At 38.3% G+C, this 72089-nt stretch overlaps 3 long non-coding RNA genes and 1 other non-coding gene across 7 annotated transcripts; all 4 read right to left on the bottom strand.

Annotated features, from left to right (window-relative positions):
- Positions 1-25624: 25624 nt before the first annotated feature.
- LOC113741290 (uncharacterized) lies at positions 25625-29586 on the bottom strand. The gene is made up of 3 exons (XR_003460580.2): positions 28937-29586; positions 26589-26644; positions 25625-25784 (listed from the first exon to the last, which is right to left on the bottom strand). It is a non-coding gene; the product is annotated as an uncharacterized lncRNA (long non-coding RNA).
- A 2125-nt stretch (positions 29587-31711) lies between these two features.
- Positions 31712-35669, bottom strand: LOC140008598 (uncharacterized). The gene is made up of 3 exons (XR_011816105.1): positions 35023-35669; positions 32676-32731; positions 31712-31871 (listed from the first exon to the last, which is right to left on the bottom strand). It is a non-coding gene; the product is annotated as an uncharacterized lncRNA (long non-coding RNA).
- A 10769-nt stretch (positions 35670-46438) lies between these two features.
- On the bottom strand, positions 46439-52462 carry LOC113691317 (uncharacterized). 4 transcript variants are annotated; one of them, XR_011816103.1, is made up of 7 exons: positions 51816-52462; positions 51502-51576; positions 51142-51392; positions 49709-49901; positions 49243-49341; positions 49005-49044; positions 46439-47907 (listed from the first exon to the last, which is right to left on the bottom strand). It is a non-coding gene; the product is annotated as an uncharacterized lncRNA (long non-coding RNA). The 4 variants fall into 4 exon arrangements; XR_003448661.2 differs by having other exon boundaries at positions 46439-49044; XR_011816102.1 differs by having other exon boundaries at positions 46439-49044; positions 51142-51332; positions 51816-52461.
- On the bottom strand, positions 50120-50234 carry LOC113694385 (small nucleolar RNA snoR109). Its single transcript, XR_003449341.1, has one exon. It is a non-coding gene; the product is annotated as a small nucleolar RNA snoR109 (small nucleolar RNA).
- Positions 52463-72089: the final 19627 nt, after the last annotated feature.

Genomic DNA, 72089 nt, shown 5'->3' with positions numbered 1-72089 from the left:
GTCAAATTCTCTACGGTTATCGGATGGCGGTGCAAGACCCACCGTTTCGAAGCTATGAAACAGGGCTACAACAATGTAGAAGGTCACTCAATCCAGTTCCTGGCCCAACTAGGTCAAAAATACGAAATACTATACCAGAATTCCCAAAACAGGTTTGCAAAACGTAGAAAACTGTAATCGGTATATCTCAGTCCATACTAGTCCAAATGCCGAAATTCCAAAGGCATATCTTAGCTAAGACATTCAACGACATTTCATCAGAAGACACCAACTTCAAAATCTAAACCAAAACCAGTCAAAATGGCCAATTACTATCGCAGTTTTCGCATTCTGTCCAAAGCAGAACAGCTACAGTAATTTCGTCATAACTCATTCTACATTAATCCAAATGCCCTGAAATTTTACAGGCACCTTAACCACATCAATACCTACAACTTTCATGTTTTGAGCAAAGTATAATTCGGCCTCTAACCCAGTGATCTAAAACCGGACAGAATTGGGAATAATAAGAACCCTAACTTTCCATTTTCCATCCAAATCCAAAATTGATTGCAAATACTTATCAAACATACCTACTAGAGCCATTATAGTCCATTGCCAATCATCAAAGATGGCCACAACATTCATTTCATATTACACCAGAAAATTCATCACAAAATGGAAAACTTCACCAAAACTCTTCAAATCAAGAAATAAATCATATATTCCAACACTTATGCCACCCTTAAGCACAAAATAACCATCATTAAGTATAAGGAAGTAGTAAAACATCACTTACCTAAGAACAAGAGGTGTAGAGAGGTTGGCCACCTTAGAGCTTCAAACAAACTTCACTACAACCCTTACTAGCACTAGAAGATAGGATTTTATGGAGTGAAATCTAGTCTAAGCTTTTGTTTATGGAAGATTGAACCAAATGGAAGCTTGCAAAATGATGAAGTTCTCTTCCTTCTTGAGGTAAGAGGGCCGGCCATCCAAGGTGAGAAAATGGGGATTTTTTTGTGAAATTTTTAGATATTTAACCAATTTTGGTCAAAAGTCAAAAAAAGTGAATAGTGTTCCATAAGCTTCAACCCATAAGATGGTGACACTTGTCACACCATTAATGCAATCCTATCCTTTCTTTTCTCTCTCACATCAATCATTTCACACACTCTACTTATCTCTTAACACCCGATAAATTTTACACAGTATCCGGAATTTAACTTAATTGGCCGAATTTTTCCGAACTTTTCGCACTAGTGGGTCCCACGTCTGATATACGTTCTTAATTTCTCAAAATCTATTCGTTACAAGAAAAATCATCTAAAAACTATATTTACTCGTAAAATCCACTAAGAAAATATTTCTAAGCCAGAAAATGCAGAAATCATGCCATTAAGGGGAAATAAACCCTAGGAAAATAATTAGGGTTTTACGGGTTCTCACACTAGGCATATTTGATTCTTTCAAGATGAATGATATGTTTTAAGCGGAAATGCCGGTTAACTAACGAATTAATGTTTGTAGGTATGGATCCATGCAGTTCTAGTGGTGTTGGACCCAGCGGCGTGGGATCGGGACCGAGACCTTCCAGTGCGAGAGGCCCGGATGACCGGGTGTTGCGTAAGCTGGTGATCCGCTATTGGAGGAGGCTTAGGGAGCCCTACATTTTGTATTCCCCCTTTGGTCAAGTGTCGCGCCGACCCTGTGGGTGTTGGTATACATATGGCTATCCCGACGAGGTAGTCTTAGCGGTGGATGACGAGCGTCACCACCTAGGCAGGACGGTCGAGACTTTGAGGGCACAGCTGGAGGAGGCTAGGGAGTTTAGCCACTGGCAGGCGTTGTGCATTAGGGACTTGGAGCGGGATCTCCGAGACACACACCAGCACCTCTTCGCTTTGAAGAGGCAGCTTAGGGAGAGGGCCCGGAGTATTACGTTTGACTGCGAGGTCTTACTAGATGTGGCCGCGGAGGCACCACCACGAGCTGCTGGCCTAGAGCAGATAGGCGAGGTAGATACTTTAGGTTCCATTGGGAACCGGGGCCCTAGGGGAGGCGTTTAGGGTTGCGTTTGTATTTTGATTAGTTGGCGGATTACTTTGTTAAAATTGGCGTGGCTAATTTCTTTTGTTATCTGGGTGACTGACTAGATTTTTTGAGCCGGAGTGCTCGTGTGTATACTGGGTTTTGTACCGACTGGAGGTCGGGTAATTTGTATATCTTTTGGTGTGACTTTGTAAATAAATGTATATATTCAAGTATTATCTTTTGCACTTACCTTTGCGTGCCTTTGGTGTATTTGCTTTGTATTTTTATTTTGTTTCTAGTTTGAAGACTAAGCACCCGTTATGTTTGAATTTATAGACTTTTGCACCTAAATGGCCTTCGGTACTCGAGATAGAGGTAGAGGGCAAAAACGAACCCCTGAAAGGGAACATGAACATGAGCCGGATCAAGTAGCTACAGCCATTCAGCGGATGGCTGACCTATTAGAACGTATGATTGACCAGCAGGGTCAGGACCATGGGAATACTATAGGAAACCCTGGAAATAATCCAGGCAATCACGAGAGAGAGAACCGTGCTTTAGAACGGTTCCAAAAATTTGCACCTCCAAAGTTTAAGGTAGACCTAATCCTGATCTAGCAGAGGGTTGGATGGACCGTATGTTAGATATATTTGCCGCGCTTAGGTATTCGGAGGAGCGGCAGATATCTTTTGCTATTTTCCAGTTTGAATGGGCCGCCCGAGCCTGGTAGAATGTGATAAGAGCCAAGTGGGAGCGGGAACAGACTCCCTGAACATGGGTTAATTTTACGCGAAAATTTAATGAAAAATATTTACCCCCCATTGTACAAGATAGACGTGAGGATGATTTTATCCCCCTGCGGCAAGGGGCATCCAGTGTGGCGGAGTATGAAACTCAATTTACAAAACTCTCTCGCTTCGCTCCGGAATTGGTGCTAATGGAGCAAAAGCAAATTCGCCGCTTTGTTCAAGGGTTAAATGTGGAGATCTAGGAGGCACTAGCAGCTGTTCAGTTGGACACGTTTAGCCAGGCGCTAGAAAAAGCACAGTGGATTGAGACAGCTAGGGGACAGGTAAAAGCCTTTCATGATCGGAAAAGGAGACAACTCGATTCGAGTAATTTTGTGACTGGACAGAGTTCGCAAAGTGAGTCGCCTTCTAAGAGAGGTCGAGGAACAGATGGTCCCCGACCCGCAGGAACCCTAAACCAGGGTAATTTTGGGAAAGGTCGAGTAGGGCAAGAGCCCCAGAGGAGTGCCCAGCGTGGAGGGTCAAGTGCGGGCATTAAGCCAACCTGTGGCTTCTGCGGGGCCAATCACACCGACGAAAACTGTTGGAAGAACAGTTCGATCCGAAAATGCTATAAATGTGGTAGTGCAGAACATTTGATTGCCCAATGCCCTAAGATGCAAAAAGAGAGACCTAAGCCACCGACTGAAGGGACCGCAGCTAAGCCATCGAGTGTAGGGGAAAATCGACCCAGAGGACCAGCTAGAGTCTATGCAATGGGTCAACAGGAGGTGACTGACCCTTTGGCGGGCATCGAAGGTACGCCCTATCCTATCGGCGTACCGCAATTAGTTAATAGACCTTGAGGACACGTACTTTTGTAAACCCTGCATTTATGGTTCACGAACAAAGGTATCAATTTCGAGAATGAAATTGTTTTAAGTGGGGGAGGTTGTGAGGCCCCAGTCCGTTCTTAAGTCGATAGTAGGTATATTCATTATTTGTGCGGTAACATTTGGTTTTGGGAATACTTCAAAAACCCTAAGTTGGGGTTAGGATTGAAACCCTAATTTTGTATTAATTATAAGTTCGAGTGGTGCTTAAAGTGAGTTTAAAAGTTAGGAAAACCCTAAACTAGAAAAGTTTCTAGTGATATGATTTGTTAGAATTCTAAGTTGGGGCTAAAACCCTTAATACTACCCAATCATTCCACAATAAGTGTAAATGAACCTAGAAAGTAGGGTTTCACTTTTCATTTTCAAGATGGAGCAAGTTAGAGTTTTCACGTGTATCCGTAGTGTAATTATCCGGTAAGGAGCAAGGATCAAATTTTGTGTTTAAGAGTGACTTTTAGGTGAGAAATAATAGGTGAGTAGGAGCAATGATAAAAAGTCAGTGAATAGGAAGTAAAAACCCTAGTACGTGTGATTTAAGGAAAAACGGCGCGAACCGTCGGGTACCACGCACTACCGATTGACCGCACCACTTGACCACCACTTTCTTACCACATGAGCTCATTAATACTTGAGAAAAATATCTCCTTATTTCCAGCTAGGTTTGACCGAAATTTAGGGCTAAAAATGCAAGGAAAGAAAAAGAAATTTTGGTTGGCTTGGGTGGTGACAAGTATTGGCTTCTCATGGCTCCTTGACCAAGACAAATTCCAACCTTCTTATCATCTATTTGGCTTCATTTTCACTCCATTTTTTTGCTGCTTGGCCGAGAGAGAGAGAGGAAAAAACACCAAGGGAAAGTTGCTCCATTTCTTCTTGAATCTAGCCACCAAGTGAGAAAGAAAGGAAACTAAACCGATTAAAGCTATCCTTGAGTGTTTATTTAGTGAGGTGTTGGTGAAATTTTGAAGTGAAAGCTAGGGTTGCTCTTGGTAAACACTTAAGCAAGGTAAGGATGATGATTTCCCCATTTCTTACTCTTGATCTTGTTTAAATTAGCTTAGCATCTCAAATTTGTGGTGAATGATGGTTGTTATCATGTTTTGGGTGTTTTTCCTTTTAGTTACATGAATTAGGGTTTGATGGATTGCTGCCCATACTTGATGTATGGCTAATATATGTTGTATCCAAGATTATATTAGGGGGTTTTGGTAGCAAGTGAAGCAAGAAATGAAGAAAGTTATCATTGAAACCAAAAATTCCAGATTTCTGTAAAAATTTCACCCTGTTCTGTCCAGTTCCAGTTCATGTGGTTAGAGGTCGAATTAGGCTTGGTATAAAACATGAAAGTTGTAGAGAATGGTGTTTTATAGTTGCTTACAAAATTTGAACCCAATCGGAGCAACGTAACCTATGAAAAGACCAAAATACCCTCACTGCCCTAGGATGCATTCCAGTGTTCCGTTTTTGACAATTCATCTATTTGGTTGTATTGATTCAATATGATCCATGCGGATTTAGCCATTTATCAAAACATGAAAGTTTCAGTACTCTGTCTTAGCTTTCAATGCCACCAAGAACACCTCAAACGGATCTATGTAGCCTGAGTTATGGCCAAAATAGTCGCATCTATTCTAAACTCAGCATTCTGCCGTGTTTCTTGTTTTAGCCTCTGACCATGTTCTGTTCATTTTGATAATGTATGAACTGGGTGTTCACCTCTTTGGTCTTAGCTTCGAAACAGTACAAAGTTCATCCAAATCCGAGTCCCGTAACTCCAGTTATGACCAAAACAAGATCGGTTGTCAGAACTGCCTTCGAATTTGGACAGTTCCGACAGGAATGTTTGGACCCATTTTCCTCCATGCTCTGTATTGATTGAGCTTTTGGTCCAACATGAAAGTTATAGCCTTATCACATAGCTTTCTAACGCCTTTGTAATTTCTTGATTTGGATCTGTGAGCTGGGAGTTATGGTCCCGTAAACAGACCCTGCCTGCCATTCAAAATGCAAAATTCTGGTACTATTTTCCATGATTTCGACCTTCTTTAATTCAGATCTGGGTTGAGATGTCTAAATAAAAGTCGTAGCTCTTCCTTGTAGCTTCGAAACGGTGTCTCACCCATCTTGATCCGACATTCCTAGCCTAACTTTTGATTAAAACGGTTTTAGATGGCAGATTTGGCCGTTTCCGTTTGCCGTTCCGAGCACACGCGTGTGTCCATTTTGCCGTTTCCGCACTTGCATGTGCCGATTTTGCCGTTTTACTTGTTTTGGGCATGTTAGTGGCCGCTTGTGATATAATGAGATGCAATCTTTTATTTCAAACCATGGTGAGTTAGGCGGAACTGGTGGGGCCTACTAGCTAACACGCACGAACTGATTCCTGCTTTTGTACTACTTTTGTGTTTTGAGTAAGTATCCAGGCCATTCTTATGCGTTAGTTGCTTATGTATTTTGATATGTATGAAAAGGGTATGATAGGCGAGGGTGTACTTTATCGTACTCGACTTAAACCCTAATTTGCACACGTATTTGTACATGGCATATGTATATGAACCATTTTGGAACTAAAACCCTCAAACTTGTAACTCGAGGTGACTTTTGGGTAATTTTGTGAAGTTTGTCAGTTTGAGGTCGATCTCAAGACCTAGATGGACTATTCGAGCCGGTTAGGGCTTGGTCGAAGTCAGTCCAGCCTAGTCCAAGGTCACCAAGTTTGTGAATCCGGTTCACCGAGCATGTGAACCAAGTTTGTGAACCGAGCTTGTGAACCAAGTTCAATTTCGTTTGTTCGAGCAAGTTTGTGAGGTAACTGGCCAGTGAGGGTGATAAGGTGTTAGGTGAGAGTACAAGTGGAGTTCTACGGACCTTGTTTATGGTCGACGAGGTGTCGGCAGGAGGTCACGCATGGCAAACGACTTGGCTTTGGAGCCAACCTGTATCCTTCCTTTGTATTGATACTTTTGCACATGATTTGAATATTGGTGAAATAGTTGTTTATCTAACTGTGAAATTTACGATTTTACCCCGGTTTACTTACTAAGCATATACCTTACCCCGTTTCCTTTGTTTTCCTTAGCAGGGGACGACACGGGGAACTCCTGGGCACCTTCACTAGTATAGTTAGGTTTGCGTGTAATAGTTGGACAATTAAGATGGTTGTTTTTGTTCTGGTGGTTTGTATAAGGACCCTCTTTAGGGTCTACTTCCTGCTGGTTGTTATGTTAATGTAATGTAGTAGTCTGAGTAGCTACTATTGAGAATGTGAATGGAACACTTTTGGGATTGTATATATTGTATACAGAGTACTCTTTTGGGTTATCTAGCTTTTATTGCTTTAAGTTTTGAGTCCTGGCGCGAGTTAGGTAGGCGGCCCGCTAATACCCTCGGGTTCGCCCTTGGGAGAAGTGAGGCCGTCACAGACTCTGAGGCCGACTACACTACCTTCCAAACCAACTTCAAAGGAGGGTTTTAAATCCCAACCTGAGGTCTCTAAATCAAGGACTTGTGACACCAAATACTTCAAGTGTCAAGGGTTTGGGCACATTGCTTCCCAATGCCCCAACCAACGGACCCTGATCATGTTACCCAATGGCGAGTTATTGACCGATGATGAAGACGGCGAACATAAGAGAATGCCGTCCTTGGAGGGGGAAGAGGACGAGCTTGAGGAGATACCTGTCAATGACACGGTTGGATGTCTAGTGGCTACTCAAGCTAGTCGAGATGAGCTCCAATGAGAAAACATCTTCTACTCAAGATGTCATATACATAACAAGGTTTGTAGCCTAGTTATTGACCCAGGGAGTTGCACTAATGTTGTAAGTGCACTAATGGTGGAGCGACTCAACTTACTAACAACCAACCACCCGCATCCCTACAAACTCCAATGGTTAAACAATAGGGGCGAGGTACGTATCTCCAAACAAGTCTTAGTTACTTTTCGCATTGGTCGATATGAAGATGATATTGTATGCGATGTAGTACCTATGCAAGCTGCACACATCCTTTTAGGCCATCCTTGGCAATTTGATAAGAAAGTTAATTTTGATGGTTTTCTAAATAAATACTCCTTTTTGCTTAATGGTAAGAAAATTACATTTGCACCTCTCACACCACAACAAATGCATGAAGACCAAGTTAACTTACAAAGGGAGTATGATATGCATGCCACTAGTCAAAAACAACCATCAAAAGGAAAAGTAAAAGAGATGGCCGAGAACCCTAAGGATAAGAGTAAGCCTACTCGAACCATTGAGCTAGGGAAAGAAAGAAAAACTAGCATGCTAGCTTGAGTAAAAGATGTGAGGAAAGCTTTACACTCTAACCAAGTCTTGCTTATATTGATTTGTAAGGAAGCTTTACTCACTAATGAGCTTGATACTTCTCTGCCTAGTATTGTCACTAACCTTTTACAGGAGTATCATGATGTGTTCCCCTAGGATGTACCTAATGGATTGCCACCTTTGAGTGGGATTGAACATCAAATTGATTTCTTCCATGGGGCTTCCTTGCAAAACAAGGCACCGTATAGGACTAATCCCGAGAAAACTAAGGAACAACAAAGCCAAGTAGAGGAGTTACTTGGCAAAGGATAGATTCATGAGAGTTTAAACCCTTGTGTTGTACCCGTCCTACTTGTGCCTAAGAAGGATGGAGGATGGAGGATGGAGGATGTGCACTGACTGTCGAGCTATTAATGCCATAATGGTAAAGTATCGCTATCCCATTCCTTATCTAGATGACATGCTTGATGAATTGCATGGTGCTATCATTTTTACAAAAATTGATCTAAAAAGTGGATACCATCAAATTCGTATGAAAGATGGAGATGAATGGAAAACTGCTTTTAAGACTAAACATGGCTTATATGAGTGGTTAGTCATGCCTTTTGGCCTAACTAACGCACCTACCGCTTTTATGAGGTTAATGAACCGTGTTTTGCGTCCTTTCATTGATAAATTTGTGGTAGTATATTTTGATGATATCCTAATTTATAGTAGGAGTTTAGAAGAGCATGCAATACATTTACAAGCTGTCTTAGATGTACTTCGAAAGGCAAGGCTCTACGCCATTCTTAAGAAGTGCACTTTTTGCACTGATCAACTTGTTTTTCTAGGATATATTATAAGTGCACAGGGTGTACAAGTGGATCAATCAAAGGTGAAGGCTATAAATGAATGGCCAACACCTTCCAATGTAAGTGAGGTGAGGAGTTTCCATGGCTTGGCAAGCTTCTACAGGCGTTTTGTCAAGGACTTCAGCACCATTGCTACACCACTTACATCTATCATCAAGAAGAACTCACCATTTCAATGGGGGGAAGAACAAGCTAAGTCTTTCGAATTACTTAAACACAAGCTCACACATGCACCCGTTCTAAGTTTACCTAACTTCGACGAAGCTTTTGAGATAAAGTGTGATGCTTCTGGTATAGGTATTGGGGCTATTCTACTCCAAGAAGGTCGACCGATCGCATACTTCAGTGAAAAGCTAAATGGAACTGCCTTGAACTACTCAACCTATGACAAGGAACTGATGGCATTAGTTCAAGCCCTCCAAACTTGGCAACACTACCTTCAACCTTGAGAGTTCGTCCTGCATACTGATCACAAATCCCTCAAGCACATCAAGTCACAAACCAAACTGAGTAAACACCATGCAAGATGGATAGCCTTCATCGTCACCTTTGCATTCGTCATCAAATATAAAACAGGTAAGTCTAATGTAGTAGCTGATGCACTTTCTAAGAGATATACACTACTTACTACATTGGATGCCAAATTACTAGGATTTGATTATCTCAAGGTTCTTTATGCCACTGACCCAGATTTTGGTGAGATTTTTGAATCCTTGCCACGAGACACTCATTAGCATTACTTTCTTTCACAGGCGTTCTTGTACTACAAGGACAAATTATGCATTCCACTAAGTTCCATGCGACCCCTGTTGGTTCGAGAAGCCCATGGAGGAGGACTTATGGACCACTTTGGAGTTACTAAGACATTGTCCACCCTTCAAGAACACTTCTTTTGGCCACGCATAAAGAGGGATGTTGAACGACATATACAAAGGTGTGTAACTTGTCACCATGCAAAATCAAAGGTAAATTCTCACGGACTCTACACTCCTTTACCTATCCCTCATGCACCTTGGGTTGACCTATCTTTGGATTTCGTACTTGGATTACCTAGAACTAGACAAGGTCATGACTCTATCTATGTTGTGGTTGATCGTTTCTCTAAAATTGCACACTTTATACCTTGCCATAAGACCGATGATGCTAAGCACATAGCTGATCTGTTCTTTGGAAACATAGTACGTTTGCATGGCATGCCTCGTACCATTGTATCAGATAGAGATGTAAAGTTCCTTAGCTATTTTTGAAAAACTTTGTGGTGTAAACTAGGCACTAAATTGCTTTTCTTTACTTCTAGTCACCCACAAACTGATAGACAAACTAAAGTAGTTAATAGGACTTTGTCTACCTTGTTGCGTGCCATAATCAAAAAGAACATTAAGACATGGGAAGATTGCTTACCGCGTGTTGAATTCGCTTACAACCGCACTGTGCACACTACTACCCAATGTTCCCCTTTTGAAATTGTCTATGGCTTTAACCCTCTCACCCCATTGGACTTATCTCCTTTACCTGATCATGAGAAAGTTAACATAGATGGCAAGAAAAAGGCAGATTTTGTGTGTGACTTACATACCAAAGTTCGAGCCAACAACGAGAAGCGCACACTCTAATACATTCAAAATGTAAACAAGGGGCGTCGTAAGATGGTCTTCGAACCAGGCGACTGGGTCTGGATCCACATGCGAAAGGAGCGCTTTCCACTTCAAAGGCATAGCAAACTCCTTCCAAGGGGTGATGGGCCCTTCTAAGTCATGGAGAAAATCAATGATAATGCTTACAAACTTGACCTTCCTACATTTAATGTTGCTGACTTGAGTCCTTTTTATGCAGACGATAAGCTTGATTTGGGGACAAATTGCCTTCAAGAGGAGGGGATTGATGACGGAGCACTAAGGGCTAATGGTGACCAAGTCATTCATGTACCACAAGGACCGGTCACAAGAGCTCGTGCCAAGAAATTATGCAAGTCACTTCAAGCACTTGTATGCACCATCCAAGAGAGAATTGGAGATGACTTAAAGACCATTGAAGGCTTGGAGAATGAGGATTCCACAATAGACACCTTACTTCAAGTCGATGAACCAAGTGAAGACTAGTTGTAGTCAAGGCCAAGAGTTAGTTGCCAATGGTAGTCAAGGCCGAGACTCAGTAGTCATTTTTAATTACTGTTTAGTTGTTTAATTTCTGTAATAAATTCGATCAAAACCACCTTTGGTTGCCCGAACCTTTTTGGAGCTATTTTAGTCATTAGATTTGGCCCAAGGGCCTTAGTCATTTAAGTGGATCCATTCCACTGTAGGGCTAGTCTTTCGAGTCCAGTGTATGGCTATATATAGCCAAGACAAGAGACTTTTACATTCAGTTTTCAAGATTAATACAATTGTGAATGTTTTCACTTTTCTCTTCCTAAGAGAGCCCTTTTGAATATTTGAGAATTTTTCTCAATTGTTCAATCGAACTTATCAATCAAGTAACCCCTTGATTGTGGCATTCATCTACCTTTAATTTGGTTCGCTAGTTCGTTAGATAACAGGTTGAGATAGTATCAATAGTGTTTGTTATCTCTTGGATTAGTTTTGGGTCAAATTTCCGCTACCCAAGCCATTGGTGATTGGTTGTCTAGATCGTGTCCAATCGTGGTTTTCACATCAGGATTCTTTTACTAAAAAAATACACAAAAATTCAGCACTACTTAATAAGTTCAGCAGATGGATTTTCATTTATCAAACACTCAAAACATCTGAATGTCTGAAAAGATTCAGTTTCTGTACTTTTTTATGTTATCAAACAGACCCTAAGAGGACTCAATTCCCAATTAAGCTTTGTTTTGAAATGACTATTAATAAGTCGCAAGGTTAGACATTAGATTATGTGGACATTTATTTACGTGAACCTGTCTTTTCCCATGGACAACTGTATGTTGCTCTTTCTCGTGCTAAAACTTCTATGCCTGTCAAGGTTCTCATTGTGCTAGGGACTTATAGTGATTCTGTGACTTGTGCCAAAACAAGAAATGTTGTTTATCGTGAGGTTTTGCAATTGTCTAAACCATGATTTTTTTGACTTGGTGAGATGTTCTGACTTTTCTCTTTAGTGATCTACCCAATATTTCTTTTAAACTTCTATTGTTTAAGCATGTCAACAAATACTTATGATGGACTTGGCCCTTATAAGTGATTGATTTGTTCACTCTAGGATGTCTGAGTTCCTGAAAATTGCTGATGTCAAGCCAAAAATGCAAAATTGGTCTACCAAGGTTTTTGTCAAAGAAAAGATGCATCCTGGTTCAGGCAAGACCAGCCCAACAAGATATCAGAAATTTGTGCTCTCTGATTCAAAGGTCTGTTTAGTCAGCCTTCTTGCTTCTGCCACCTATACCAAAAGACCAAGCTAAACTAATCCATTGCATCTTATTTGTTGACAGGGTTCTAGGGTCCAAGGTATCCTTTTCAACAATGCTATTGAGAAAATGGGTCCAAAGCTGCAGCTATATAAAAAATAATATCTCCAATGCTAAGGTGAGAGAGATAGAAAAGCAATATCAGTTTGATGGAATAAACATCGAGGGTTATAAGGACTCGAACTGTTGTTGAAGAAGATGATGTTGAAGATGGCTCCGTCTTACCCTTCCATTTTGATTACATACCTTTTAAAGACTTCCTGCTCTTTGTAGATTCAAAGAGTGAAACTATTGGTAATCTAGACATTTGTTAGAATTATCAAATGCTCCTTTCAAATAGCTAAATGTTTTAAATTCGCAATATTAGATGTCCTCAGAATAGTCATTGATGTGCAGTCTGCTGCACCAATCAAAATTCAGTCACAGGATTCATATGCTCAGCGGTTTGTAATCATTAACGAAGGGTGAGTTTCTAAAAGCCTATTTTCCTATAATTGGCAACTTCTTTTCAAGGTGCCACCTAAGAATACAAGTGAATGTGTTAGATTTATTAGAAAATTGAGCATATAATTTGAAAAGCAGAATGCAGCCAGTTGTTTTGTCTCTCTAGAACAACTTTGTTGAGACCGAAGGCAAGATTCTTATACAGCAGTTAAAAAAACGGCCAGTTCTTATTTGCCGCAGACTCAGGGTTGTCTCTTATAATGGTATCATTAATTCATTTGTTTGTCAATTTATATACATTCTAGCTTATTTCGTTGGTTTTTTTGTTTGTTAAAGTACTTTACATTCCTCTTTCTGGTAGGAATTGCGCTCTCCACTAGAAATGATTCAGTGCTTCTGATTGATCCACCTATTGGAGATGCAAGGCAGCTGAAGAATTGGTTAGTTAGAATCGTTTCTTTTCACCTCCTCGCTATTTCAAACTTATCGATTATATATTGTATCTACTAATTATTTACTTGATTTTATTTTCTATCGAAGGGCAATGAGGAATGAAAGCCAGTTTGCTACACTAGTTCAGGAAAAAACGTATAATATGCATAGTCCCAGTATGTTTCATCAGTCAAAACAAAAAATTTCCACGATACAGAGTGTTCTAACAAACTAGAAGGTCATTATATTGATATGTTAGTTTTTTTTTAGATACCAGAAAAAACACCATATAAATCTATTTCTATTTGGATGTTCACAGCTTTCTTAGGTGAAGGCTTGTTTCTTTTTCTAGAACATATTCCAAAAATATTGGTATATGTCTTGCATTAAGTGTCACCGTCAGACATCAGCCAATTATGGGCACACTTATACCTGCAATCACTATAATGAAAAGCAGTCTGCAAAACCAGGTAAGCTATATATTCCTGTTTACTGAACATGAAACTTTGTTGTGGAAGCATTTCCTAAATTTTTCATGGTATTTATCCTTCAAACCAGGTGCCGCTTTGATGTTGACCTCACTGATGATACCAGCGTCATGACGGCCTCTGTGTTTGGTGAATTGGCTGAGCAATTACTTGGATTTACTGCAGTTGAGGCAATGGATTTATATAACAAGGTTTATATTAAACTACTCTAAGATATAAAGCAGAAAGTCTATATTGTGAAACCCTTCATTGCCACTTCTTAATTAGCCATTTTGTTTAATTAATCCTCAAAATGAAGAACTCCCACTGGAACTGATTCATGACACGTTGAAGTTCAAGACATTCATTGCTCAGGTTAGGCTCGGAAACACCAAAGATAACAAATCTTATCAGCGATATACGATTGTTTATTACTTTGAGGACAACAAAGACTATGAACTCATTGAAGAGCAGCCCCTAAGTAGTTCTCAGGTGGCCAGTCAGCTTTCTGCAGCTGATACTCCAGGTTGTTCCTAAATGGTTCATTATATAGTGTTTTTCGTGCTCATACATGAATTTTTTTTTTGATTACTTTTCGATTGTTTTATTATACAGAAAAACCATGTTCTTTTTCCAAGGGTCAACTCTACCTTGACAGGAAGCAAAATGTTTCTGAAGCAGAAAGTCAATCTTCTGCAATAGATGTTTCAGGTGCTTCCTATCCCTTCCATGAACCCCTATTTTCTATGTTTCTTGAGTATTTCTAAAAAAATATATATATATATATTCTTCCGGTACAGGTAAGCCGTGTGGTTCCTCTAAGACTCGCATTTGCTTTGCAAAAAAAATTGAGCTCAGCGACGAAGCCGAAGATACTATATCAGAATCTTGTGATTTTACAAGCAGTGAAAAACCAAGGAATGCTTGATCTATTTGTACTCATCAGAAAGTCTTTTGTCGTTACATTTGCCGCTGTGTAACCCTATCTAGGCTTATACTCTTATGGATAATTTCCCTCTTTATCAGTTTCTACACATTCATGTGCAGCATCCTGCTCTTGCCCAACGGTCTTTTGTCACTATATTGCATACTCTGTAAACTTGTCTCACTTCACTTTGTTATTGATACTCTGTTATCGAGAGCATTTCCAGCTTATCTATCTAACAAATGTTATTGTGCTTATATTCCTTATTTGATCACTGAGCTAAAGGCAAGACTTTCTGAGAATCAATTGCACTGAGTTGTATCTAGAGATATAAAGTTTCTGCAGCTGCTCTCAACAATAAAGCCTCTTTAAAGCAATGCACACCTACTATTTGCTAGGCAATAAAGTTACACCTTTTCCACCAGCTTCATTAATTATAATCCTGCACCTTTTCCACATTAATAATCCTGAACATGTATAAAGTGCCTACTCTTGCTTCTATCTTTTGATAGAGGACATTCCATGTAATTTCTCTTTCCATTCCATCTTGCCAATGGCCAAACCCAAAAACCCTTTCAAGAGGTGGAAAGCAGTGGATCTCAAGGACAAAATTCAATACTACCTTTGCACCTTTGATGGCTCTCAAGTTCACGCCGCAACTGTTATCCAGTCACCTCAGGGAAAAGTATTATATTCTGCCAAGAGAAGTTTCTTTGAGGCCTATCCGATGGTTCTAAATTACATGGGTGAACCCTCACTATACTCTCTTGCCTCGGTTGAACAATGGTTGCAAAATATCATTGATATTAGTTCTGAGGCTTTTGCAACAGACTGTACGTTCCTTGCTTTCTTATGGCATATTTGCATTTCGTTGCTCGTAATAATAATTTATGATTTTGCTTCTTTTTATATTTTTATAGACGGCTGATAGGTCATAATTTGTTGCTAAATTTATAATTATTTTTCCCTTGATTTTAGCCAAATATTATTTTAATTGATTGATTCTACTTATATTTGGTTAATGGTACTAAATTGTAGGGAAATACCAAAACATGATTAAAAGGGCCAGTTTCAGCTAATTTGATGGTGGCACGTTCGAGGCTGGTTTCCAAGTCCGAGTTGAATTCAAGGCAATTTTTTAAGGAAGATTTTGAAGATTTTAATCTTCATTATTAGTTTTAGTGTTGGACTAGAGAACTTGGAATATTATCTTAGTAGTTACCTTTTTCTATTAGGAAACATGCGGTGTTATTGGTAATAGAGTCCAAATAGGAAACAAAAAGGAAAAAAGCAAAGGACAGACCGTTTGAGGAGGCTAGTCTATTTTTTATTGTTTCTTTCACGTTTGGAGAAAAACAATTCTTGTCTTTTTATTTGACTTTTGTGGCCGACTTTTGGGAGGGAATGGAAAGCTCTTCACAATTATTTCGCTGGGCTGGTTCTCCGTTAATGGAGAACTAACGTCATATTTCTAGTCAAGGGACAACTGAAGATTTAATTCAACAATAACTGTGAGATCTAAATTATTTTAACTGTTTTCTTTATTTATTGGTATTTGTATGTTTTCTGCTTTTAATTGTTATTATAGCTATCGTGTATGATTGAATAGATGCGCAATATTTAATTATTCACGTAGGCTATTTGCTAATTGGGGATAGTTGAATCCATAATTGTTCAATTACCTCCATTCCGGTAGCAACTGGCATAATTGGGTTATGTCAGGAAAACATACGATCTAACTTAAACAAACCCTCGTAGCGTGTTTGTTAGTTAGGATTGGGCTTTTCTAAATCTTAATGCAATCTAGAAATTAAATCCTATGGTCGTACCTAGAGTTGTTTCCGGGTTAGAGAAATAGTTAACGGTCGTACCTTAACTATCAAGAAATTAAAGAAAGGCTGGTTGTTTATCGCGTGCATGACAACTATAACCAGTCTATTAATAAATGTTGGAAATATACTTGAATCGATGATCAGTTGCATGAACCATTTCTGAATTGTACCCTTGGCTAGAGCTCTTCCTATTATTTCTTCCAATTAATTATTTTTCACATTTAATTTATTTAGTTAGTATCTAATCCTGAAACTTCCCATTTGTCTTGACTTGAAAGGAACAAATTTCTCCCCAGTCCCAGAGAAGACGACTCTGCTTGCCACTGTCTACTAGTTAGTAAATTTTGTCAACTAATTAATTCGGATATATCGGATTAAACAAACTCTTCGGGAACAGGGTGAATCAAGTAACTCACTGCACACCTAGAGTCCCTGGTCCTGTACCTAGAATTGATTATTGACTGCTTTTGGTGGTAGTTAGATTTTTTATTATTATTACACAGGCTCGGCACCTGTCAACGGCCATGCACCTTCGATGAAGGAAATTCCACAAGCAAATCCATGGTGTTGCATTATGAATCTGCAGAAACAGGTTTACACTTCATATTAATGCTGAATCAGTTGTCTTGTACAATTTCCATGACATCTGAATTTTTCCCCTCCCCCCCCAGAAAATCCCTAGTTCTATTTTTAAATCAACTGGCTTTGAAAATGGCCAAGTTATGAAGTTATACCATGGCATCGCTGTTTGGCATGTAGCAATCAATGATAGATGCTTTGAACAAGGCTGGGAATAGTATTGCAGAGACAACCTAATTCATGAATATGACTTACTTTTCCTGCGACGTAGAAGGAATTTAACCTGCAATGCCCTAGCTTTTGGCACAACACAAATCCTCCCGTTAATGCCATGGACATTGCCTTTACTAATGGTGCCAAATTATCAACCAATTCAGCCAAGAAATTATTCTTTCTTGCAATATTTCTCCTTATATTACTTTATAATATTCATACTAATCAAAGACAATTGATTTTCATGCAGATGTTGCAGTTACCATAAACTTGAACCGTATTACGTCATCCATACATCCATTCTTCGGCCATAATCTGGCAGCATCTACTACTTTCTACCAATTTTATACTAGGCGCCATATATACACCTTGGTTAGCATACACCTTTCTTCTTTTTTGTTTTTTTTTTTTTTTGTCTCTATTCCTGATAACTTACGCTTGGTAATTAGCATGCCCTTCCACAATATATAACCCCGGAATTACATGAAGCCAAGACTCCAACTATCAATAGTACTAGTGGACACCGGACATATAGTCTTGGAATGACTGTGACAAAGTTTGACCAAAATTGGAACACATCCATTGCAGACCATGAACTTCAAAATGGCGAAGTTCTTCTCTTCATTCGACCGGAAAGGAATTGAAAGAATGTATCCATGGCACTACAATTTTTATATTTAACCCCTAGCTGTTCCCTATTTAGGTTCGTTAGATTTATTTCTGAAATATCCTTGTATGCTCTAATCAATCAACTTTTGTTAATTCCTGACACTAATCTTTTGCTCCTTGTACCCTTGTTTTACAAATTCCTTGTTAGCTCTATTTTTCTCATTTTCTCATTTTCCAGCTCATCATACTGAGCTGGGCATTCAGAATTTCATCCCTGCCGCGCAACGCGCGGTCCTTGCCTCCTAGTACAATGTAAATCCGAGAAGTGCATCCAATCCTGATGGAGACAAAAGTGGCCCAAAAGGGTGCTCTGTATTACACACTCTTATTTCTGCTACCTTGACTTTACCATCATTTGCTGTCTCTATATATGGGGAGAAAAATATATTCCTTACCATATTTGATCAACTATAATGTACTTTATGCGCTAATCAGGGTCTATGTGTATTGAATTTCAGAAAAAGAAAAATAAAAAATATAGTGTCTATCTCAGAAGTTCCAGGAAGTTGAGCGAGCAAAAATGCTTTGAACCAACAATAGATTTCCATGATTTCTTTGGAAAGCCATTGCAAGTTGTCTGGTGCACAATGAATAAACATGTCAAATTGATGGTAATTAGATTAACCAAAAATGCTACAAATAACATACGACTTAAAAGAAAAAGTGTTGTGATACTTGATATGTTTGTATTGCCAGGCCCTATACGCAAGACCAAGCTGTTAATCTAAGGCAAGCACTGTAAAAGTTGGAGAACGTATGCAAAACTCAATTGCATTACATTGTTCTGAGTCTTCCATGCATTTAATGTTCCCTACATTCTTACAAACACAAAATTTGAATAACTAACAAGCGACATTTGAATTACACCAGCGTAAATCATGAAGCATCACAAAGTTTAAAATTTGCTCCTAATTTTTTTATGGATCTTCTGGGCTAGATTAAATCTTGTTTGAGCTTGGTTCGAATCATGAAGCCAAACTTGAAGATCAAGATGTAAGCTGATTAGGAAATCAAACCAAGCATGAACAATAGACTTACTCAAGTGCCTTGCCCATTTAAAACCTAGCCATCAAACAGAAAAATAAAGAGCGCCAATCCACTGCATTTCTATAAAATGATCCATGGGAAAAGATTTTCAAAAAGATAAGTCAAAAATATCAATCAAGAATATGAAACTTGCAAATGCGAGGTGCATCAACCAAAACTTTCAATGAACTTTTTTTACTTTAAGGGCTTGCTTGATAAAACTGAATCTTAATTCTAAAATCTAAATACTAAGACAATTAATGCGCTGAATTTTAAGATCTAGAAATTTATGCCACAAAAATTTATTGGCTAAAGATAGCTTGAGAAGTCATATATAATACAGTTCTTGTGGCTATTAAGTTCAAGATGATATTCCAAAGCTTTTTGGCCAACCCTGCTGTTGGTTTTAGGGACACTACGCAGCGGAAAAATAAAAAAAAATTTCCCTAAAACCATCCAGGAATCACCCTAGATTTTACGTATGATGTACTAAAAGTAGGGTTTTAGGATTACCTTAATCCAAGCGGCGTCTCCTTGCAGCGTTGTTTGAGGATGGTCAGCCCTTGAGCAGTCCAATCGTCCTGCCTCTACTGATATCCACGCTAGAGCAACCCTGGATCGTCTCACGAACTATGTATTGAAGAGAAAAGGTGCTAGTCTTTTTACTCTCTTCGAACGTATAATTTTCTCTCTCTATCGTATGTGACGCTCACACACTCTTTCTGTATCTCAGCTAAACCCCAAAAAAAAAAAAACCATCGGAGAAAGAGAGAGATGTATCTCATATGATAGATTGATTAGTCTTCTTGTTTGATTCAAAAACAAAAACCTCAGACTTCTCATCACATAAGACTCTATCTATCATTATCTAATAGATAAGAGATAACCATTTACTCTTATCTGCTCAAATAGGCCTGGGATTAATTTTCTTTTAAAATTAAACCCCGACATTTTACATAGTTTTAATCCAGGATTCAATCTCTATTGCGTGTGACCCAATAGGTCCCGAATGTATTAGTAATAATTATGGTTTAATAATTAGATAAAATAAACAACTTTATTTTATCATAATTTATAATAAATAATTAACCCATAATTATAAATCACGAGCGGTGTCTAGCAACACATCGCGACTGCCCAATTATTCGGAATTAGTCAAGGGAATTTGACCTAACCTTTCCGTGAAAAATTACCGTGTAATTATTATCCTTTCACCAAAGATATCCAATCAGTCAGGAATGAGGAATAAGTGCCAATTCCTTGATGACTAATTAAATTTTCCAGTTCCCGAAATTTACCCTTAATTAGGTTAAATTGAAGACATTCTTCAATTTACCTAATAGTCGACTTTAGGGTTAATTTCTCACTAGTGGCCATCCGGATATCAACTCCTTCTATCAGAGTGGTAAATCCTATCTTGATCACCCATTTTCTTTACGTGCTTCACACTACATCCAACTTCTACACTTTAAGGTACTCACGAAGAGTAACAAGTAAATAGAGTCAAAATGTAGCGATTCACACTCAAGATACTATGGTGATCTCAAGTCGCAGGATCACTTACACAATTTTTCACTAGAGATACACCATTGGCACTAGATAGATATCCTAACGGGATCTCTAAACGGATCACTCCAATGCATTTGTACTTTTCAAATCATCTACACATTAGCCTAAGTATCTTTATACCATAGTTGATGAGAACAACCACTAATTACATTAATTAGAGGCTAACTGTGTACTAGTTTTACCGTACTAAAGATGTCCTATTTCATTAGTACAAAAACTAGGGAATTTTAATAATATTACTATAAATGTGATTGATATCTCATAGTCACCAACTCTTGTGACTATCATCACATTAGTAATATTATAAGGCCTTTATCGGTTGTATCTAATATTTAACAGATAAATAAGAAGTTATTAAAATACAAAACATATAATAAGGAATGTATAAAATAAAAACAAATACATTGTTTTAGGGCATACATTCCAACAATCTCCCACTTGCACTAAAACACATTATCCATGTTTTTCATCCCATAAGATAATACATGACTATCATGCTTCTTTTGAGGAAGAGCTTTAGTAAGAGGATCAGCTATGTTATCCTCTGTGGAGACTCTCTCTATCTTTACATCATTCCTAGCAACAATTTCTCTAATCAAGTGAAATCTCCTAAGCACATGTTTGGATCGCTGATGAGACCTAGGTTCCTTGGCTTGAGCTATAGCTCCATTGTTATCACAGTACAAAGTGACCGGATCAACAATGGTTGGAACCACACCAAGTTCAGTTACGAACTTCTTGATCCAAACTGCTTCCTTAGCTGCTTCCGCGGCCGCAATGTATTCAGCCTCTGTTGTAGAATCTGCTGTGGTGTCTTGTTTGGAACTCTTCCAACAGACAGCACCTCCATTAAGAGTAAAAATGAAGCCTGACTGTGATTTACAATCATCCTTATCTGATTGAAAACTCGCATCAGTATAGCCTTTGAGCTCTAACTCACCATTTCCATATATTAAGAACAAATCTTTGGTCCTTCTTAAGTACTTAAGAATGTTCTTAACTGCTATCCAATGACCCTCACCTGGATTAGCTTGAAATCTGCTTGTGACGCTCAGAGCATAGGAGACATCAGGTCTTGTACATAACATAGCATACATAATTGATCCAATTGCTGAAGCATATGGAACATTGTGCATCTTATCAGTCTCAACTTTTGTCTTTGGACACATGTTTTTAGAAAGGCTTATACCCTGAGTCATAGGTAAATTACCTCTCTTAGACTGATCCATGCTAAACCTTTTTAGCATCTTTTCTATGTATGTAGATTGTGAAAGACCCAGTAGCCTTTTAGATCTATCCCTATAGATCTTAATGCCTAATATATAGGCCGCTTCTCCTAAATCTTTCATGGAAAAGTTCTTCGACAACCAACCCTTTACCGATTGTAACATCGGTATGTTGTTTCCCATTATTAATATGTCATCTACATATAAAATAAGGAAAACAATTGAACTCCCACTAACTTTCTTATACACACAAGGTTCATCCGGATTTTTGAGAAATCCAAACTCCTTGATCGTCTCATCGAATCGGATGTTCCAACTCCTAGATGCCTGCTTAAGTCCATAAATGGACTTTTGTAGTTTACATATTTGACTAGGATTTGTAGATGTAAAGCCTTCAGGTTGTGTCATATACACATCCTCATGCAATGTCCCGTTAAGGAATGCGGTCTTTACATCCATCTGCCAAATCTCATAGTCATGATATGCTGCTATGGCAAGCAATATCCGAATGGATTTAAGCATAGCTACTGGTGAGAAAGTTTCATCATAATCGATTCCCTCTTTCTGCTTGTAGCCTTTGGCTACCAGTCTAGCTTTATAGGTAACTACATTACCATCCATGTCAGTCTTCTTCTTGAAGATCCATTTGCACCCTACAGGTTTTATCCCTTCAGGTGGATCAACTAAGGTCCACACCTTATTGTCATACATGGAATTCATTTCGGAATTCATGGCTTCCAACCATTTAGAGGAGTCTGGATTACTTATTGCCTCTTGGTAGGTAGTGGGTTCGTCATCTTGAATGACTAGAACATCATTGCTATGGCTCACAAGAAATTGGTATCTCTTGGGAGTTGAGCGTGTTATTACTGACCTACGAAGCCCTTGTGTATCAACAGCTTCAGTATCTTCCCCATCATTATGTGGTTGAAACTGTTCTTCATTAGATCGTTCAATGTTTGTTGGATGATCCTGAATTTCTTCAAGATCTATTCTACTCCTACTACTTCTTTCTAGAATGTATTCTTTCTCTAGAAAAATAGCATGTTTTGAGACAAACACCTTTTGCTCAATTGGATTGTAGAAATAGTATCCTATAGACTCTATTGGATACCCTACAAACAAACATTTGTCAGATCTAGGTTCAAGCTTGTCTGACTCTGCCTTCTTCACATAAGCTGGGCAGCCCCAAACCTTCATATAAGACAGATTTGGTTTCTTTCCTTTCCATATCTCATATGGTGTGGAGTCGACAACTTTAGTGGGTACTCTATTAAGAGTATAAGAGGCTGCATCTAATGCAAATCCCCAAAACGATTTTGGGGCACTTGAGTGGCTCATCATAGAACGAACCATATCCAATAAGGTTCGGTTTCTCCTTTCAGATACACCATTTAACTGTGGTGTACCTGGAGGAGTCCATTGTGGAACTATTCCATTATCCTTTAAATAAACTCCAAACTCGTCATTTAAGTATTCTCCACCACGATCAGATCGTAGTATCTTAATACTTTTATTGGTTTGTTTTTCTACTTCATTCTTGAATTCCTTAAACTTTTCAAAGGATTCAGATTTGTATTTCATTAAATACACGTAACCATATCTCGAATGGTCATCTGTGAAGGTGATGAAGTATGAAAAACCTCCTCTAGCAGTGATCGACATTGGGCCGCATACATCAGTGTGTACTAACCCAAGTAAATCACTGGCTCGTTCCCCTTTTCCAGTAAAGGGCATTTTGGTCATTTTTCCAAGTAAACAAGCTTCGCATGTATCATATGATTCATAATCAAATGAATCCAAGTATCCATGTTGGTATAACTTGGAGATGCGTTTTTCATTTACATGACCAAGCCTACAGTGCCAGAGGTAGGTTTTATTTAGTTTATCTGTTCTCATTCTTTTTTCACTCACATTGAGAATTTGATGATCAAGATCTAGAATATATAAACCGTTATTCCAACTTCCAGAACCATAAAACACACCATTTTTAGAAAAAGAACAACATTTATTCTCCTGGGTTATCCGAAACCCATTTAAATCCAAGCAGGAAATAGAAATGATGTTTGTAGTAAGTGCTGGAACACAGTAACAATTTAATAATTCTAAAATCAATCCACTGGGTAAAGTGATATAATAAGTCCCTACAGCTAAAGCAACAACTTTTGCTCCATTGCCCACACGTAGGGTGACTTCTCCTTTTCCCAGCTTTCTACTGTCCCTTAGACCCTGCATAGATGTGCAAATGTGAGAACCACATCCGGTATCTAATACCCAAGAGTCTGATTTGGAAGTAGACACATTAATCTCAATCATATATGTACCTGATGATGAAGCTTCAGCAAGCTTCTTTTGCTTCAGGCTCTCCAAGTATGACTTGCAGTTCCTTTTCCAATGTCCAGTTTGATTACAATGGAAGCAGGTTGCTTTGGACTGGTCCGCCTTTGCCTTTTTGGGCTTTTGGGTGGGCTTGTTTTTGGATTTCTTAAATCCCTTTTCTTGCCTCTTCCTCTTCTTAGAAGAAGTAACGACAAGCACACCAGTAGAGCCCTTTCCCTTTTTGATTTCTTTCTCAGCAGTTTTCAGCACATTCAACAATTGAGGCAAAGTGTGCTGCAGATTATTCATCTGATAGTTCATAACGAACTGTGAGAAAGAATCTGGCAGAGATTGGAGTACTAAATCAACATTCAGCTCCTTATCCATCTTAAAACCTAATTCGGCCAGTTTTTCAATTAGTCCAATTAATTTTAAGACATGTGGAGCAACAGGTGCTCCCTCTGCCATCTTGCACCTGAACAATTCTTTAGAGGTATCATATCTAACCGTCCTTGATTGTTGTTCAAACAACTCTCTCAGGTGTTGTACAATATCATACGCCCCCATGTTCATGTGCTGCTACTGAAGCTGAGGAGTCATGGAAGCTATCATGATACATGAGGCTTCCCTATTGTCATCCTTATGTTTCTTATAAGCATTTCTAACAGCAGCAGGTGCAGTAGGTTCAGGCTCTTGAGGCATTGGACCGTCAAGTACATACTCAATTTTCTCATGAGTGAGAACGATAAGGACGTTACGATGCCAATCAAGAAAGTTCGTGTCGTTGAGTTTGCAATCAGTAAGAATAGTACGAAGGCTCAAATTGTTACTCATTCTACAACAAAATGAAAGATAGAATTTGTTAGAAAAATGTTTTGTTTAATAAAATCATAAAAACTTCAAAATATGATTTTATTTCCACTATTTTTTTTCAAATCAATTACCCTCTAAAATTGAATCGGGAATTTCAAAAATTCCATAGTGGCTAGGATCCTATCTTAATTTATTTTCGACCTTGAGTGCGTCCTAACAAATCGAAAATAATTATGAAAGGTAGGTACTCTTACCAATTACAACTTATTGCAATTCCTAGATCAGTTGGGTGTCAACTCTTGATTTTAAATCTCTATGGATCAACCCAACACTTGCCTCTAAAATTAATGATTTTGAGTGAATCCCAACAAATCATAATTTTAGTTAAATCAAACCCATCATTCTTGAGAACATTTCTCATAGCAAAAACACGTAGTAAGTAAGGCAGCCTTGGGTGAATCCCAACAAGCTAGCACTTAATAACTACTCTTGTTTTATACTATAATGATGGAAGGCATTTTATTGATTTAATATTATAGTTGAGGGATTTGTCTCTTTTTCCAAAAATATTTTATAATTAAAATTTTGGAAAAATTGCTCATTTGGTCTCATCAATAAACATGCATATTGTGACGACCCCACTTCCCCCTAAGGCGAACCAGAGGGTTGGCGGGCCGTCTGCCCAGCTCTCGCCAGGACTCACGCACGCACACTAACCCGGATCCTTCCGAAGAATAACCTAATCTGTTACAAAACAACTTTTCCCAGATAGGATCATCCTTAAATCTACATTAACTTCAGAGATAGCAGTAAAGAAGATAGCCAGTCGACGGCTCTTATACATCTCACGCGTTACCTCTAAGGTATAAGGTCGTACCAATCCGGATATATACTGTCACACACCACGATTACAACCATACAAGCCAAACATAATAATTAGGGTTTAAACATTTTCCAGCTTCAAGTGGCAATCCAAAATAACCAATACGTTTTTCAATTCACAATACAATACAACGGTAAACTGCAGTCTTAAGATTCAAGTACAAATTAAAAGAAATCAGCACTGCTCAGATTTCTCAAACTTCAAGACCTGTCAAGGAAAACAATTAAACGTGGGGTGAGCTAAAGCTCAGTGGTGCCCCAAAAACATGCAATCAATTAAAACAATTAGCACGTATTGATTCGACTGAAGTAAACAAATAGGAAGGCGATAATACCCAAGTGTACCTTAGACTGGTCGAGGGATTCACCCAACGACGTTACGTCCTGAACTTACATTATTATTATTGACTCGTCGAGGGATTCACCCAACGACTTTACGTCTAGCACTTGATTTACTCTTATTGACTCGTCGAGGGATTCACCCAACGACTTTACGTCTAGCACTTGATTTACTATTATTGACTCGTCGAGGGATTCACCCAACGACTTTACGTCTAGCACTTGATTTATTATTATTGACTCGTCGAGGGATTCACCCAACGACTTTACGTCTAGCACTTGATTTACTCTTATTGACTCGTCGAGGGATTCACCCAACGACTTTACGTCTAGCACTTGATTTATTATTATTGACTCGTCGAGGGATTCACCCAACGACTTTACGTCTAGCACTTGATTTACTCTTATTGACTCGTCGAGGGATTCACCCAACGACTTTACGTCTAGCACTTGATTTATTATTATTGACTCGTCGAGGGATTCACCCAACGACTTTACGTCAAGCACTTGGATTCACAAAAAAAATGCTTTACACAAGTCACCACTCGAACGACTAGTGTGGTAAAGTACACACCGCTCACTTCGATGGATCAAAACCAATTTTTGCGATTATCACACTTAAATTCAAGGAAGCACTTAATCATGTAAGAATAGAACAAACAGGGACACTCACCAAGAGTGAAGTTCAGATGTCAAATTGGGATTCGAGTTCCACTTCCTCACGATACCCTAAAATAACAAATATTGAAACTATAAGTTTTTACTCCGTTTTTAAGCTTATAGACATTGAGGTATAATTACATACTACTAATTCACTTTCCCTTAGGAAATCAAGAGTCCCTTGGGTTAATACGTGACAAAGTAGAAGGATTGTTTCCTATAGTTTTCATTAAGATACTTTTCCTGAAAAAAATAACTTGTATTACTTTCTTGAAATAAATCGACAAATCTCTTAATATCCACGTTAGGAAGTTACTTTGAACATTTCTTTAAAGCTATGGTTTTTGCAAAATTATTACTAAACTATTTTACCTAAAAATAAGGTTTCTTGCCGAGTAAGTTTCTCAAGCTTTTCACTAAAATTAGTAAAACTCGTATTTTGGAACTTTTCCTATAGTTAACTATCCAAGTGCAAAGCTTAAGGAAAGAAAAGGAGTTAAAATAAGACTTAAAGTTTTCAAAAGCTATAGAACTTATTTACTATAGCTATCAAGGCTAGTTTGAGCTAAAGGAAATTATCGAGTTGGAAAATTTTTAGGCAAAGCACTAGATATGGAGTTTTATAATATAATACTAGCTGGAAAAATATTTTTGATTAATTTGACCACAGTTACTCGAGTTCGCTAAGTCGATACAACTTCCACAGCTCCGATTCCGTTTCGAAATCATAATATGAATCAAAATGTGGTAAAAATCACATAACAAATTACTAGGACTTCGTCAATCATTAGCCTTAAATTTCAACAAGTGCATTTCCGAATAAACTAACATGATCAACCAAGGCTTCATCAATCATTAGCACTTGGTCTCAGCAAACCCAACATAAGCAAGTAAAAGTAAAAGTAAAGCTTCCAAGACATTCCAGCAATTCACTTTCATCACACCGTGGTACTTATAAAGTCATTCAAATGGCCAAGGGCTTCATCAATCATTGGCCCTTGACGACATTAGTTACTTCCAACTACAATTGAATCAAGAATTTGAACCACAAGTAAGATAAAATCTCAATCCAAATTCAAGTTTAGTTTCTCAAAGAAACAGGATATTCATGCAAAACAGTCTACTTTAAACATTCACAGACAGCGATACACATGGAGGAAAAATACGAAATCTCTATAGGTCAAAGGCCTATGATTCTAGTTTCAAATACCACTGACGGCGCCTTAAACGGATTTTCCTACACCAAGATATAAACATTTTATCGAGACTGGTCAGGGACATCCGAAAATCTGGAGTTTCATTTTCCACTAATGAAAAACTCCTTTTTTTTTTTTCTTTTAACACCAACATGTTTTTATTTCAAGCCGTCCATGCATTCCTTATAGATTCCCAAACAACATATTCCAGGCATTTTAACCATTATATTTTCAAGAAAATTTCCAGAATCCAAGTTGATAATTCAACTCAATATTCGGCAATCACAAGAGAATTTCCAGCAATTGTATACTAGCGTTTTTGGTTCCAACTTTATATGTACTAATTGGTTCGTTGCTAAACAAATTGTATATCTTGAAATTTGCATCTCTTATGAAATTCTGAGCCACCATAATCCAAGGAAATAAAATAAATTTCCAGAAACAAATTACAATTTTCCCAACGATATTGAAATTCTGGATCATACCCCTTCGGCTATCACCCAAAATTTCCAGCAACCAATCTACTTTAGTTCGAATTTTTCCTTGGTTTAAGTATGGTATTAGGTACTCAATTCAGCGTTTAAACACTTAGCTAACTAGTTGACATTTTTAACTCAAAAATTGAATTCAATTAGCAACTACAAATTTCCCAAAAATCCAGAAATTCTCCCATGAGCCTCGGTGATCATGCATGAACCACTTTCAAATTTTCCTTTTTATTTTTCTGGTTTAGGCCATCTCATTGCTACATGCACAGCTTAACTGATTAGTTATTGACTAATTAAGCACAGGGATCAATTCAGAGGGTCACATTTAGGCAAGTTAAACTTACATTTTCTGCTCAAGCTCACGGCAACATTACTACATCAAAACAGAATTTCTTATGTTCCTTGGTTCATCATCCGAAAGTTCCAAGTTCCCATGCAAAGCTTTGAACAATTTAATTAGTTAGTGATTAGTTAATTAAACATCACAACAAGCTCAGAATAACAGAGTTTGATCATCTAAGGTAGCATCATTCCAATCAGTCTCGGATGAAGCACTATCGCACATCAGAAAATTTTTGCTGTTTTTGTAACTACCATCCGAAGTCTAATAATCAACATGCAAGATTTTAAGTTAGCTCCAGAACCCTCTAATCAACTCAAACTAGATCAAGAAGTACCTCTGCTAATGCTCCGTTCACGCACGAACAAATCTGGGCAGAATTATTTCCCTAGGCTCGCGACTGGTTTGGGGTTGTCTTGGCTGAGCAGATGGTGGAGCTGTGGTGGTTGTTGCGGCTGGAAAACTGGGTGTAGCTTGCGGATTTCAGCTCTCCTACCTTGCTCCAGCTGCTGATCCGAAAGGGAAATGGTGTTGTGGAGCTGAGGTGAGAAGTTGGATTGTGAAGAAAAGTGGAGGTGGAGCCGCGGTTTTGGCAATGGAGGTAGAGTGCTTGTGCGGTTGTGTGTTGGAGTGGGAAAGAAATGTATTGGCCGAATGTGAGGTGGTGACAGACGGTTATTTCGTGAGGTTGTGAGGGTAATTTTGATCTTTTCACTTGCTCTCCTAATATCCACTCCTAATATCCACTTAAGTCCCTATTTCTAACTTAATCTAATTCCAAAATTTATCCCAAATGTAATTTGAATACTTAATAATATACTAATCTCGCAAAGATTTGATTATCGAGATTTTAACGTCCTAAGTATACTAAGTGTACTTGTAATGGTTTTGTCTAAAATTATCAAATGCAACTTAATACTAAGGTTCCTATTAACTCTTAACATTATTAACGATTAAATTAGCTATCGGAATTCAAAGAGTTTGTTTTTAAGCAATAAAATTACTCTAACTCGAGAAATATTAATTTAGTGTAACAAAACCGAATAATTCAATATTGGGCACAATTATATTATTTTTTTTTTTACATAGAAATTATCTTTACACTTTTATTTCAAAACAATTAATTACAATACTAGAATTCAAAAAAGAAATTTAATTCTTAGATCAATGAAATAGTTTACCATCGAAATATGAAGTTAATGTAACAAAACTAAGAAGTTTGGTAGTCTAGCACAATTCTTTTATTTTGCACATAACGTTTATTTCTATGTACTTATTTAAAAACAATGGGACTTAGTGCTAAAATTTATTAAAGAATTAAAATGCAAATAAAATATGCACTGATATTTATATGTATATTTTCAGGGTTCTCACATCCTCCCCTCCTTACAATGAATTTTGTCCTCAAAATTCACACTTTCTTGAGAAACAAATCGGAATACTTTTTCTGTATTTCTTCTTCTTACTCCCAAGTTGCTTCTCCGGAAATCCAAAATTCTAACACTTTTGCTCTGAAATCAAGCTTAGCATGATGATGAGTTAAAAAATTCATTCCTATAATAACATCATAACCTTTTATATCCACTCTGATTAGATCCACTAGTATTTTATGCCCTCCGATCCAGAATTCGCAATTATTATGAGTTAAGCTACTGATTATATTCTTATCACCCATTGGTGTTTGGAATTGAGTTGGTTCGAGAATTTATTTATTTATTTTTTTTTTCAACATTATAACAAAGTAGACGTGTAGTCATCAAGTTTCATACACACAATATGAGTCACATTGCACACCAATTTCATACAACTTCAAGAGCCAAACAATTCACGAATACATTCAATATTTTCATACATAACTCAAACTTCAATCTTTATAAACACGAAAGAAAACAATTCAATAATACGCAAATTATTATAACCACATAACTAATAGCTCAACCCCTTAGTTTAGATTCAACTTAACCTTAGTGGATTGTAGATCTACCACGTCTAATATTAAATCGAATAACATGATCATTACTTAAGTACATCAATGACTCTTAAGTATTCTAAATGATCTCAAACATTTCATACATTGGCTTTTCTAATAACCTAACAACTAGTTATCTTTATCCTTTTGGACGTTAGTCCCGAATAGTCCTCCAGTAAAACTTAAGGAACCACAATGTCATCGATAACTCACCTCACATGGCAAATTCGTCAACTTATCTCACCTCAGTTTTAAAGACTCTCCTCAAGGTTTAAAGCTGTTCACAACTGCATAGTTCCTGTCTAAACTACTATTTCACTCAATTCTATGTCTAAACCATTATTTTGGGTAAGAGATGGCATATATTCCATTTACCATTGAATGACTAGTAAAATTATTCATCTTAAGTACAGAATTGGCACTAATCTTCAAGATCTCACTATTGGCTCTTCACTTTTATCTTTCAAAAGCTAAACTTGATACTTTCGGTTCTACTTTTCTGGATTTGATCTCTAATCACATCATAATGCAATATACTAAATTCTTCCAAATTTGCAAATACATCATTGAATGAAATATCTGGTATTCGGGTACAAGAATCCGACAATAGGATAATTTACATCTCAGGCTGGCCAGTCCCAAGAGTAACTTACCTACATTTGAGATTCCTACCCAACATACATATCTAATATCCTCAACTATCGACTTTTGTTTCACACTTAACAAGCCAATCCCCACAGTCCGAGAATCCTTTCCCGGCACGAGCTCGATAAGAGCTCTGATACCACCTGTGACGACCCCACTTCCCCCTAAGGCGAACCAGAGGGTTGGCGGGCCGTCTGCCCACGACCCCACTTCCCCCTAAGGCGAACCAGAGGGTTGGCGGGCCGTCTGCCCAGCTCTCGCCAGGACTCACGCACGCACACTAACCCGGATCCTTCCGAAGAATAACCTAATCTGTTACAAAACAACTTTTCCCAGATAGGATCATCCTTAAATCTACATTAACTTCAGAGATAGCAGTAAAGAAGATAGCCAGTCGACGGCTCTTATACATCTCACGCGTTACCTCTAAGGTATAAGGTCGTACCAATCCGGATATATACTGTCACACACCACGATTACAACCATACAAGCCAAACATAATAATTAGGGTTTAAACATTTTCCAGCTTCAAGTGGCAATCCAAAATAACCAATACGTTTTTCAATTCACAATACAATACAACGGTAAACTGCAGTCTTAAGATTCAAGTACAAATTAAAAGAAATCAGCACTGCTCAGATTTCTCAAACTTCAAGACCTGTCAAGGAAAACAATTAAACGTGGGGTGAGCTAAAGCTCAGTGGTGCCCCAAAAACATGCAATCAATTAAAACAATTAGCACGTATTGATTCGACTGAAGTAAACAAATAGGAAGGCGATAATACCCAAGTGTACCTTAGACTGGTCGAGGGATTCACCCAACGACGTTACGTCCTGAACTTACATTATTATTATTGACTCGTCGAGGGATTCACCCAACGACTTTACGTCTAGCACTTGATTTACTCTTATTGACTCGTCGAGGGATTCACCCAACGACTTTACGTCTAGCACTTGATTTACTATTATTGACTCGTCGAGGGATTCACCCAACGACTTTACGTCTAGCACTTGATTTATTATTATTGACTCGTCGAGGGATTCACCCAACGACTTTACGTCTAGCACTTGATTTACTCTTATTGACTCGTCGAGGGATTCACCCAACGACTTTACGTCTAGCACTTGATTTATTATTATTGACTCGTCGAGGGATTCACCCAACGACTTTACGTCTAGCACTTGATTTACTCTTATTGACTCGTCGAGGGATTCACCCAACGACTTTACGTCTAGCACTTGATTTATTATTATTGACTCGTCGAGGGATTCACCCAACGACTTTACGTCAAGCACTTGGATTCACAAAAAAAATGCTTTACACAAGTCACCACTCGAACGACTAGTGTGGTAAAGTACACACCGCTCACTTCGATGGATCAAAACCAATTTTTGCGATTATCACACTTAAATTCAAGGAAGCACTTAATCATGTAAGAATAGAACAAACAGGGACACTCACCAAGAGTGAAGTTCAGATGTCAAATTGGGATTCGAGTTCCACTTCCTCACGATACCCTAAAATAACAAATATTGAAACTATAAGTTTTTACTCCGTTTTTAAGCTTATAGACATTGAGGTATAATTACATACTACTAATTCACTTTCCCTTAGGAAATCAAGAGTCCCTTGGGTTAATACGTGACAAAGTAGAAGGATTGTTTCCTATAGTTTTCATTAAGATACTTTTCCTGAAAAAAATAACTTGTATTACTTTCTTGAAATAAATCGACAAATCTCTTAATATCCACGTTAGGAAGTTACTTTGAACATTTCTTTAAAGCTATGGTTTTTGCAAAATTATTACTAAACTATTTTACCTAAAAATAAGGTTTCTTGCCGAGTAAGTTTCTCAAGCTTTTCACTAAAATTAGTAAAACTCGTATTTTGGAACTTTTCCTATAGTTAACTATCCAAGTGCAAAGCTTAAGGAAAGAAAAGGAGTTAAAATAAGACTTAAAGTTTTCAAAAGCTATAGAACTTATTTACTATAGCTATCAAGGCTAGTTTGAGCTAAAGGAAATTATCGAGTTGGAAAATTTTTAGGCAAAGCACTAGATATGGAGTTTTATAATATAATACTAGCTGGAAAAATATTTTTGATTAATTTGACCACAGTTACTCGAGTTCGCTAAGTCGATACAACTTCCACAGCTCCGATTCCGTTTCGAAATCATAATATGAATCAAAATGTGGTAAAAATCACATAACAAATTACTAGGACTTCGTCAATCATTAGCCTTAAATTTCAACAAGTGCATTTCCGAATAAACTAACATGATCAACCAAGGCTTCATCAATCATTAGCACTTGGTCTCAGCAAACCCAACATAAGCAAGTAAAAGTAAAAGTAAAGCTTCCAAGACATTCCAGCAATTCACTTTCATCACACCGTGGTACTTATAAAGTCATTCAAATGGCCAAGGGCTTCATCAATCATTGGCCCTTGACGACATTAGTTACTTCCAACTACAATTGAATCAAGAATTTGAACCACAAGTAAGATAAAATCTCAATCCAAATTCAAGTTTAGTTTCTCAAAGAAACAGGATATTCATGCAAAACAGTCTACTTTAAACATTCACAGACAGCGATACACATGGAGGAAAAATACGAAATCTCTATAGGTCAAAGGCCTATGATTCTAGTTTCAAATACCACTGACGGCGCCTTAAACGGATTTTCCTACACCAAGATATAAACATTTTATCGAGACTGGTCAGGGACATCCGAAAATCTGGAGTTTCATTTTCCACTAATGAAAAACTCCTTTTTTTTTTTCTTTTAACACCAACATGTTTTTATTTCAAGCCGTCCATGCATTCCTTATAGATTCCCAAACAACATATTCCAGGCATTTTAACCATTATATTTTCAAGAAAATTTCCAGAATCCAAGTTGATAATTCAACTCAATATTCGGCAATCACAAGAGAATTTCCAGCAATTGTATACTAGCGTTTTTGGTTCCAACTTTATATGTACTAATTGGTTCGTTGCTAAACAAATTGTATATCTTGAAATTTGCATCTCTTATGAAATTCTGAGCCACCATAATCCAAGGAAATAAAATAAATTTCCAGAAACAAATTACAATTTTCCCAACGATATTGAAATTCTGGATCATACCCCTTCGGCTATCACCCAAAATTTCCAGCAACCAATCTACTTTAGTTCGAATTTTTCCTTGGTTTAAGTATGGTATTAGGTACTCAATTCAGCGTTTAAACACTTAGCTAACTAGTTGACATTTTTAACTCAAAAATTGAATTCAATTAGCAACTACAAATTTCCCAAAAATCCAGAAATTCTCCCATGAGCCTCGGTGATCATGCATGAACCACTTTCAAATTTTCCTTTTTATTTTTCTGGTTTAGGCCATCTCATTGCTACATGCACAGCTTAACTGATTAGTTATTGACTAATTAAGCACAGGGATCAATTCAGAGGGTCACATTTAGGCAAGTTAAACTTACATTTTCTGCTCAAGCTCACGGCAACATTACTACATCAAAACAGAATTTCTTATGTTCCTTGGTTCATCATCCGAAAGTTCCAAGTTCCCATGCAAAGCTTTGAACAATTTAATTAGTTAGTGATTAGTTAATTAAACATCACAACAAGCTCAGAATAACAGAGTTTGATCATCTAAGGTAGCATCATTCCAATCAGTCTCGGATGAAGCACTATCGCACATCAGAAAATTTTTGCTGTTTTTGTAACTACCATCCGAAGTCTAATAATCAACATGCAAGATTTTAAGTTAGCTCCAGAACCCTCTAATCAACTCAAACTAGATCAAGAAGTACCTCTGCTAATGCTCCGTTCACGCACGAACAAATCTGGGCAGAATTATTTCCCTAGGCTCGCGACTGGTTTGGGGTTGTCTTGGCTGAGCAGATGGTGGAGCTGTGGTGGTTGTTGCGGCTGGAAAACTGGGTGTAGCTTGCGGATTTCAGCTCTCCTACCTTGCTCCAGCTGCTGATCCGAAAGGGAAATGGTGTTGTGGAGCTGAGGTGAGAAGTTGGATTGTGAAGAAAAGTGGAGGTGGAGCCGCGGTTTTGGCAATGGAGGTAGAGTGCTTGTGCGGTTGTGTGTTGGAGTGGGAAAGAAATGTATTGGCCGAATGTGAGGTGGTGACAGACGGTTATTTCGTGAGGTTGTGAGGGTAATTTTGATCTTTTCACTTGCTCTCCTAATATCCACTCCTAATATCCACTTAAGTCCCTATTTCTAACTTAATCTAATTCCAAAATTTATCCCAAATGTAATTTGAATACTTAATAATATACTAATCTCGCAAAGATTTGATTATCGAGATTTTAACGTCCTAAGTATACTAAGTGTACTTGTAATGGTTTTGTCTAAAATTATCAAATGCAACTTAATACTAAGGTTCCTATTAACTCTTAACATTATTAACGATTAAATTAGCTATCGGAATTCAAAGAGTTTGTTTTTAAGCAATAAAATTACTCTAACTCGAGAAATATTAATTTAGTGTAACAAAACCGAATAATTCAATATTGGGCACAATTATATTATTTTTTTTTTACATAGAAATTATCTTTACACTTTTATTTCAAAACAATTAATTACAATACTAGAATTCAAAAAAGAAATTTAATTCTTAGATCAATGAAATAGTTTACCATCGAAATATGAAGTTAATGTAACAAAACTAAGAAGTTTGGTAGTCTAGCACAATTCTTTTATTTTGCACATAACGTTTATTTCTATGTACTTATTTAAAAACAATGGGACTTAGTGCTAAAATTTATTAAAGAATTAAAATGCAAATAAAATATGCACTGATATTTATATGTATATTTTCAGGGTTCTCACACATATAACCATTTCAAACTTATAAACATGAATTTAAATCGTGGATGGTTGTGGATATTCCTAAACTAATTTCCCCGGCCACTAAGGAAATTAGCAATTTACTAAAGTCTCTGAATACGAGATGAACCCCTTCGTCGTCGTATGCTTCCTTTCTTCTTTTCAAAGTTACAATTTCTGTATCGATAATTTAAATTCCTATCATCTATTCCTATCTATTGTACATTACAAATAGTATAGAAGAAACCCCGAGTTACATTCGGGGGGAATTTAGATAAGAAAGGAAATTACAATTAGAAAATAAGAAAGGCAGGACACGCAGGCCCTATTTTAAAATTAATTACAACCATTCAAACCTAGAATGATTGTAACCTTCCAAAGTACCACAATCATATTGCGTGCTATATCCACAACCATCCACCATGTATTTTCACAATTTAAACAACTTTAAATAAAAGAAAAGCATGTAAAATAAGCAATCTCAATTCATGGATTAATTGGATTTAATTCCTAAGGTCCCAAACAAATTTTGGGTCCATGCATACGCAAGAAATATTGGTAAAATTAAATTTTATTAAGTCAAATTTATCCTCAACTAATTTGAGGAAAGAATGGGAAAATAATTCAAATTAATCAATTAGTTCTAATTTATTTCCCAACCTAATAATATCTGAAATAAATGATTCCATAACACATTTTAACAATTAAAATGGGATTTAATTCAGAAGATTTCCAAAAGTTCAAAACTTCAAGCTTTAAGGGGGAAAAAATTTTTTTTTTCTTAAACCACTGGACACCACCGGCAGCTACCATTGGACACCACCTCTTCAGTCACCACCGCTGAAGTCTCCACTGACCATCAACAGCGGCAACTCCCAGCGGCAACCACCAGGGAGTTTACTGGAAACAAGCTGTAACATCCAGTCGGCTGCAACATCAAGCAGCAAACGTGCCTGATTGCTGCTGATCCTCGTTGTTGTCGCGCCTGTTCGCTGGATAGCGGAGCTACCACCGCAACAGCCACCACCACTGGAGTCTCCACTGACCACCAGTGGCAGCGGCTGCTGGTAGCAGCCACCGCAGGCCATGGGCAGCAACCGTGAGGAGGCTGCTGTGCCCTCGCTGATGTCTGCAACAATTTTGTTGCGTTTTTGTCCCAGAGAGCTCACAGCTCTTCTACCCAGCAACCACTACCAGGCGTACAACCTTCCACTGCCACCAAGGAAAAACCACCATGGCCTCCCACGGCAGCAGCAGCTGGCGGCAGTCCTTGCAGCTGCAACATCGCAGCAACCGCAGGTTTGCTAACGCAAACTTGCTATGGTTTTTTTTTTTTTTTCTTTTTGGTCCAATGATCATCCTGCAACTTTTGCAGATGATCAACTATGACCATGGGTGACTCAAATCCACGAAAGAAAGAAAAGCCCAGATGCTTATGATGTCCGCCGCTTCCTAAGCTTCGTGCGCATAACGCAGCTTTCATAAGCTTTCATGAAAAACCCTTTTTTTTTCCTTTTTTTTTTTGTTTTGAAAAACCCAAAAACAATTCTTAGGGATGGCTCTGATACCACTGTTGGTTTTAGGGACACTACGCAGCGGAAAAATAAAAAAAAAATTTCCCTAAAACCATCCAGGAATCACCCTAGATTTTACGTATGATGTACTAAAAGTAGGGTTTTAGGATTACCTTAATCCAATCGGCGTCTCCTTGCAGCGTTGTTTGAGGATGGTCAGCCCTTGAGCAGTCCAATCGTCCTGCCTCTACTGATATCCACGCTAGAGCAACCCTGGATCGTCTCACGAACTATGTATTGAAGAGAAAAGGTGCTAGCCTTTTTACTCTCTTCGAACGTATAATTTTCTCTCTCTATCGTATGTGACGCTCACACACTCTTTCTGTATCTCAGCTAAACCCCAAAAAAAAAAAAAACCATCGGAGAAAGAGAGAGATGTATCTCATATGATAGATTGATTAGTCTTCTTGTTTGATTCAAAAACAAAAACCTCAGACTTCTCATCACATAAGACTCTATCTATCATTATCTGATAGATAAGAGATAACCATTTACTCTTATCTGCTCAAATAGGCCTGGGATTAATTTTCTTTTAAAATTAAACCCCGACATTTTACATAGTTTTAATCCAGGATTCAATCTCTATTGCGTGTGACCCAATAGGTCCCGAATGTATTAGTAATAATTATGGTTTAATAATTAGATAAAATAAACAACTTTATTTTATCATAACTTATAATAAATAATTAACCCATAATTATAAATCACGAGCGGTGTCTAGCAACACATCGCGACTGCCCAATTATTCGGAATTAGTCAAGGGAATTTGACCTAACCTTTCCGTGAAAAATTACCGTGTAATTATTATCCTTTCACCAAAGATATCCAATCAGTCAGGAATGAGGAATAAGTGCCAATTCCTTGATGACTAATTAAATTTTCCAGTTCCCGAAATTTACCCTTAATTAGGTTAAATTGAAGACATTCTTCAATTTACCTAATAGTCGACTTTAGGGTTAATTTCTCACTAGTGGCCATCCGGATATCAACTCCTTCTATCAGAGTGGTAAATCCTATCTTGATCACCCATTTTCTTTACGTGCTTCACACTACATCCAACTTCTACACTTTAAGGTACTCACGAAGAGTAACAAGTAAATAGAGTCAAAATGTAGCGATTCACACTCAAGATACTATGGTGATCTCAAGTCGCAGGATCACTTACACAATTTTTCACTAGAGATACACCATTGGCACTAGATAGATATCCTAACGGGATCTCTAAACGGATCACTCCAATGCATTTGTACTTTTCAAATCATCTACACATTAGCCTAAGTATCTTTATACCATAGTTGATGAGAACAACCACTAATTACATTAATTAGAGGCTAACTGTGTACTAGTTTTACCGTACTAAAGATGTCCTATTTCATTAGTACAAAAACTAGGGAATTTTAATAATATTACTATAAATGTGATTGATATCTCATAGTCACCAACTCTTGTGACTATCATCACATTAGTAATATTATAAGGACTTTATCGGTTGTATCTAATATTTAACAGATAAATAAGAAGTTATTAAAATACAAAACATATAATAAGGAATGTATAAAATAAAAACAAATACATTGTTTTAGGGCATACATTCCAACACCTGCATCATTAGCTAAAGGGGCCGCTTGGAAGGAAATAATTAAATGAATTTTTTATTAGACTAAAAACAACCCTATAATGTAATATTCACAAAACTATTAACTTAAATCCAATGACATGGTGTGAATACATAAACAAAAGCATCGATTAAACAAATTACTTACCTTGAAAAAAAGGACCATGAATTTGTGAGACTTAAAGAAAAGTTGTTGGCGATAAAGAAAAGTCAGAGGGAGAAGAGAAGCAAGAGGATTAGTGACGATGAAAAGTAGAGAGGAAAGAGACTTTAGGCTGAAGAAGAAAAGAGGCAATGATGAACATAAAGAGGAAAGACATTATATAAATAGAATCTACGTGGAGAAGGAATCTACACGTGCTTAACAGAGCAAGTTTAGATATGGCTTTTGCAGTGAGGTTGTTAAAAGTATTCAGCTGATACATATAGGTGATCTTCACAAGGACGCTACATATTCTTAGCATCTTATATGTTTTCCAAGACATTCTTAGTGTGTAGTACATAATCCAGGTGAACATGATCAATTAAACAAAATTCAATGAATAAAAACCGACATCAAACTCATTTACTTTCAAACCTATGATCCAGAATAGTTCAAGCAGATTCCAAACTTGAAAATGCCACAGGTTTGCTAGAACTATTTAGTAGTCAACATTTTAACAGCAAACCAAAATTAGTTCATAACGAGCAAAAAATCATGAGAAATCATAATTAGGAATCAATTATAATCTATGTAGGTGCCATAGTTGTTGCCTAAATCACTAGGGGAAACCTTTGAACTCTTTGTAATGCATAGTAGCAAATCTTTAGCTAATCTACTTTCCAAGTTATCCATAGCTGAAACATGTTTCCAAAGTAGTCTTCTCATTATATAGAAGGAAAAGAACAATCCTTAAGGGTCTGTTTGGTTGGAAGTAAAATGTTTTCCTTGGGAAAATATTTTCCGTGGAAGTCATTTTCCATGAAAATCACTTCCCTTTCATCATTTTCAGGTGTTTGGTTAGTTTATTAAAAATATTTTCTTACTTCATTTTTCTGGTGTTTGTTTAACTTTTGAAATATTTTCACTTTTATCTCTATCTTCATTTTCTACACATTATAACTACATACTTCTTCCCATGCAAAATAAGAAAATTTATCTCATTGTTTAACTTTAAAAAATCTTGGAGAAATGTATATATGAATAAAAAATATCTCCTTAAGCAATAAACAAATTGCTGGCCATTTATTGTCAAATATCAATCACATGCAATGCTTATTGTGACATATATCTTGCACTCTCACTGCTGAAAGTTTCTCTAGAAAAGAATGTCCCTATTATACATAATTAATTACTAACATAAGATGAGCAAGATGAGATTTTTTTTTTATTTTGAATATACTAGGGGGAGGGTTGGGTTGGATGGTACGGGGGAGGGAGTGTAAGGAAGAGATCTTGGATTTGAGTCCTCCTGTTTACACTAAAAAAAAAAGAACATATTACAAGATATTTTCAGTAAGTTTGGAACATACTACAGACGGGATGCATGCATTTCGGAAAACCACTTCAGTAAGTTTGGAAGGGAAGTTGTTTTCCATAAGATGAGTGAAAATATTTTACATAGGAAAATGTTTTCAGTAACTTTTGTGTAACCAAATATGGGAAATTAGGAAAATATTTTCCTGGAAAATATTTTCACCCGAAACAAACGGACCCTAAGTGTGCATTTAAATACAACTTGAGGCATGTAAATTGTAACTTCCACAGTCAAGAACAACAGCATAGTGTGGGAAAATTAGATGCAAACTGGAAAGGCCCTTATAAGGTTTTACGAGCTTAAAGACCTCAATGAAAAGAAAATTCCTCATGTGTTGGAGTGCTTATAATCTGAAGAAGTATTATGTGTAAAAATTCTAATTTAATTGTTTAAATGAACTCGCTTTTAAAAATATAATATCACCGTTTGCACTTGTATCTATTATATGAGAGTGTATAGATAATAGGTTGCAGGTCAATCCACAAACTTCATTGATTTCCCCAAAGATGTCAAGTACCAAAAAAAAATGGAAGAAAGATTAAAAAAAAAAGACTATCTAAGATTGTTCTTTAGTTTCTTTTTAAGCTTCTTCAATTGCCTAGACTTCTTTAGCTTGAATGGAAGAATCAGGCACTTGACCTGGAACCAGTCCTTGGTTCACCAAGATCACCCAAGAATATTTCGAGGGAGTAGCTAAGTTTGATATATTGAAGAATTAAGAGAGCATCAATAGTGTTAGTTAAAGACTTTACGGCCTGGTCAGCTAGTACCCTTGCCCCTGGAGTCTGGACGATATAGCTCATGAGATGGGAGTGGCAATTCTGAGTGCAACTTTTGGAAGTAATCTACTCCTTCAATAAAGCCTACATGTAAAGTCGCAATATGAAAATCCATCAGGAGACTTGTAAATGCACCAAACCTAAAAAACGTTGCTACCATCTCCTTAGGAATCTCGTCTTTCTTTAGCAAGGTGAGCCTCCAATTACGCATTCTTCTGATGGATGGAATCTCACGTTGTAGATACTGTCTTGAGCTCACCCTTGTACCAATCTCGAGCATCCTTCCTCGCTTTGCTTTTGGACATCACCCCAATTCTTATCCCTTTTCTCAGACAACATAGAGCTTGACTTGGCATTTGTGGCTTGAAGTTTCTCTCTCCCAGAATGCAATTTCATGTTTTGCAATTCAAGATTCTTAACCCTCTTAGCTAGGTCACTACATTTGTTTTGAGATGTCTCCAGTTCCTTTTCTACTCTCACCAGCTCCTTTATGAATTTCTCTATCATTTGACCAACAGTTGAATAAACGACTTGGGACTACAAAATGGAGAGCGAAATATAGAAGAATTAAGAGATACCATAGAAAAATGCAAAAATAAGATTGAAGAACTATACTTGGGTGGCAGTTAGGTAAAAAAGTCTCAAGACTTCCCACTCGTTAAACTCCCTCATGTATGTAGCATCGAGTGGAGGCATAGGACTAGAGGTGGCAAATCAACTCACTTAATTAAATTTACTCATATCTGCTCATGAATAGATGATGGGTATGGGTATTTTAAATTTTTATAAATTGGTATTATTGGGTAACCCATCAAACCCAATTAACTCATTTAGAATTCTCTTCCCCCCCCCCCCCCAAGTCTCTTCTTTCCCCCCACCCATTTTTTTTTTCAAATTTTTCATTTTGTCATGATGTTAACTACTTTTGTTTCAATATTATTATTATTATTATTATTTGTTGGTTTTATCTTATTATTTTATTTTCTCTTAGTTTGTTAACTTGCTCATTTTTCAGCATTACAAATTTATGATAAATTTTAGCCTATTTTATTACCTTTCTAAAATGAAATTTTAAATTTATATATGAAAAAAATGTTAGGGGTTCAAAATTTTTGGATTAAGTTTTTATATTAATTTTTATAGTACTTAGTTCAAATTTTATATTCTTATTATTCAATTATTAAATAATAGGTAATTTTGTGACATAGAGTATAAATGAAAAAAAATTGGTAATTAAGTTTATTGAATATTATAAATAAATATTTAAAACTAATGATGGGTACAAAGAGTGGTATAAATTGATAACTTAGTTTGCAAAAATGAATTTAAATGAGTTTACAAAAAGTTAAAATAAATGGGTTATAAATGGGTAATTGAATTACCCAATTCATTTTTTGACTTACCAATTTATATTCATCTAATTAAATGGGTATGAATGAGTTGACTCACTTATACCCATTACCCATTTTACCCAATCTAAACCCACCCAAGTCTTCCATTTTGACACCTCTACATAGGACCATGAAGGACCTTCTTGGCTACCTCACACCTCGGCATCTATCGTCAAATCCCACCATGGACAAAATTTTGAAGCCGCATAAGTGACCTCACTTCTACGAAGTGGAGGGATAGATATTTTGGGAAATGGGGCAGGGACGGTCATCAGTATGACTGTCCTTGAGCGGTTAATGGCCACAATTTGGCCTCAAAAATTTGTGCGGCTGAGATTATAAGTTGTAACTCGATTTCCACGCTATGTGTGGGTCCCACAAAAATTTACTCTAAAGTTACGCGATGTGCAATAAAAGTTACACGATGTACAAAGAAAGTTACGTGCAGTTGAAAATGGTCAAAACCGTCCGGGACGGTTGCAGGTTGCAGGTTGCACCTGCAACCGTCCGTGCCCCGAGTCCGATATTTTGACTTCACTCCAAAAAGAAGGGGGGATTTCGCTCCAATTGACTTCTGGGAAATCCTCCCCTTCCTTTCCTTTCTCCAGAAATCTCTCAACCTTGACCTCAACCACAACCTCGAGTCGAGTTTTGGGAGCCTCTTACCTTTACTTATTGGAGGACAAGTAGGAGGTTCAGCTTTTGATGCTGGATCATTTATTTTACAAGCTTGTGGTGCCAGTGCGATAGGAATAGAGCTCAATGCTCAACAACCTGGGGAAACACCTCCCACTAATCCTGTTTCCACCAAAGGTATGTTCATTTCTAGCTCAAGGGCTTCGGACACCTCAACTTCTCATCTCTTTCTTTTCATTGAAGGGTCATTCTCTTTGGCATTTAGATGAAATAAAAACTCACCACCTGGTGCCCCTTGCTCAGGTGGTGGATGAGGAGGATTTGTAGCAATGGGCAGTAGCAACCTATTACACCTCACTGCACTCTCTTTGGCTGCTGCCTCATTCAAGGATTTGACGCAAACTTTAACCAAATAAAAAACAAACTACATTGCAAAATCAAATGTCAAAATTAGGAGCCTCAACAATAAAGCTTGGGCTCTGAAATAAAATAAAAATAAGAGAATCAAGGTACATGTAATGCCATCGACCACAAAATCCACGTAGTCATCCCCAAGATCCACGACATTAAACTGGAGTTAGAGAGGCGAGATCATTGAAAATATTGCTCAATGGCTTCTTTATCTTCGCCAAGTCAAAATTAAAGATCATACATTGATAATTCAAAGCATTCAACATTCTTTGGGAGATAAATTGTGAATACTTCAATGTTTCATATCTGTAACTTTAGAGAAATGTCACGAGTGCTATACCAAGAAGAGAGAGACAATATATGGAGGAAGGAACGAACCTTATGCAGTATATTTCAAAACATGTTAAGCACGTATTTGTCAAATCACTAAAATATTCAATTTTTGTCTATGTATGCACTTCAATGGTTTACCAACCACTGCTACGTTCAAGTTTGTCATTAGCAATTGGTTCATGGAATCAGGTGGCTGTTGTAAAATTTTATTGCATTCATGCCTGAGATTAGTCAAATTATTGATTTAGCCAGTAGCCGCATAGCATGCAAATCCATATTCCCAAGTTGCCTTCACTCTAGGTCTTTCTCAAATTAAGTAATACCAACAAAATGGAGTGCTCCATGATATTTCATCTCTAGAGCTTATCTAGTTGGTGTCAGCAATTTCATATTGCCTATGTCTTCATGAGAAATTGCTGTTGCTAAAGGGAGTTAAATGTTAAAGGACTCAAATTGTGCTAGCTCTTCTACTAATGGCCATCACTTTGCTACAACAATCTGATCTGTATCTTGGACCAATACTAGTAATGTAAATTTAAGAAGATGATCCTACTTGATTTCTGATTTGAAAGTGTTGTAAAATGGATGCTAAACTAACAAATTTTGGGAGTGCTGAACAATTGTATTTGTTGTTTACTTGGAATCTATCTCCTCTAGGCTGAAAACCAGCAAGTCAAAGCAGTTAGTTTTTTTCTATTGTTCTAATTAAAGTTATGCGATTGTTCAAGTAGAATGTGTCCTTGAAGGCATACTTTTTACACATTATTACAAAAGCCATATTAAAAGAACATAGATAGTCTCCTCTAATTAAAAGAACATGTACATTTACTCCGAAAGTGAACATTTCAGAACATTTCAGCACAAAGAAAACATAAAACAACACTGGAATAAAAAGCAAAGAAATGTAGGAAAAAGCGAAAAGCTAGAAATCAAACTTGTTACTAAAAGAGCTCACAACTGAAACCAAATCCTCTCAAGTCTATGTCTTGGTTCTCTCAAGTGCTTGGAAGCCTTTCAACTCGCCACATTCCCCAACCAGCGACCCTCTAATTGAGATGACCCAATAACTTTCCTTAGTTAATTTCTCAAATCTTTAATTAGCCCAATTAGGGCTTTTATCTTACCAATTAACAAAACAGAGGCCAAAATAAAAAGACAAATTTGGGCATCCATTGTGGCAACTAAGTGATCGAGGTGCCTTTTAGATGCAAAATTCAATGCAAAAGCATGTGGAGTTGTGATGTTAGAGATGAGAAAGTGTTAAGAGAAGAAGAAACAATGCTGATTTTGTTGGTACATAACTTTAGCAAGGAAGTTTTTCCGACTCTTCTGTTCGCTTCATTTACTTTCTTTCAATAATTAGATTATTTGAATTATATGGAAAATCCATATAAAACCACTATTGTATATTTAACTTGATCAACCATTTAAAGTCAAGGCTGAAAATGGATCAATCCATTTAACTATGGTTCATATGGATTGATTATTGAATTTTGATCCAAATTGCTGCCTCTATTCCTAGCACATGTACAGATCTCTTATGCGTACAGGTAGCCGTTGCTACTATGTACAAGCTTTACTAGTCTCCATCAATAAAAATTACCAGTTTACCTCAAAAAAAAGAAAAAAAGAAATGTAGTAGTGATCTACAAATGAGGATCCCTTCATTATTTGTATGAAAAGCCCGTCAGCGGCCAAATGCACACGCTCAATATCAACAAGCTCCTCGGCTTCATCCCCTTCTTACTTGTGTCATTCCCTTCTTACCTGCAAATCACACGGGGAATATGAATTTAGCCCTAAAAGTTCCCTCATCAGGATTCATATTTTTCAATTGAAAGCTGCCAATCGGCTGGCACAAAGTGAAATGTCCTCCAAAAACGCTTCCGCCAATCCCACCCTCAAACCCCTATTTTCATGACCACCACCGACACACAAAGTAGCAATAAAGAACCCAGGCAAAGAAGTAAGAACATTCAGCTTAGGCTCCGCTCCACCTCCACCCTAAGGCAAGTTAAAAGGATCCCTGCAAATGATATGAATGCATAACTCGATAATAAAAGCCAAATGAACCAAATGCTAGACTTAGATATCACAACCAGATGAGGCAATAAAATATGGACCCAGTTTTCCAACAAAGATTTTTTTTTTCCAACCAACGATATCATTTTATAAATATTAACACTTGACCTTACAAGGATTAGTTACAAAAAGGGGATACTACTCTCATATCTGTCCTAGCTAAGTCAGTCAGCCATATTGGGAAATCATTCTCCCATTCAATATCATGTACAAGCTTCACAGCATATTGTGCTAATTCATGGCTGATTTGATTTTCAGTTCTAGGTATAAACACAAAGGAACATCTTTCAAAAGCTAGACTAAGTTCCTGCGCATCTTCTAAGATAGTTGCAGTCGTGTAGTCATATTCCTTGCATTTAGTAATCTGCTCAACCACTGATTTGCAGTCTGTATGGACTATAATTTTTGTCCAACCTGATTGGGTAGCCATCAATAGAGCATTTTTCACAGCCCGAGCTTCCACTTCACTTGCCGATCCCTTTCCCTGTGTGACAATTCCTTTTGCTTTCAAAAGCTGTCCTTTCCAATTCCTTACTATAATCCCTTGTCCAGTCCTGAACCGTTTAGCTGATATCGCTGCATCAGTATACAACCTTATCTCTTCCTTCCTTGTCCGCACCCTCCTGGTAGGTAAGGCATCGTTCAGCTTCTCTGTACTCTCCATCTGGTCTATCTTCCTTACCTATTCAAACTCAAGCCATTCATCTTGTGCTTTCCTTACGATTCTTACTGGATCCTTGTTGACTTGTTCAAAAATTTTTTGTTCCTGGCTTTCCAGATTTGCCAAAGGATATTAATAGTTAGACTCACTCTCTCCTGACCTTGATTCAGTGCCGGCGATTGTGTGGCTTGTTCCCACCATAGCCAAAAGTTATATTGCATACCCATTAATCCATCCCACCTGACCGGTGCTAGCTTCCATATTTCCACAGCCTTGTCACAGAAGAAGAACAAATGCTCAATGGTTTCCATGTCTTCACCACAGCAACCACATCTACCTTCACCTGTGTAGCCTTTTCGACAGCTGTTCATTGACTGGCAGACAATTTTGTAAGCACTTCCACATGAAGTGTTTTAGTTTGGCCTTCACCTTCAAATGCCATAACTGCTTCCACACCTTTCGTTTTCGTATCTCCCAACTTGTTTCTGCATCTTGGCCTGTCCTTCTACCTGCTTTTCGTTCCTGTTGCCTTGCTACACCATAACCAGATTTCATGCTATAAATTCCAGATTTGGAATGCCCCCATACCAACCTATCCTTTCTTCTTCCTATACTTGTTGGAATTCCTTTTATGAGCTCGGCATCTTTTGTACTAAACCACTTGAGAAGCAATTCATTTTTCCATTTCCCTTCCTCTATCAGCTCATTTACCCATTCCAACTTGCATTCCACAGGTTCACAACTTGCATTCCAACAAAGATAACTATAGTGTTTTGTTGGCCATGAAACAATCATGTTCACTTTCTTTAATACATTCCAATTACCAACCCAGTGGCATGTTCTCCAGTAGCTCCTAAAAGTATATCAAGTTCAAACAAATTGATCCCACATAACAGATTAGGGTCAGCAAATTTTAAAAGGCAATTTGGAAAAGCATTTAACTAAGAAAAATGGGAAAAATGAGGACGTTCTATTAGTGTAACTATGACTACAAAGAGCTTCATAGGATAGAATCCATAGCCCAAGACACATTCATCGTATAGAGAATTATGCTCATGATTTGTTGATCATCCCCATTGAAGTATGTCATGCACACATCCAAATCATGCATCAAGTGAGCACTTTGCACATGAAAGGATATGTACATTGAGAGAGAAGAAAAAATTCAAATTAAAAAACAACATTACAGGCATTGAGGCTTAGAGTATCAATGTAATTTTAATTTGATATAGGCTCTTCAATGGATCAGGTGTTCTAACAAATAATTCACCAATCAATATATGCCCAGTCGAGCCAATCACAATTATAGGCAACAGGGAAAAGAGGAAATCAAAAGGAAATCGATCACCTCGGCAAAGTTGCCTTCCATGGGTACGGTTGTTCGTTCACACGAAGGAACTTTTAAACTTGTCAAAATAATCAATTGCCCACTCTAACCTAAGTAGTATTAGAGCTAAAATATGAAGAGTCTACCAACCTATATCTTAAGTCATTCTCAATGTGGGAAATGCCTAATGTAGATGACAGAACATGCATCAAAAAAGAACTTTACACATGAAAAGATAAATATCTATCTTGAAAGAGGAGAAAATCAATAATTCAAATTAGAAAAATAACAATGTCGCAATCTGTAGGTATTGGAACCTAGAGTATCGATGTAATTAATTTGATGGAGGCTCCTAGTGGACAGGTGTTTAACAAAAAGTCACCAACCAACATAAGTGCAGCTGAGCCAATCACAATATAGGCAACAGATCAACAGGACATCCAATCACTTTGGCAAAATTGCCTTCAATGGATGCAAGTGTTTTATCCAAACAAACTTGCTTACAAACTTGTCACAATAATCAATTGCACTCTTACCTAAATAGAGCGAGAACATGAAGAGTTAAACAACCTGTATCTTAAGTCATTCTCAGTGTAAGTAATAGAATCAAGAAAAGGCTTCACCTGGGCAAAGTACACACCTCAGCTTACCACCCCCACCATCCTACAAGCAAAATAGAACGGATAGTCCAATTAAATTTTCTGTAATGGATTACATATGATCTAACCAGCAATTATATTTTGAAAAGGCATATTCTTTTTGGCACAAAATTGAAATTGCTATCCAATCTTGCAAGTCTGGCTACTAGTAGCTAGGTAAACGGTTTAGCATTTTCTAAGTAATCTACAAAAATTTTACAACCTTGAATGTAGACTGCCTTTTAGCATTCCCAGTCATATGCTTGTACCTATGTCGCCATGGCTTATTGCACATGTTGAAGGTCAAAACCATATACATCCCCTGTTGCAAAGAAGTCTAATTTTCAAATGGCCTGAACATTCAATTCCAAAGATTTCTAACGTCATAGCTCTTGAAGTATTTACTCTGGGTTAATATACTACATTCAGTTCAAGTGACAATGGAAGATTGTTCACATATAGCACCAAATTCCAAAAATTATCAGGGCTAAACTAGTATTTGGATAGATGTATTTTAACTGACCAGGATAGCATAAAGAGTTACATCCCCTATCAGAGTAACTATGACAAAAGCTTCATGTGGAAGTTAATCCATAGCTTATTCAAAGTGATCATCATTTAGGGGAAAAAGAATTTAAGAAATAATAGATATAATTGTGCCTGATGCCAACAGTTGTATCAACACCAACCTCATGAATCCAATAAGTGTTAAGAACCCTGAGACCTCGCAGTTTCCAACCAGCCTGCTCCTCTACCACTGAGCACTTGCTGTGCTGAAATTTCAGCAACACCCTAGTTTATGGGTTCTCCACACACAATGCCCTTAGGAACACGCCCTTTTCTTCCACCACGTCTCACCCAAACACAGTAAATCACATAACCCTGAAAAGAAAACAATCATGTACCATGCATTAGAACTACAGGTGAGCATTATTTGGAGAAAGTAAAACAAAATAAATCTTATCAAGCAACTGACAATGGGAATCATATGTCCATCAACGCTACATCCCTAGCTCAAATGACAAGTAATTCATGTTTAATGGTTAGTTGCAGCCAATGCCCGTAAAAAAGAAGAGTAAAAGAAACCACAAAATTTCAAAAAAAGTAAGAAGTTCGGTAAGCAGATATGTCAACTAGAGAGACCCCTCCAGCAGAAGGAATCCCAAAAACAATAACCGGCCAGTAAACATATATTCATTCATATAGCTACAGCCACTTCAGCAATTCAAGATGGAGGTACTTCAAAATTTCACCCTTTCCTTGGTACATATAGCTTTAACTTCTTACTCATAAATTCATTAATTCCAACATTACTAATCAAAAGCATAAAACAAATAAAAGCAAGTCCAGACAAGAAATGCTAAGAAACAAGATAAATTACTGATAACACGAATTACAAATGAAATAGACAAATTATTCTCAAAACAGGGTTCTCTCCAGGAGGTAAAGTGAGTCTTCAAGTTCTATGTGGACATACATGAAGCTAAAATGGATTGCAAACCCAATAAGTTTACAGCCTAATAGAAACTTTTAATTGGCTTGCTTAGCAGAAAAATTGTTACCCCGTAAAACACTACTAGCTGGATATAATATGTTCAGAAAAGAGCTATAATCAAAAAATTCTAGCTGTAACTGAACAAATCGTGCGAAAATAGACCATAAAACAAAATACTCAAATAACATTAATCACATTTTCTGGATATTTACAGTCAAACTAGGAGGCATAAACGTGAAAATACATTCTGGGTATGCCCATGCCAGACCATGCATTGGTACAGTAAAAACTGGTTTGATCTATTCATGTTTTTTGCTATCAGAAATTAAGCCAGCTGTGTCCGCATTTTAGAAAAAAAATTTGATGATTTAATAGACAATAGGGAGACAAACAACATATGAACAAATTTAAAGGAAGTTTTCTGCAAAGCAGATATGTGCTGCAACCAACCGAATTCCAATTTTTTCTGTCCAAGTCAAATTTACAATAAACTATTTTTTCCCTAAAGAAACATTGACAAATTTCCTCAAACCTACTTAAAGGCAAAGGGATTATAAGCTGTCAATAATAAAGACAATTTAAACAACTTGGCAGTACAGTTAAAAAAGCCAAGAGAAGCTAGATTACCATAATCAGCTTCAGAACTGACCATCCATGACCTGTTAGCTTTGAGATTATTCTTCAGGTAGGTAAAGAAGCTCTCATTGAACCTACTTAGACATCACGTCTCCCTTTTCCACCAGCAATTTCTAAACTCCCTAATTGACTTGTCCAAATTATATGCACACCACCACCAAGTGCAGCCATATGCTCAAGCACTGCTTGTAGAAAAGAGGCAGCAGGTCAAGATATGGACATCATAATCTCTAAACTGAAACCTGATTTTATATAACAAATCAGCACACTAGTCAACCACAAAAAGATGACAAATCAAAATCTATAATCAGAATCATGAATATGGCTATGTTGAAAACTGCTAGAGTTTACCTCTTGGCCATCAGGTCCAACTTCTTTAACTTCACAGGGGAATTGGGAACTAAATCTAGATAATTAACAAGTAGCCTGAATGCATAGAACACCGATTAGTGACATCCAAATATTACATTCGCTAACATAATATAAAACAATACATATCCTTCAGAATGAAATCCAAATTTTACGTTAAAAGCATGACCATATTTATTTTCTATATAAAGGCCAGCCGACACAGTTCTGTAGATTGCGTCATAAATAATTTGCATCAGAAAACAGAATAATCTAATGAAGAGTGAGAAAGTATTAGTATGAAGCATTAATCTTACAATGAACAAGAAAACATAGGGTAGGAAGACTGTTGCTGCTGCGGCGGTCGTTGATTCTCTGAAACTGAAATTCCTAAAAACCCTAGAGATATATACAGAAAACTGTGAAGCTATATCGATCTGTTGAAGGTAGGGCATTTTGGCAACTAAAAGCAAATCTGTGGGCAGATAAAAGAGCCACAGATTTTGCAGTCCTGGAGAGTGAATTCAATGCCGGGCATTGGAATAATTTCGATTTTGTTTTTCTTTCTGCGGGAAATGGAGAAGAATTACCCAAAAATTTTCTAAAATTTAGGGAAGAATCGGGGAAACTTCAGCTTTGCAGTTGATCGGAGAAGAGAGAGGGGATTGACAACCTCTTTTTAGAGGAGAGGGTATAAGTGGGCTGGAGTTGCGGCGTGGAGGCATTTGAAAGAATTTTTTGTTGGAATTCTGCCTAGCTGTGGCTGCTATTTAGGGTTGCAAGGTAGACGAAGGAGAAAAGGAGGAGCGGCGGATTTGTAAAGTGCGTTTTGTGCGTTTAACCTAATTGAGGAAAGGAGTCCGCGCAAAAGTGGACTGAAACTCGCGTGAAGCGCCAACCGCAATAGGCTAGGATGGCCACGGTTCCAGTCCGATTTGAAAAACTACTAGATCCGGTTCTTCTCTTATAGGGACGGTTATAGAAACCTTCCATTACAATATCTATTTCTTCCATTTTCTGTTCTTTAATTATATTTAAATATTTTTTATTATAAAATTAATTATATTTAAATATAATTAAATATTTGTTATATTAAGAGATAATTTCAAAAACCTCCCTTGAGGTTTTTTTAATCACACCTAACACCCCTCAAGTCTCTAAAAGCACACTTAACACCCTTTGAATGACAAACTTTGTAACATGTCAGCCCTTTTATGTAAAATAATATTAAAAACATATTTAGTAGAGGGACTATAGTATTCTTCTAATTTTGACCTTTTGTAAGTTGATTTTGGAATTTTAGAAGATGAAAATAAAAACAAATAGGGCTGTAATATTTACATAGAAATTGAAGGAGTGTAAGTACAATAACTACTAAATTATCATTTTTATTGATTCATGTGACTGTTATAAGATTTGTGCCAAAGTTTTAGATGTAAAGGAAATAAAATTTTTTGAATACTATTTGTTAACCAATTTTTCAAAAATTTTATTTTTGATAATTGAACACACCTATTTAATATTCATTTTTTTCATGATTTCAATTGCATCCCAGCTTTTTTCTTCACCAGATGAATTATTTTAACCTATTTTTCCCTCACCTCTTACTGATCAAACTAGATAACAAGATAAAACCGTAGTTAAAAAAAGATAGATTTTCTATGTTTAGATTGTCTAAATACCTCAAAACCTATCTTTAGTTGCATATGTAAAAAAAAAAAAAAAGCCCAAAATGAGCCCAAATTTTATGGCATTTTTGTTACTTTATTTTACATAATCGAACATAAATGTTTTTTCTTGCCTTTTCTTGAATAAAAAATATGAAAAGGGCAAAAAAAGAATCAACTTATTTTTATTTTTGTCTTCTAATTTTCAAAAATCAACTTGCAAAAGGGCAAACATGGAAGAATATTTATAGTCTCTCTCCTAAATGTATTTTTTAATAACTGCTGCAATGGCTACTTTCCTTCTTGTAGCCGTTGCAGTAGCCATTGCAACCGCTACAAAAAGGAAAGTTGTCATTACAAATAGCTACTTTTAAATTTAACAATGGCTATTTTCTTGATCTTTTGAAAAAATAACTTTTTGTGAATTTATCATAATGGCTAGTCAAACTCAAAGTATGATCAAGTGCTAGTTTTTTAATATTTTGACTAGTTTGATTTTAACACTTTGTCTAGATTGGACTTGGATTTGAATTAGTTATGGCATAAAAAGGAAAATAACCTTTTCAATGTGAAAAGCAGCAGTTGCAATGGCTACTTTCCTTCTTGTAGCCGTTGCAGTAGCCATTGCAACCGCTACAAAAAGGAAAGTTGCCATTACAAACGGCTACTTTTGAATTTAACAACGACTATTTTCTTGATCTTTTAAAAAAAATAATTTTTTGTGAATTTGTTATAATGGCTAGTCAAACTTAAAGTATTATCAAGTGCCAGTTTAATACTTTGACTAGTTTGACTTTGATACTTTGACTAGATTGAACTTGGACCTGAATTACTTATTGCGTCTAGATTTATTAATGACTTGGATAATAAGTTGTTGGTGCTAGCTATTAACATTGAACTCTAGATTGAGTCAAATAGGTCTAGTCACTCAAGATATGAACTGTATTTTCAAAAAGTTTAGACGGTTTTAAACCACTGGTTCTGGTTCTATGTGAGAGCCCGTAAAACCCTAATATTTTTTCCTAGGGTTATTTCCCCTTTAATTGCATAATTTTGCATTTTCTGGCTTAGAAATATTTTTTTGAGAGGATTTTATGAGCAGTTATAGTTTTAAGATGATTTTTCTAGCATTGGAGAGATTTTTGAAAATTAAGAGTAAATAGTGGACGTGGGACCCACTAGTGCGATAAGTTCGGAAAAATTCGGCCAATAAGATTAAGTTTCGGATACTGTGTAAAATTTATCGGGTGTTAAGTGATAAGTAGTGTGTGTGAAGTGATTGATGTGAGAGAGAAAAGAATGATAAGATTGCATTTAATAGGGTGACACATGTCACTTTCTTATTGGATATCTTTTATGAATCACTATTCACCTTTTGACATTTTTTTGACTTTTGACCCAACTAAGTAAATATCCAAAAATTCACCAAAAATCATCATTTTCTTCTCTTGTTGGCCGGCTCTCCTTAGCTCAAGAAGGAAGGGAACTTCTCCATTTTGCAAGCTTCCACTTGGTCCAATCTACCACAAACCAAAGCCTAGAGTTGATTTCACTCCATAAAAACTTTCCTTCTAGTGTTAGTAAGTAGTTTGGTGAGATTTGTTTGAAGGACTAAGGTGCTCCACATCTTCCTCTCTCTTGTTTCTTGGTAAGTGAAGCTTGAAACACCCTACTACCTTTAATGATGGTTATATGATGCTTAGAAGTGGCATGAGTGTGTGAAAATGTGATTTATTTCTTGATTTGAAGAGTTTTGGTGAAGTTTTTATTTTATTGGGATTTTTTCTGGTTTAATATGATCTTGATGTTGGGGGCTTGTATGATGAATTGTAATGGTTGGAAATGACTCTAGTGAGTGTGAATTGTGGTTAAATGCAATCAATTTTGGATTTGGTGTGAAATTTGAAAAGTTAGGGTTCTTGAACCCCAATTCTGTCCGGTTTTAGATCACTGTGTTAGAGGCCGAATTTGACTTTGCTCAAAACATGAAAGTTCTAGGTATTGATGAGGTTGATGTGCCTGTAAAATTTCAGGTCATTTGGATTAATGTAGAATGAGTTATGACGAAATTACTGTAGCTGTTCTGCTTTGAGCAGAATGCGAAAACTGCGATAGTAATTGGCCATTTTGACTGGAATTGGTTTGGATTTTGGAGTTGGTGTCTTCTGATGAAATGTAGCTGAGTGTCTTAGCTAACATATGCCTTTGGAATTTCGGCATTTGGACTTGTAAGGACTGAGATATACTGATTACAGTTTTTTGTGTTTTGCGAACCTGTTTTAGGAATTCTGGGTTAGTATTTGGCATTTTCGACCTAGTTAAGCTAGGAACTGGATTGAGTGGTCTTCTACATTATTGTAGCCCTGTTCCATAGCTTCGAAACGGTGGGTCTTACACCCCCAACCGATATTTGTAGTGAGAGTTGTACCATTACCGCATAATGAGTGTAAAACAGTTTTCTATTTGGGGCCAAGACTAAGGCCATTTTCTAATTTCTGGTTTGCTATTATGCTCATTTATGCATATGAAACCCTATTAGGGTTGTGAATTGGTGTTGTTTATGGCTCGGCATGGAGTCTTATTGTATGTGTTGCATGATTCTAGGGCGTGAAGGTAGTGCACGACGGCTTGGTGATCGTGGTACATGAAATACCACTTACTTGCTTGGTGAGTATACCACTCACTAGATTGTTACTATGTGGCTTTGTTAAATGTTATGTGATGCCTTGATGGCTTATTCGAATATTGAAATTGATTAAGGTGAGGGTGTACTTGACCGCCCTCACCTCTTTTGATATTGTCACTGAATGGCTACCGTTTTATTGCATTACTGAACTTGATATATTGGTTGGTGAATTCCATTTCATGGAAACTGAATTGATGTCGTTTGGACGATGTCCAACGGCCTTACTGCATTACTGAGCTCAACCCCGTTTGGTAGTCAATTGGATCGAGCCGGCGAGGGCTTGGTCGTGAAGATTGAATCGCCACGGGGACTGTACTGGGGAACCTTGTGGTAATGAGACCCTTGGTTCCGGTAAACTCGAGTATTACCAAAAATATTACTGAATGGAGTGCGGGCCCGGTTGGGGTATGTTGGGTGGAAGGAATGGAAGTAAAGAGTTGTCTACGGTTTGGTATTTTAACATTGACGGAGAGTCAATGAGGTTGGTTCAAGATTGCAAGCGTGGAAATGGGCTCTTGAGAGCCGACCGTATCCTTTTACCGTTTTGCTTCATTGCTTATTTGTGCACTTTAAATGAAGGTTCATTCTTATATGACTTTGATTGCTTATTGGGTGGTATACCACTGGGCTTTGGCTCATTCCGTGTTATTTGTTTTCCTTACAGGGATATAATTGCTTTTGAAAATGGACTGGATAGTCAATTGCCATACTGAGCTTGTAAATGTCTTTTGTATAGCTCTTGAAGTGAAACCCTAATGTATAACGGGTTCATTTCCTTTTGATAGGCAAATCGAATGTGTACTCCTTAATGAATGGTTTTGGCATGCCATTATGGTTGTAAATGTTGATTTCCGTTGTACATATATGCTTGGCTATGGTTTAGATAAATTTCGGCTTCGGTTTTCGTTTTATTTTATTTTATTTTATTTCATGTTTTGACTTGTTTGCGCGCGATGTTATGTTCCGGAACGTTTTAGATTGACGTAAACCGTACCGTTAGTCCTGGCGAGAGCTGGGCAGGCAGTCCGCTAACCCCTTTGGTTCGCCTTAGGGGAAGGTGGGGCTGTCACAGGTGGTATCAGAGCCTAGTAATAGAATTAGCCTGGGTGTAATAGAAGTGCTCGACTTGGCCAAGGGAGACGGATCCAAACCAAAAGTTCCGGCTAGGGTATATTCCTTAGAGCCTCACCAGATCCCAGAGTCTTCCGAGGTGGTGGAAGGTACGATCCCTATTTTCCACCGCTTTGCCAAAGTTTTAATTGATCCTGGTGCCACTCATTCGTTTGTTAACCCTGATTTCATGTGTGGCATCGATATAAAACCTGCTAGTTTACCATATGACTTAGAGGTTAGTACACCTACGGGGAACCAACGTTTGGTGACTAGTATGGTTTATAGGGATTGCGACGTATGGATAGGTGAAAGGAGGTTTTTAGGGGACTTGATTAGCTTATCCATTAAGGGGTACGACGTGATTCTGGGTATGGACTGGTTAGCCAAATATAACGCCCAACTGGATTGTAAAACGAAAATAGTTGAATTTCGCATTCCTGGCGAGGCAACCTTAAGGTTAGATATAAGGGGTAGGTTAGCCTCATCTGCTCTCATTTCGGGCATTCGAGCTAGGAAACTGATAAGTAGAGGGGCGCAAGGATTTTTGGCCTTCTTAATTAACACCCCTACGGATAAGTTAAAAGTGGAAGACGTGGCCGTAGTGAGGGAATTTCCGGATGTGTTTCCTGATGAGTTAGTGGCCTTACCTCCGGAAAGGGAGATAGAATTCCGAATAGATCTTTTACCTGGAACCGCACCTATCTCCAAAACCCCTTACCGAATGGCGCCTGCAGAACTTAAAGAGCTTAAGTTGCAATTACAAGACCTTTTGGAGCGGGGATTCATTCACGAGAGTGAGTCTCCTTGGGGAGCTCCGGTCTTATTTGTGAAGAAAAAGGACGGAACGTTGAGGATGTGTATTGATTATAGGGGGTTGAACAACGTTACGATCAAGAACAAGTATCCACTGCCCCCACATTGACGAGTTGTTTGACCAGCTGCAAGGAGCAGTGGTCTTCTCGAAGTTGGACCTCCGACAGGGATACTATCAGTTATTGATAAAGAAGGAGGACATTCCGAAAACTGCCTTCAACTCGAGATACGGGCATTACGAGTTCGCCGTTATGCCCTTTGGATTGACTAATGCTCCCGCCGCCTTCATGGACCTAATGCATAGGGTTTTTAAACCCTATCTAGACCGGTTTGTCGTGGTGTTCATTGACGACATTTTGGTCTACTCTAAGTCACGTGAGGAGCATGAGGAACATTTGAGAGTGGTGTTGCAGACCTTGAGGGAACATCAGCTATACGCCAAGTTTAGCAAATGCGAGTTCTGGTTGGAGAAAGTGGCATTTCTAGGGCACGTGATCTCTCATGAAGGTATTTCGGTGGACCCGGCGAAGGTTGAGGCCGTGACAAATTGGAAGAGGCCAGAAACCCCCACGGAAATTCGTAGCTTTCTAGGGCTAGTTGGGTACTACCGAAGGTTCATTAAGGATTTTTCCAAACTGGCAGGACCTCTAACTGACTTGACAAAGAAACATGGCCAGTTTATCTGGAACGGCCGATGCGAAACGAATTTTCAGGAATTAAAGAAAAGATTGACCATGGCTCCAGTACTGGTCTTGCCAAATGGAGTGGACGGGTTTGCAGTATATGCAGACGCGTCGCGAGAAGGATTGGGATGTGTTTTGATGCAGAACCGGAATGTGATTGCTTTTGCCTCTAGGAAATTGAAGCTTCACGAGCAGAACTATCCGACTCACGATCTAGAATTAGCTGCAGTTGTGTTTGCTTTGAAAAAGTGGAGGCATTACCTATATGGGGTGACCTTCGAAGTGTTTTCGGATCACAAGAGTCTTAGGTACCTCTTTTCCCAGAAGAAACTGAATATGAGACAACGGCGATGGATGGAATTTCTAGAGGACTACGATTGTACAATCAACTACCATCCGGGAAAGGCAAATGTAGTAGCGGATGCCTTGAGTCGTAAAGTGCAAGTAGCAGGGCTAATGATTAAGGAATGGGATTTGCTAGAATTCGTGTGCAAGTGGAAACCCTGTCTTGGGAGCCATAAGGTGATATTTGGCAATATTAGGGTTACATCCACTCTACTGGAACGTATAAAAGAGGCGCAAGGCAAGGATTTGATGGTGCGGAAGTGGAGAGAGAAAGTGGAAAAGGGAGAAACTACGGACTTCAATTTGAGTCCTGAGGGTCTTCTGAAGTATCGGAACCGAATTGTAGTACCAAAGGACGAGTCATTAAAAGCAGAAATTCTGGAGGAAACTCATCGGTCCAAGTATACAATCCATCCGGGTAGCAGCAAGATGTATCAAGACCTGAAAGGGACCTACTGGTGGGATAATATGAAGAGGGAAATCGCGCAGTACGTGCAGAAATGTCTCATTTGCCAGCAAGTGAAGGCGGAGCATCAAAAACCATCGGGTTTGTTACAACCCTTGGAGATACCCGAGTGGAAGTGGGAAAACATCACTATGGACTTCGTTTCAGGTTTACCAAGGACGCAAAGGGGACACGATGCCGTTTGGGTGATCGTTGATCGATTAACCAAATCGGCCCATTTCTTGCCGGTGAACATGAAGTACTCAATGGACAAATTGACCCGCTTGTACATGGATGAAATTGTAAGGTTACACGGCGTGCCTGTGAGCATCGTCTCCGATCGGGATCCACGGTTCGTATCACGATTTTGGCAGAAGTTTCAAGAAACCCTGCGGACGAAACTCAACTTGAGCACTACTTATCATCCTCAGACGGATGGCCAGTCGGAACGGACGATTCAAACTCTTGAGGACATGCTACGAACGTGCATTCTGGACTTTGGAGGCAGTTGGGGTCAGCACATGACCTTGGTGGAGTTCGCGTACAACAATAGCTTTCATTCATCGATTCAAATGGCTCCGTACGAAGCTCTCTACGGACGCAAGTGCCGCTCACCGATTTACTGGGATGAGGTTGGCGAAAAGAAGGCACTGGACCCGACAACTATTCCATGGATGGAAGAGGCTCACGAGAAGGTCAAGTTGATAAGGCAACGACTTCAAACCGCCCAGAGTCGCCAAAAGAGCTACGCGGATAACCGAAGGAAGGATTTGGAATTTGAAGTTGGAGATCAAGTATTTCTTAAGATCACACCCTTACGAAGTCTTACAACGGGGAAAGGAAAGAAGCTTCAACCGCGGTACGTCGGACCCTACAAGATCCTTCAAAGGGTTGGAGCGGTCGCGTATCGATTGGAACTGCCATCCAGTCTATCTCGAATCCACGATGTCTTTCACGTCTCGATGCTAAAGAAGTATCATCCAGACCCATCTCATGTGTTGCAACCGGAGGATATCGAAGTGGATGAATCACTGGCTTATGAAGAGAAACCAGTCCAAGTACTCGATCGAAAAGTCAAAGAGCTCAGAAACAAGAAGATTCCGCTAGTGAAAGTGTTATGGAGAAACCACGGAGTGGAGGAAGCTACTTGGGAAATGGAAGAGGAAATGCGAAAGAAATACCCAAACCTTTTCGGGAATTAAGGTGAGAAATTTCGAGGACGAAATTCTTTTAAGGGGGGGAGAGTGTGAGAGCCCGTAAAACCCTAATATTTTTTCCTAGGGTTATTTCCCCTTTAATTGCATAATTTTGCATTTTCTGGCTTAGAAATATTTTTTTGAGAGGATTTTATGAGCAGTTATAGTTTTAAGATGATTTTTCTAGCATTGGAGAGATTTTTGAAAATTAAGAGTAAATAGTGGACGTGGGACCCACTAGTGCGATAAGTTCGGAAAAATTCGGCCAATAAGGTTAAGTTTCGGATACTGTGTAAAATTTATCGGGTGTTAAGTGATAAGTAGTGTGTGTGAAGTGATTGATGTGAGAGAGAAAAGAATGATAAGATTGCATTTAATAGGGTGACACATGTCACTTTCTTATTGGATACCTTTTATGAATCACTATTCACCTTTTGACATTTTTTTGACTTTTGACCCAACTAAGTAAATATCCAAAAATTCACCAAAAATCATCATTTTCTTCTCTTGTTGGCCGGCTCTCCTTAGCTCAAGAAGGAAGGGAACTTCTCCATTTTGCAAGCTTCCACTTGGTCCAATCTACCACAAACCAAAGCCTAGAGTTGATTTCACTCCATTAAAACTTTCCTTCTAGTGTTAGTAAGTAGTTTGGTGAGATTTGTTTGAAGGACTAAGGTGCTCCACATCTTCCTCTCTCTTGTTTCTTGGTAAGTGAAGCTTGAAACACCCTACTACCTTTAATGATGGTTATATGATGCTTAGAAGTGGCATGAGTGTGTGAAAATGTGATTTATTTCTTGATTTGAAGAGTTTTGGTGAAGTTTTTATTTTATTGGGATTTTTTCTGGTTTAATATGATCTTGATGTTGGGGGCTTGTATGATGAATTGTAATGGTTGGAAATGACTCTAGTGAGTGTGAATTGTGGTTAAATGCAATCAATTTTGGATTTGGTGTGAAATTTGAAAAGTTAGGGTTCTTGAACCCCAATTCTGTCCGGTTTTAGATCACTGTGTTAGAGGCCGAATTTGACTTTGCTCAAAACATGAAAGTTCTAGGTATTGATGAGGTTGATGTGCCTGTAAAATTTCAGGTCATTTGGATTAATGTAGAATGAGTTATGACGAAATTACTGTAGCTGTTCTGCTTTGAGCAGAATGCGAAAACTGCGATAGTAATTGGCCATTTTGACTGGAATTGGTTTGGATTTTAGAGTTGGTGTCTTCTGATGAAATGTAGCTGAGTGTCTTAGCTAACATATGCCTTTGGAATTTCGGCATTTGGACTTGTAAGGACTGAGATATACTGATTACAGTTTTTTGTGTTTTGCGAACCTGTTTTAGGAATTCTGGGTTAGTATTTGGCATTTTCGACCTAGTTAAGCTAGGAACTGGATTGAGTGGTCTTCTACATTATTGTAGCCCTGTTCCATAGCTTTGAAACGGTGGGTCTTACACCCCCAACCGATATTTGTAGTGAGAGTTGTACCATTACCGCATAATGAGTGTAAAACAGTTTTCTATTTGGGGCCAAGACTAAGGCCATTTTCTAATTTCTGGTTTGCTATTATGCTCATTTATGCATATGAAACCCTATTAGGGTTGTGAATTGGTGTTGTTTATGGCTCGGCATGGAGTCTTATTGTATGTGTTGCATGATTCTAGGGCGTGAAGGTAGTGCACGACGGCTTGGTGATCGTGGTACATGAAATACCACTTACTTGCTTGGTGAGTATACCACTCACTAGATTGTTACTATGTGGCTTTGTTAAATGTTATGTGATGCCTTGATGGCTTATTCGAATATTGAAATTGATTAAGGTGAGGGTGTACTTGACCGCCCTCACCTCTTTTGATATTGTCACTGAATGGCTACCGTTTTATTGCATTACTGAACTTGATATATTGGTTGGTGAATTCCATTTCATGGAAACTGAATTGATGTCGTTTGGACGATGTCCAACGGCCTTACTGCATTACTGAGCTCAACCCCGTTTGGTAGTCAATTGGATCGAGCCGGCGAGGGCTTGGTCGTGAAGATTGAATCGCCACGGGGACTGTACTGGGGAACCTTGTGGTAATGAGACCCTTGGTTCCGGTAAACTCGAGTATTACCAAAAATATTACTGAATGGAGTGCGGGCCCGGTTGGGGTATGTTGGGTGGAAGGAATGGAAGTAAAGAGTTGTCTACGGTTTGGTATTTTAACATTGACGGAGAGTCAATGAGGTTGGTTCAAGATTGCAAGCGTGGAAATGGGCTCTTGAGAGCCGACCGTATCCTTTTACCGTTTTGCTTCATTGCTTATTTGTGCACTTTAAATGAAGGTTCATTCTTATATGACTTTGATTGCTTATTGGGTGGTATACCACTGGGCTTTGGCTCATTCCGTGTTATTTGTTTTCCTTACAGGGATATAATTGCTTTTGAAAATGGACTGGATAGTCAATTGCCATACTGAGCTTGTAAATGTCTTTTGTATAGCTCTTGAAGTGAAACCCTAATGTATAACGGGTTCATTTCCTTTTGATAGGCAAATCGAATGTGTACTCCTTAATGAATGGTTTTGGCATGCCATTATGGTTGTAAATGTTGATTTCCGTTGTACATATATGCTTGGCTATGGTTTAGATAAATTTCGGCTTCGGTTTTCGTTTTATTTTATTTTATTTTATTTCATGTTTTGACTTGTTTGCGCGCGATGTTATGTTCCGGAACGTTTTAGATTGACGTAAACCGTACCGTTAGTCCTGGCGAGAGCTGGGCAGGCAGTCCGCTAACCCCTTTGGTTCGCCTTAGGGGAAGGTGGGGCTGTCACAGGTGGTATCAGAGCCTAGTAATAGAATTAGCCTGGGTGTAATAGAAGTGCTCGACTTGGCCAAGGGAGACGGATCCAAACCAAAAGTTCCGGCTAGGGTATATTCCTTAGAGCCTCACCAGATCCCAGAGTCTTCCGAGGTGGTGGAAGGTACGATCCCTATTTTCCACCGCTTTGCCAAAGTTTTAATTGATCCTGGTGCCACTCATTCGTTTGTTAACCCTGATTTCATGTGTGGCATCGATATAAAACCTGCTAGTTTACCATATGACTTAGAGGTTAGTACACCTACGGGGAACCAACGTTTGGTGACTAGTATGGTTTATAGGGATTGCGACGTATGGATAGGTGAAAGGAGGTTTTTAGGGGACTTGATTAGCTTATCCATTAAGGGGTACGACGTGATTCTGGGTATGGACTGGTTAGCCAAATATAACGCCCAACTGGATTGTAAAACGAAAATAGTTGAATTTCGCATTCCTGGCGAGGCAACCTTAAGGTTAGATATAAGGGGTAGGTTAGCCTCATCTGCTCTCATTTCGGGCATTCGAGCTAGGAAACTGATAAGTAGAGGGGCGCAAGGATTTTTGGCCTTCTTAATTAACACCCCTACGGATAAGTTAAAAGTGGAAGACGTGGCCGTAGTGAGGGAATTTCCGGATGTGTTTCCTGATGAGTTAGTGGCCTTACCTCCGGAAAGGGAGATAGAATTCCGAATAGATCTTTTACCTGGAACCGCACCTATCTCCAAAACCCCTTACCGAATGGCGCCTGCAGAACTTAAAGAGCTTAAGTTGCAATTACAAGACCTTTTGGAGCGGGGATTCATTCACGAGAGTGAGTCTCCTTGGGGAGCTCCGGTCTTATTTGTGAAGAAAAAGGACGGAACGTTGAGGATGTGTATTGATTATAGGGGGTTGAACAACGTTACGATCAAGAACAAGTATCCACTGCCCCCACATTGACGAGTTGTTTGACCAGCTGCAAGGAGCAGTGGTCTTCTCGAAGTTGGACCTCCGACAGGGATACTATCAGTTATTGATAAAGAAGGAGGACATTCCGAAAACTGCCTTCAACTCGAGATACGGGCATTACGAGTTCGCCGTTATGCCCTTTGGATTGACTAATGCTCCCGCCGCCTTCATGGACCTAATGCATAGGGTTTTTAAACCCTATCTAGACCGGTTTGTCGTGGTGTTCATTGACGACATTTTGGTCTACTCTAAGTCACGTGAGGAGCATGAGGAACATTTGAGAGTGGTGTTGCAGACCTTGAGGGAACATCAGCTATACGCCAAGTTTAGCAAATGCGAGTTCTGGTTGGAGAAAGTGGCATTTCTAGGGCACGTGATCTCTCATGAAGGTATTTCGGTGGACCCGGCGAAGGTTGAGGCCGTGACAAATTGGAAGAGGCCAGAAACCCCCACGGAAATTCGTAGCTTTCTAGGGCTAGTTGGGTACTACCGAAGGTTCATTAAGGATTTTTCCAAACTGGCAGGACCTCTAACTGACTTGACAAAGAAACATGGCCAGTTTATCTGGAACGGCCGATGCGAAACGAATTTTCAGGAATTAAAGAAAAGATTGACCATGGCTCCAGTACTGGTCTTGCCAAATGGAGTGGACGGGTTTGCAGTATATGCAGACGCGTCGCGAGAAGGATTGGGATGTGTTTTGATGCAGAACCGGAATGTGATTGCTTTTGCCTCTAGGAAATTGAAGCTTCACGAGCAGAACTATCCGACTCACGATCTAGAATTAGCTGCAGTTGTGTTTGCTTTGAAAAAGTGGAGGCATTACCTATATGGGGTGACCTTCGAAGTGTTTTCGGATCACAAGAGTCTTAGGTACCTCTTTTCCCAGAAGAAACTGAATATGAGACAACGGCGATGGATGGAATTTCTAGAGGACTACGATTGTACAATCAACTACCATCCGGGAAAGGCAAATGTAGTAGCGGATGCCTTGAGTCGTAAAGTGCAAGTAGCAGGGCTAATGATTAAGGAATGGGATTTGCTAGAATTCGTGTGCAAGTGGAAACCCTGTCTTGGGAGCCATAAGGTGATATTTGGCAATATTAGGGTTACATCCACTCTACTGGAACGTATAAAAGAGGCGCAAGGCAAGGATTTGATGGTGCGGAAGTGGAGAGAGAAAGTGGAAAAGGGAGAAACTACGGACTTCAATTTGAGTCCTGAGGGTCTTCTGAAGTATCGGAACCGAATTGTAGTACCAAAGGACGAGTCATTAAAAGCAGAAATTCTGGAGGAAACTCATCGGTCCAAGTATACAATCCATCCGGGTAGCAGCAAGATGTATCAAGACCTGAAAGGGACCTACTGGTGGGATAATATGAAGAGGGAAATCGCGCAGTACGTGCAGAAATGTCTCATTTGCCAGCAAGTGAAGGCGGAGCATCAAAAACCATCGGGTTTGTTACAACCCTTGGAGATACCCGAGTGGAAGTGGGAAAACATCACTATGGACTTCGTTTCAGGTTTACCAAGGACGCAAAGGGGACACGATGCCGTTTGGGTGATCGTTGATCGATTAACCAAATCGGCCCATTTCTTGCCGGTGAACATGAAGTACTCAATGGACAAATTGACCCGCTTGTACATGGATGAAATTGTAAGGTTACACGGCGTGCCTGTGAGCATCGTCTCCGATCGGGATCCACGGTTCGTATCACGATTTTGGCAGAAGTTTCAAGAAACCCTGCGGACGAAACTCAACTTGAGCACTACTTATCATCCTCAGACGGATGGCCAGTCGGAACGGACGATTCAAACTCTTGAGGACATGCTACGAACGTGCATTCTGGACTTTGGAGGCAGTTGGGGTCAGCACATGACCTTGGTGGAGTTCGCGTACAACAATAGCTTTCATTCATCGATTCAAATGGCTCCGTACGAAGCTCTCTACGGACGCAAGTGCCGCTCACCGATTTACTGGGATGAGGTTGGCGAAAAGAAGGCACTGGACCCGACAACTATTCCATGGATGGAAGAGGCTCACGAGAAGGTCAAGTTGATAAGGCAACGACTTCAAACCGCCCAGAGTCGCCAAAAGAGCTACGCGGATAACCGAAGGAAGGATTTGGAATTTGAAGTTGGAGATCAAGTATTTCTTAAGATCACACCCTTACGAAGTCTTACAACGGGGAAAGGAAAGAAGCTTCAACCGCGGTACGTCGGACCCTACAAGATCCTTCAAAGGGTTGGAGCGGTCGCGTATCGATTGGAACTGCCATCCAGTCTATCTCGAATCCACGATGTCTTTCACGTCTCGATGCTAAAGAAGTATCATCCAGACCCATCTCATGTGTTGCAACCGGAGGATATCGAAGTGGATGAATCACTGGCTTATGAAGAGAAACCAGTCCAAGTACTCGATCGAAAAGTCAAAGAGCTCAGAAACAAGAAGATTCCGCTAGTGAAAGTGTTATGGAGAAACCACGGAGTGGAGGAAGCTACTTGGGAAATGGAAGAGGAAATGCGAAAGAAATACCCAAACCTTTTCGGGAATTAAGGTGAGAAATTTCGAGGACGAAATTCTTTTAAGGGGGGGAGAGTGTGAGAGCCCGTAAAACCCTAATATTTTTTCCTAGGGTTATTTCCCCTTTAATTGCATAATTTTGCATTTTCTGGCTTAGAAATATTTTTTTGAGAGGATTTTATGAGCAGTTATAGTTTTAAGATGATTTTTCTAGCATTGGAGAGATTTTTGAAAATTAAGAGTAAATAGTGGACGTGGGACCCACTAGTGCGATAAGTTCGGAAAAATTCGGCCAATAAGGTTAAGTTTCGGATACTGTGTAAAATTTATCGGGTGTTAAGTGATAAGTAGTGTGTGTGAAGTGATTGATGTGAGAGAGAAAAGAATGATAAGATTGCATTTAATAGGGTGACACATGTCACTTTCTTATTGGATACCTTTTATGAATCACTATTCACCTTTTGACATTTTTTTGACTTTTGACCCAACTAAGTAAATATCCAAAAATTCACCAAAAATCATCATTTTCTTCTCTTGTTGGCCGGCTCTCCTTAGCTCAAGAAGGAAGGGAACTTCTCCATTTTGCAAGCTTCCACTTGGTCCAATCTACCACAAACCAAAGCCTAGAGTTGATTTCACTCCATTAAAACTTTCCTTCTAGTGTTAGTAAGTAGTTTGGTGAGATTTGTTTGAAGGACTAAGGTGCTCCACATCTTCCTCTCTCTTGTTTCTTGGTAAGTGAAGCTTGAAACACCCTACTACCTTTAATGATGGTTATATGATGCTTAGAAGTGGCATGAGTGTGTGAAAATGTGATTTATTTCTTGATTTGAAGAGTTTTGGTGAAGTTTTTATTTTATTGGGATTTTTTCTGGTTTAATATGATCTTGATGTTGGGGGCTTGTATGATGAATTGTAATGGTTGGAAATGACTCTAGTGAGTGTGAATTGTGGTTAAATGCAATCAATTTTGGATTTGGTGTGAAATTTGAAAAGTTAGGGTTCTTGAACCCCAATTCTGTCCGGTTTTAGATCACTGTGTTAGAGGCCGAATTTGACTTTGCTCAAAACATGAAAGTTCTAGGTATTGATGAGGTTGATGTGCCTGTAAAATTTCAGGTCATTTGGATTAATGTAGAATGAGTTATGACGAAATTACTGTAGCTGTTCTGCTTTGAGCAGAATGCGAAAACTGCGATAGTAATTGGCCATTTTGACTGGAATTGGTTTGGATTTTGGAGTTGGTGTCTTCTGATGAAATGTAGCTGAGTGTCTTAGCTAACATATGCCTTTGGAATTTCGGCATTTGGACTTGTAAGGACTGAGATATACTGATTACAGTTTTTTGTGTTTTGCGAACCTGTTTTAGGAATTCTGGGTTAGTATTTGGCATTTTCGACCTAGTTAAGCTAGGAACTGGATTGAGTGGTCTTCTACATTATTGTAGCCCTGTTCCATAGCTTCGAAACGGTGGGTCTTACACCCCCAACCGATATTTGTAGTGAGAGTTGTACCATTACCGCATAATGAGTGTAAAACAGTTTTCTATTTGGGGCCAAGACTAAGGCCATTTTCTAATTTCTGGTTTGCTATTATGCTCATTTATGCATATGAAACCCTATTAGGGTTGTGAATTGGTGTTGTTTATGGCTCGGCATGGAGTCTTATTGTATGTGTTGCATGATTCTAGGGCGTGAAGGTAGTGCACGACGGCTTGGTGATCGTGGTACATGAAATACCACTTACTTGCTTGGTGAGTATACCACTCACTAGATTGTTACTATGTGGCTTTGTTAAATGTTATGTGATGCCTTGATGGCTTATTCGAATATTGAAATTGATTAAGGTGAGGGTGTACTTGACCGCCCTCACCTCTTTTGATATTGTCACTGAATGGCTACCGTTTTATTGCATTACTGAACTTGATATATTGGTTGGTGAATTCCATTTCATGGAAACTGAATTGATGTCGTTTGGACGATGTCCAACGGCCTTACTGCATTACTGAGCTCAACCCCGTTTGGTAGTCAATTGGATCGAGCCGGCGAGGGCTTGGTCGTGAAGATTGAATCGCCACGGGGACTGTACTGGGGAACCTTGTGGTAATGAGACCCTTGGTTCCGGTAAACTCGAGTATTACCAAAAATATTACTGAATGGAGTGCGGGCCCGGTTGGGGTATGTTGGGTGGAAGGAATGGAAGTAAAGAGTTGTCTACGGTTTGGTATTTTAACATTGACGGAGAGTCAATGAGGTTGGTTCAAGATTGCAAGCGTGGAAATGGGCTCTTGAGAGCCGACCGTATCCTTTTACCGTTTTGCTTCATTGCTTATTTGTGCACTTTAAATGAAGGTTCATTCTTATATGACTTTGATTGCTTATTGGGTGGTATACCACTGGGCTTTGGCTCATTCCGTGTTATTTGTTTTCCTTACAGGGATATAATTGCTTTTGAAAATGGACTGGATAGTCAATTGCCATACTGAGCTTGTAAATGTCTTTTGTATAGCTCTTGAAGTGAAACCCTAATGTATAACGGGTTCATTTCCTTTTGATAGGCAAATCGAATGTGTACTCCTTAATGAATGGTTTTGGCATGCCATTATGGTTGTAAATGTTGATTTCCGTTGTACATATATGCTTGGCTATGGTTTAGATAAATTTCGGCTTCGGTTTTCGTTTTATTTTATTTTATTTTATTTCGTGTTTTGACTTGTTTGCGCGCGATGTTATGTTCCGGAACGTTTTAGATTGACGTAAACCGTACCGTTAGTCCTGGCGAGAGCTGGGCAGGCAGTCCGCTAACCCCTTTGGTTCGCCTTAGGGGAAGTTGGGGCTGTCACATTCTAGCTCAAATTTTTTGTAAGCCTGAATTTAAACCTTTAGTCACGATTATAGTTTCAGTTTCGATTTCTCAAATTCAGTTTTGGTTTCAATTCGTTCAATAAACTGTTGGTCCGATTCCAGTTCAAACCTGAACCGTGGCCACCCTTAATTGAGACCAAATGGCACATGTGAAAGTCATGTGCATGATGACAAAAAAGCAAAATTGCACTTGCTCTTATCACGGAACTAGGATGAGATCATATCGCATTGGGGATTATATAAGTGATATGCCCAGTTATGTTTGTTGAGGTTGTATTTTTCCAGAAAAGAACAATATATTATTATTGGAGTCATGTAAGTTAAAAGGACATTAATGTATACATGCAATTTTGTGTGATGATATTAAATTAAAAATTAGTTTTGTATTGATTGTTCAAGTTGTTGCAGATATGATTGCTACGCTACATATACAAGCAATAGTGAACCCCAATTGGCATGCGACTTACACTTGTATGAGTGTGATAATGTACTTTATCACCATGGGCTTTGTATGTGCCAAAATCAATTATAAATTTAACTCTTGTATGTTAGAACCAAACCTTCGCATTATATTATAGAATTTGAGGGTGTGATGCCCCCACTTCTCCCTAAGGCGAATCAAAGGGTATCCGCGGGACGCCTGCCCAACTCTCGCTAGGACTCACTACAATCCATCATTCAACAGCTCGAAATACTTTAAGTAACTTCAATACATAATTAAAATATTTCAAATATCTCACACTTACAATTATGCAGCTCTCAAGTTTAAATACAACCCAACGGAAAAAGGGGTACAATAGCCATCCGTTATAATATAACTTAAAGTTTTCAAAAGAAAATAATCTAGTACTACTCACGAGCACCCTTGGTCTCGAACCCTGTAAAAGAAATCCACAACGTGGTATGAGCTACACAGCCCAGTGAGGTTCCAAGACACTCTAACAGTTCAAATAAATCAAGTAAGTTGGGCATATCATATGCATGGTTCAAGGTTACACAAAGGCGTGTTATCATGAGGTGATTGGAGCTTATTACAGATGCGAGTAATTAAGCATGTTACAGGTATGGAGCATTAACATGAAACAGGTATCATGATATGAGTACATTTGACAGGTAACAGGTAGGGAGCATATCACAGGCATGACGCAGGATTTCATGTTGACATTTTAGCATGAAACAATTATCATGATACAAGGTAAACATATACTGTAGGATACGGTGTTCCAGTGGAACTCTGTCGGTCATCTGCACCTTATGACTTCCGGATCCCCTCGGTTTGACTGGCCATCACCTTGTCCCTCCAGTGGTAATACTCGAGTATATCGAAACGGTGGCCCAGGGTTCCAACCTACCCGACCGAGCCCAATCCTGGCTCGAGTAGGTCAGTAACCAAGGGCAGGGCCCAAGTTCAGCTTAGAGTTTACAACATGCACAGGTAACCAAGTAATTCGACAAGAGGTAAAATTCATCAGTTGAGTAGGTCGAGTGAGATAAAATACACACTCGCCTAACAATGATGGACAGCTTCATATAACATGTGATTCATGATAATCAAGTAATCAAGTGGATACTTAGCACGTAAGCACGTAAGCAATACAAGTTGATTTCATGGGAGCATGTAATTCACGGATAACGAGTAGTCATGTAGGTAGGAAACCATGTGAGCAATTAGTCAAGTAATCAGGTAGTCATGTGGGTTGGTAAACGGTTCACGGTTAACGATTAAGTAGTGACGGTTAATTGACAGGCATTTGTCATATTAATAGGCCATCATTGGCCGTTATCCCATTTTTACCATGTGAGAGTCGAGGAGATTCACTCCAACGACGTATGCAACCATAGCATACCAAATCATATTATTCGAGCATTTCCAAGCATGAGTTATTCATCTCAAAAGAGAACGAGTGCGATAAAGTACACACTCGACTCTATTTTTCAAAATCGAGTAGGCTAAGCTAGCAATCTAGCAAGTTAAGCATGTATCGAGTTTATATGGTCATTTGAAATGGTTAATCATTTAACCAATTCATGTAGATATACAATGCAAGTATACATTCCTTAAATAGCCACGAGTATGGTAAATACTTAACACATAGTACTTAACACTTAATAATCATGAAATAAGTATGTCCTAGACTTATTCAATTACGTATTCCTCTATGGAACACTCACCTAATTCAAAGCAAGCGAGTAGTTCTCAAACAAGCGTTTTAGGTGTACGCTCCGAGATCCTCTTGAATATTCCCTCGAGTACCTGAGCAAACAATAATCAACTACCACTCAATGTCACTACAAATCTCTAATTATCGAGGAAGATTGTACGCTAGAGCAATCTAAGGAAATCTTATGAAAATGAACCTCAATCACTCCTAAATCGAGGTTCAGGAGGAGTTTCTTAAAGTACATGAGCAATCAAGTTTTCATTTTGGAAATCAAGTATAAAACGTTCAAGTAATATCGAGGGAA

The sequence above is a fragment of the Coffea arabica genome, chromosome 6c (assembly GCF_036785885.1).
Source record: "Coffea arabica cultivar ET-39 chromosome 6c, Coffea Arabica ET-39 HiFi, whole genome shotgun sequence".
NCBI lineage: Eukaryota > Viridiplantae > Streptophyta > Magnoliopsida > Gentianales > Rubiaceae > Coffea > Coffea arabica.
The sequence above is the reverse complement of the archived record's forward strand: the minus strand, read 5'-3'. Positions and strand labels throughout refer to the sequence as shown.